The following is a 72,089-nucleotide window of genomic DNA, read 5'->3' as shown; positions in this document are numbered from 1 at the left end:
TTCATCCATAGCAGCTAGCTATTGGCACAACTAATTGAGCTAGCTACGTCTCCTTTTTATACAAATTGATTTGCACAATAAAGGTATCCTACAGTTTTTGAAATATGAGTCTAGGTCCTGACTATGGTACTCCAGCATTTTCCATTCTCAAGGGCAGGTTTCCAGTCTGAAGGGAGCTCTGCCTTGTGGTCACTCGCTGACATGAACTCCCTGGTTTGAAATCAGTGACAGAGAGCATTTGCAGAGTTGCATATACTATAGATGTCTCCATTACATTGCATCATTGTCATTCACAACTTACATAGATTAAGGTTTTTATGTTATCATGTTATTTGTGTTATCAATTATGCTTACAATTCTGGGTTCAAGTACTTTGCCCAAGGGTACAGCACCAGTGCCACAGCAGGGAATCAAACCACCAAAATTTCATTTATCAGCCCTTCTCCTTACCACTATGCCACACTGCTGCCCCATAACAATGTGAGAGGCTGTGTTTTCTAAGGCTATCCTGTCTCTCTGAAGAAAGTGTAAGCAGGGCTTGTAGCAGATCAGTGACTAGAGGCAAATTCCCACAGTAGACAGCTTCACAATCCTTACAGCAGTGAAATGTGTAGGTAAATCCTTGGGGAAGCACTATCTCTCAAGATGTAACACATTCAGATGAGGTAGAAATATGTCTGTGATTATTTTCAGGATGCATGTATATATATTTTTCCCATCTGTCATAACAGAGATGCATGGAGACAAGCCTGGTCAGGACTAATTTGAGCTCCTGTACACATCTTTCTACAACAGAGTGCAGCCAAACACGAATGGGCCACACAAAGTGGAGACATGTAATTAGCAAATCAGAATACGAATGTCTTAGAAAATCCATTGAATGAGGCAAACCCTCATTTCCAGCAATGCACACTCATTTTGGGCAAACTCTATGGCGTCAGATTTATGTCAAAAGTCGCGAGCGCAGAAAACATTCTCGCGCACAATGCAGCCACCACGCGCAAGAGAATTTCTGCTTTGCGAGCGCTGGAGGGCATACGCGCTCACGCGGGCTAACTCTGCTGTCGAAATTGAGTTCTGGGGTGTATTCCAGAAAGCGGGTTTTGTTGAAAACTCAGTTTGTTAACCCCAGAAAAGGGAAACTTGGGGTTTTCGGTTCCAATAAAAGACAAAACTAAACCTCTGGGTTAGTTACCATAGTAACTTACTCTGTGAACATAACCTACTCTCTAGCAGGGGTGTATTCCAGAAAGGAGGTTCAACAAACTCTGAGATAAACCCTGACCTATGGGTTAATAGATAGGAAAGTCTGAGTTTACAGTTCCAATACAGCTGTTCTGGGTTAGTTCAATTAACTCTGAGTAGGTTTACCTCGAGTTACGCGCGTGCCCGACAACTATAAAAAGCCGTCATCAATAGAGCTCCGATTCATTGATTCGCCATGGCAACAGGCGAACGCAACCGTTCATCGTATTTCACGCCACTGGAACTAGAGATACTCCTAAAAGCTTACGGCGACTACGAACACATTATCAGGAGAAAAAAGTAACACAGCAGCTTCCGCAAAGGCAAGACAGGCAGCATGGGAGTCCATTGCTGCCCGAGTCAATGCGTACGTAACTTTGATAATGTAGATTGCTCAGCCTTTTCTCGTCTCTTAATAGCGTATGATCCTATTGAATAAATAGGCCCTATGAATAGGCTGGTGAATACCGTTGTTAAATGCTATTTCGGTTATTTGACCCTTATAAAATAGCAAGTGGCTTTGCATGAACTAGACCAACCTGCACGACGTGCAAAAGTGATATACTGTGAAGACAATCAAACTGGCCCTTACAAAAATAACTGCAGTTATGGGATTGAAAAACATTTTTTCGTGTAATAAATATATTGCATTTCCTGCATATTAACTGCAAATAATGCTTCAAATACTGCAGTTTCAATGCAGTTTTGATACTCAGAAAACTGCAGTTTCACAGTACTGCAGTAGGCAGTTATTTCTGTCTAAGGAGAATATCTATAGTTGCAGTTCCACTGGCCTGAAGCGCACATGGCAGCAGTTAAAAATGAAATATAAAAACATCGTGCAAACAGGTAAGGCATATGACTTTGGTTTGAATCATGTGTGTGTATATAGTGTGAAATTTAGGCTATTTATGTAGAGCTAAGTGTCGGTTTTAACATATAGGCCTAAGTGTTCCTTGAGATAGTAGGTAACTTTTTTTTTTTTTATTTTGCCTCTTTTCAACTAACAGAAAGACGGCGGAGGCCCACAAAATGGGTGGAGGACCACCACCACTACCTCTGACTGAGGCCGAGCAACTGGCTCTGAGCCAAAACACGGGGCGACCGATGGTTGAAGGCATCCCAGGAGGGAGCTCTTCTTAGCCCAGTGCTCCCCGCGACACAAGTGGCTACATAAAATGTCAGTGTATATGTGTTAGAAGACTGTGCAGTATGTGTAGGTGTGATGGGTGCACAAATACATCCATGGCTTTTTTCACTATTGTCTTTATAGTTGTAGATGGTGTCATCCACCTTCCAAGAGCATCCAGGAACCCCAACAGAAGCCCCTGCAGTTGTAAGCAATCTGAATTCCAGACATTTGGTTAAATGTACTCCCAATTGTACTGCTAACAGCTTGTTGTCTACAGCATGGTGATGATGACCATGGTGCTGGTTGTGGTTATCTTGATGAGGACACTGCCACAGCTGTCACAGAGGAGCCTTCTGCAAGGCCTACAGAGGTATATGTAGAAAAGGGCCACATGTTTCTGTCTCTGTCTTTGTCTTTGTCTTTGTTTGCGCACCACCCCCACCTCTCATAGGCACTTGTTTACGACTCAGTTGAAACCTGGCCAAACCGGTCCTGCTGCTCCCCTTATCAGCAGGACCCCCACCGGTAACTCGAGTCACAGGCGCACCCCCGAGGACGGCCCCCAGGTCACCATTTGCCCTCGGACCTGCCCGTATCCTTTGGCCACCAATCAGGGCCTCAATAGGGCCGGGGATACGGGACAAGATAAAGGTGGCAGTGACCTCCCCCACCTCAGTACCACAACAATCTCTGGGAGGTGAAGAACTGGGGAGACCAAGCCTTTGGGGACAAAACCTTGTGCTGTTGTTGTGTGCGTCTGTGCCAAAGGAACCACACACACCCATACCCCACAAACCCTCGCATCCATCCGTTCAAAATCCCCAATAAACACCTGAACCCGGAACCTGACTCCTGTGTCCTGACCGACACCCCACTGTGATAGCAAAGTAGCCTGAACCTAGTACGGGTGAAACTGCCCCCTCAGTTTCAGTGGTCCTTCGAGCCGGATCAGTGCTGTTGCAGTGGAAATGTCAGGCACACCGGGTTCAGCTCCTCCATCCGCAAGCCGCGCTCGCCGTGAGACCCGTCGCCCGGTCCACCACGAGAGCTACGAGGTCCAGTATGTGGGGAAAAGCACCCACAGACCTGCGGACGTCCATGCCAGTGAGCAGGAGGGACAGGCCGAGATGACCCCCCTCAGGACGCCAGAGAGGAGTTCCCCAGTCCGGCAGGGTCAATCACCCACAGCCCCACACAGTCAAGACAAACTGGTGCAGCAGCTCGTGGACACCGTGAGGCGACAGAGCGAGCTCATGGAGCGCATGCTGCAGCGCTCTGCCACCTCCACTCCCTTCAGCGCCAGGTCCTCACGCCGGAGCTCAAGGCAGCCATCACCCCAGACGGCCCGCACCCAGCCGGTGCAGTCAGGAACACACCCAGCCCTTGTCCAGGAGCTGACAGATCACCTCCATCGGATGCAGCTGTCATCATCGCCCCCGACGCCGCCGCCAGTCAGCCGCTCCTCGGCGTCCATCTCCAGTGCCCTGTACCACCTGCCACCGGGGCAGGAGGGCACCCTGACAGACAGTGCCACGCCCAGCCAAGTGTTGCCACGGCAACCAGCCCCTCCACAGCAGCATTCCCTGCTGCCACTGCAGGTGCACCCAACCCACCAGGGGGAGCACCCACAGGGCCAGCTCCCTCAGCTGCCCTGCAGCCTGTCTCAGCCTCAGCCGAGTTTTCCCCCGGCCATGCAGACTGTGACTGCAGACCAGAACCCAGTCCTCCTGCAGCCCACTCAGTATCTGCCGCAGGGACCAGTAATGGGCGTGCCCTCATACCTGACGCCCTACCCACAACCGGTTGCCACCCTGCCCTCCCACTGGCCAACGCAGCACCCTGGAGCAGTGATGACGTCTCCACCACAGACAGCAGGAACAGCGCCCCCTGCTGTGCGAAGACGGTCCTACAGGAGGGTGGAAGGTCCGACCTTCCCAGACCTGACCAAGGAGGATGAGACCGAGTACACCATGCTCCGGATGGCCCTTGACAACCTGCTCGATCCAGAAGAGACCGAGCAGTACAAGTACCACATCCTCCTGGACCACCTGAAGGTCGACCAGGCCCGGCGGCTGGCACTCGCCTTCTCCAAGGCCCCAGACCCCTTCACAAGAGCAGTGAAGGCGCTGGATGACCGATACGGGCAACCACGCCAGCTGGCATCCCGGGAGATTAAGGCTATCATGGCCTTACCTCCAATCCGGCCAGGGGATGGGCAGGCCTTCGACGACTTTGCCCTCCGCATCCACGCCCTGGTGGGACTCCTTCAGACTATGGGGGGACAGGGCCAAGCTGAGCTAGCCTGCGGCTCGCACGTGGAGCGCCTCCTGGAGAAGCTCCCATCTGAGCAGTTCAGCAGGTTCAAAAGGTACATCAGCCGACTCAGGCCCGAGTCCATGATGTACACCCTGCTGGACTTTGCAACCTGGCTCCAGCTAGAGGCCCGCTGCCAGCCAAGGAGAGAGCGCCCCCCCGCTGGACAGAAGGAGCAGCGGCCTGCACCAGAGCCCACCAGGTGGAGGGCCAACATCCTGCACGGAACCAACCAGGCCACCAGCACCGCAGCCCCGAAGTCATCCCCAGCAGCGCCACCTGCTGGGAACCTCAGGGGGAGGAAAGACGCATACTGCCCCTACTGCGACAACGCCGAGCACTACCTCAGCCAGTGCACCGCCTTCCAGCGGTTCTCCAGGGACGAGAAGGTGGCCTGGATCAAAGAGAACCAGAGGTGCTGGCGGTGTGCTCGCGCTCATCAGGCTGCGCAGTGCACCCTGAAGCGGCCCTGCAGTACCTGCAACGGCAAGCACCTGCAGGTACTGCACGATGTGAATGAGAGGTCCGGGGAGAGGACACGCCCAGCCGTCCAGACTCTGTACCTGGACCGGCCGAGTGGCCACAACCCTGTGATGCTCAAAGTTATCCCAGTCTCCCTGCATCACAAGGGCTGGTCCACAGAGACCTACGCGGTACTGGACGATGGTTCTGAGCGGACAATCCTCCTCCCAGCCGCAGCCAAACAGCTCCACCTGCAGGGCAAAGCCGAAGATCTGGCCCTTCGCACCATACGGCAGGAGGTCAATATCCTCCACGGGGCGGCCGTGTCATTCAAGATCTCCCCTGCGTCCGGACCGAAGAGGACGTACTGGATACGAAATGCATTCACCGCTGACCACCTGGCCTTGTCAGAGCACTCCTATCCAGTGGCAAAGCTGCAGAAGAGGTATGCACACCTCAGAGGCCTCCCGCTACAGTCCCTCAACCAGGTGCGCCCACTCCTGCTGATCGGGGCGGATTACACCCGCCTGATCACCCCAATCGAGCCAGTACGTCTGGGCCCACCAGGGGGCCCAGCAGCAATCAAGACCCGGTTGGGCTGGACACTCCAAGGGCCGGCACAGCGCCTTCAACGCCGCACCTCTCCCCCCAAATGTCTGCTGACCTCAGTCAGCAAACCCAGAGAGGACAGTACACATGGCAAGCCCCGGTTGGGGTTGGCTGAACCCAGCCAACGAGGCCAGCATGCTGCGTTCCCCCACCAAGGAGCAAATAAGGGACCCGCGAGACCAAGTGGAGCAGAAGTGGAGGATGCTGCAAAGCGGCAGGAACCCAGCTTCTGTGGGCTAGTGGCAAGGAACACAAGCCCCTCCCTCCTAGAAGGCAGCCCAGTCAGTGGCTCCCAAGAGCTACCGGAAGGGACTGCACCGTCCCTTTACGGGGCGGCTGATCAGGCCAGTGAGCCCTCAGCCACCAAGCACCCAACGGCAGAGGCCCAGCTCCTCAAGAGAGCTCAACGAGGCAGCTTTCAGGAAGAGCCCACTGGTTTGGAAGCAGGCAAGCCAGTGCCCTTCAGCAGCCACCTGACAACCCTGTCGCCCAGGTCGAGTGGCTTCAGCCTGGTACGTAAGTCCTGGACTCTGCGAGGAAGGGGGTCCAGTCGACGGCACCAACAGAGCAGCGTGAAATGGAAGCGACGGCGAGCTAAGCCTGTGGTCCCGAAGGAGACGGACCTCCCCCCTGCTCGCCTGCAAACCTCCAACTCCACCAACATGGCCTACCCTCCACCGTGTGAGAGGCCGTGTTGTCGCCGGTGGAGCTGGCAGAGACGGATTGGTTCGGACTGCAAAGGTACAGGTCGAGGACCGGACCTACACCCGCCCAGTTGCTCAGCTGGTTGTGCTCCCAGCCATACCTGATGACACAACCGAGCACCCTTCGAAAGTATGATGTGGCCCTCTGTATGGAGCAAATTTCCACAAGAAATTTGGGGGCGGCTGTAGAAAAGGGCCACATGTTTCTGTCTCTGTCTTTGTCTTTGTCTTTGTTTGCGCACCACCCCCACCTCTCATAGGCACTTGTTTACGACTCAGTTGAAACCTGGCCAAACCGGTCCTGCTGCTCCCCTTATCAGCAGGACCCCCACCGGTAACTCGAGTCACAGGCGCACCCCCGAGGACGGCCCCCAGGTCACCATTTGCCCTCGGACCTGCCCGTATCCTTTGGCCACCAATCAGGGCCTCAATAGGGCCGGGGATACGGGACAAGATAAAGGTGGCAGTGACCTCCCCCACCTCAGTACCACAACAATCTCTGGGAGGTGAAGAACTGGGGAGACCAAGCCTTTGGGGACAAAACCTTGTGCTGTTGTTGTGTGCGTCTGTGCCAAAGGAACCACACACACCCATACCCCACAAACCCTCGCATCCATCCGTTCAAAATCCCCAATAAACACCTGAACCCGGAACCTGACTCCTGTGTCCTGACCGACACCCCACTGTGATAGCAAAGTAGCCTGAACCTAGTACGGGTGAAACTGCCCCCTCAGTTTCAGTATACATCAACCTAATTTGTCTTGCATAACTGAGGATTTGACAGGTTGAAATGTATAGAAGTGATGTGACGAAGGTGAGTGAATTTTATGCCAGGACCAGCCATCAACGAGCACAGCACATATGACTGTGAGATGTTATGTTCCTGGTTCCAGTTATGCAAGTACAATGGAACTGTAAACTTAATACTATCCCTGTGTCTCTGCAGTTACCTGTAAAGGACTTGTATAAAGTGCACCTTTTGAAACAGATAGAAAAAACAGAAGTTGAAAAGACTTATCTGTCAAAGCTTATTAAAAAGACAGATTTGGAAATTCAGCTACTGGAACACCAACTAGAGGTGGGTGTATGGTCATGGTTACATTGTGTGAAATGATGGAACAATATGTAAATGTTCCATTTGTTTTAGGAAATAAAGAACAACAGATGATGGCTAGTTTTCTCGTCTTTATTTCTGACCAGGGTTGATTTATGCAAAATGATTTCTGCAAATGGTGTCCCAGACAGCCCTGCCATCCAGGAAATCTGCCAGAGGGATGGGGTCATCATTTTCAGTTTGTATGGCAGGGTGCTGCTCTCCTTTAATTGTAGCAATATTATGAAGAACAACACATGCCACAATGATGTCGCATGCTCTTTCAGGGGATACTGAGTTTACGCAGACACTGAAACCTTGCTTTGAGCACGCCAATTGTCATTTCAACCCATGCTCTGGTCCTGCTGTGGGCTATGTTGAAGCGTTGTTGTGGGCCTGGTTCTGGGTCTGGGTAAGGGTGTCAGGGCTCAGGCAAGGACTCAGGCGCGGACCATGGGAGCTTCGGGTTCCAAGCATCTTTAATGAAATCGTCAGGCAGATCGCAAATCAGAAACGGGCAGGGTCGAAAACTGGAAGGCAGTCCGTGGGCAGAATGAGGATCGGGAACCGGGTAGGCAGGCAATCAGGCGAACGTAGCAAGGCGGCAGGCAAAAACGAGGTCAGGATACGAGCAGGGTCGAAAATGAGAAACACGCAGACAGAAGAAAACGGCGGGGACGAAACAGGAGAAACACACTGTGACGAACTAGCAACAGGACAGGGAAAAGCAGGGAAGATATAGGGCAGGGCTGACGAGGGGATAGGAAGCAGGTGTGCAGGCAATCAGGCGGGCGGAGACCGGGCGGGGAGCGGGGCAGGGCTATAACACAAGGAAAACAAAAGCACAACAGCTAAGGAGGTGGAGCACTGACAAAGGGGTCATCAGATGAGGTAGACAAGGATATCCTCTGTCTCCCAGAAGGTGGCCTACAAACTCTCCTGAAATGACAGTGAACATATTTTGAGAGCCAGAAGAGACAGAGCAAAATTCTTTATCCAAAGCCTTTTTTACCATTTCCTAGTCTGGTGCTCACAGTGGACTCCCGAACATATCCGGGCCATTTTGCTTCTACATTTGTTATCAAATGTGCAGCATCAAATATGATCTTCACAGTGCAGACAATGAGAGATGGCCTATGAGTTACAGTGTACTGTGATATAGCCTCACATAGTATGCTACTGTAACACAACATGCAATATACCTGCACACTAATGCTATGAAAAGACTTCCTATTCATACAGTCTCCTTCATTTACTGAAGGAGCTGTGATGGGAATCTGGGTTCCATCAATGCAGCCAATTACATTAGGAAACCCTGCAAAATAGTGTCATGAGTTAAATCCATGCAGAGGTTGCAGCAGAATGAGTAATACAATTGACAAAATTAATATTAATTGAATGGATGACAAACTGTCAGGCACCTGCAATCCTGTAGATTTCCTCTTTAAAGGCATTGACAGGTTTGTACCCGGGGAAAACTACAAAATTGTGCAGCAGACATTTAAGTGCAAGACACACTTTTCTAACGGCCCTGCAAACTCTTGCTTTGCCTACGTTTTCTGCATCACCGATGTTGTATAGGAAACTTCTATTGGCAAAAAAGCGTAGAGCAATGCATAAAATTTGTTCATCAATGGGAAGGCGACAACATCACAGCTCATGTACAATAGCTGGTCAGCAGGAGGGAGGAGATACGCAGAAACTCGGGGTTTGTTTCAACAAAACCTGCTGGAGAGTAGGTTATATGCTGCCCTCGTACTGCGTTGTGACTAGGCAGGACTAGACAGCTAGCTAACAATAACTCGAATCCCAATAAATCCAACAAGGCCTGACTTTTCTTGGCGTTTATTGAGTATCCCAGTTGTAATATTGTAAAACTGCAACAAAATACACAAACAGAAATATGTACGTGAATCATGCATGAAGCATACATAATATATTACACGCAACTAAAATACATCTAACACAGAATGATGAAAATGCTAATCGCAACAGCTAGCATAACTAGCTAGCGTGTTCAAATTATTTGAATTCGAATTTGCACAAAATACTGCAAACTAAGAAATAGCACAGTCCCATGACAGCATAACATTGAAGCACAAATCCGGTACTTACAGACAAATAATGTCCAAAGCTCAAACAGAAAGACAGCACTAAAGATTCCGATGGCACGTATTCAGCAACATGAACTGAGGTTGACAGAAGCAAAATCTAAACTTTCGACTCAATTATCAGTGTAAATAACCCAAAATGAATGCATTTCTATGAAAGGCAGCAGAGGTTATGTTCACAAAGTTACTATAGTAACTTACCCAGAAGTTTAGTTTTGTCTTTTATTGGAACCGAAAACCCTGAGTTTCCCTTTTCTGGGGTTAACAAACTCTGAGTCTTCAACAAAACCCGCTTTCTGGAACACACCCCAGGCCTGTAAACCCTGTTCAAGTGCTTCAGAGAGAAACGCACAGCTGTTACTGCTAAGGGTGTACAGGTGTACGAAAAAAAGTGAATTAGGTTTACAATATGCCCACTTAGTTTGTGAGTATGGTGTCTCCCACATACCGTGAGGAATACTATGAGCAAACTGATCACTAAAACAATTTTTTAAATCTACATTACAATTTCTGAAATACAGCCTGAAATAAAAGAAAGCCACACTATCATATCCATTTCCATTAAAATACCATTTTAAAGATTGCTCCAAAATTAGCAAAAACATGCAGGTAAAACATGATGATTTTATTATTATTAAAATAATTTACTGATTTATTATGTATTATATACTGTCATTAATACACTATTGTACATCATGAAATGCATTTTTTTTTTTTATTCAGTGTACATTGTTTATCCTTCAAGGTAAGGACATCCCACCTCATTGTATTGTAAGGTCGATATTGATGTGCTGCTATGCTCAGGTTATCACACACACACACACACACACACACACCATCATCATGTGAAGTCGAGTAAGACTGTCCTCCTTCTGGGTCCTTATGGGTCTTAAGGTGGGCATAGAGGCTGATCCTGGAACCGAATATTTTGGGGCAGAGTGTGGGCAGGGGTAGGAAGAGGAGTTCAAGGATATGGTTTGGGCCTTTTTTGTAGCTCTCTCCTTTCTGAGTCTGTTTGTTTTCGGCAGCACGGTAGAGGTCACTGTTGTACAGTGCAGCACCCTTACGGACAAGCATTCTCCAGGCCTGCCTGTTGTTTGCTGTTTGGTCCCAGGTGTTAGGGTCGATGTGGAACTTTTTCATGTTTGCCTTGATGTTGTGCTTCTATCTCGTCTTCTGACCTCCAGGGGCATGGCATCCTGTCAGAAGCTGGGAGTACAAGACTTGTTTTGGAAGGCAAGAGTCAGGCATATGGAGAACATGACCAGTCCATCTAAGTTGATGTTGTGCAATGGTGGCAGTGATGGGGGGCACATTGGCCTCCTCGAGGACGCTGGTGTTAGTGCGTTTATCCTCCCAGCTTATCCTCAGGATTTTTTTGAGGCACCTCTGTTGGTATGCCTCAAGTGCCTTCAGGTGCCTGCTGTATGTGGTCCATGTTTCTGACCCATACAGTAGGGTGGGTAGTACTACTGCTTTGTAGACCAGAATTTTAGTCTTAGCCTGAAGGTCACGTTTTTCAACGACCCTTTTTCAGAGTCTTGAGAAGGCCCTGCTGACACAGCTGAGGCGGTGGTGGATTTCATCATTGAAGTTGGCTTTGGAGGAGAGAAGGCTGCCGAGGTATGGGAACTGATCCACATTTTCGAGTCTGGAGTTGTCAACAAAGATGGCTGGGGGAAGAGCAGGTGTGCTCCTGTGGGGTGGTGGTTGATGGAAGATCTGAGTCTTTTTTATGTTCAGGGCCAGACCAAGTTGCTTGTATGCCTTTGCAAAGGTGTCCAGGATGCATTGCATTGTAAATCCTCCTCTGAGAGGGATATTAAAGCATTGGACCTAAGCACATCCCAGTGCGTTTCAGTATGTGCTGGATACTGCTCGGGCAGTTCTGCACTGAGCACTGCTTGGAACTGTTGTTGAGTGGTGGTGTCACCCAGCCGTTCAAGGTTGAACTTTGGGCAGCTCTGCTTTTTCTGCACCCTTCTTTTATACTGGAGACGGATGGACATAATGGAGTGAATAAGGCGGTGGTCAGTCCAGCAGTCAACTGCACTGTTCATTGCCCTAGTTTTAAGAACCTCACGGCAGTCTTTTGTGCAGATGATTACATAGTCAATAAGGTGCCAATGGTTAGAGCGAGGATGCCTCCAGGATGTTTTGAATTTGTTCTTTTGGCAAAAGAGTATGTTGATGATGGTCAGGTGGTGTTCTGAGCACTTGGAATTTGTGTTACCAACTCCTTCTTTGCCAATTACACCCAGTGGTTGTTCTGGCTTGTATGGCGCCCTGGGCGAACCCCCCCTTCAGCCCCCCCCCCCCCCCCACCTGCACTAACTGTAATTTTTATTCAGACATTCAGAACAACCCAAATAAATAATCATAAATAATCATTCAATTCAATTCAATTCAATTTTATTTGTATAGCGCTTTTTACAACACAAGTTGCCACAAAGCAGCTTTACATTGATCCCAGGCCTGAGACCCCCTGAGAGCAAACCTAAGGCAACGTTGGCAAGGAAAAACTCTCCAATTAACAGGAAGAATCCTGAGCAGAACCCAGCTCAGAGGGGGAGCCCATCTGCTTCTGGCCAGCACTGGGCAGATAGAATTAGAGAGAGTCTTAAAGTTGTACAATGTACTTTAAGACATTTGTGTTAGATAGACAGCAGTAATTAACGACATAGTAATTATTAAATCTATCCTATAATGTCCGGCTTGATGGGCAGGGCAGCGAGGTAGCAGGACTGTTCGACTCTTAGCGCGCAGTTGGCTTGACGGGCAGGATAGTGAGGTAGCAGGACTGACAGTTGGGGTGTGACGCTTGAGCTACAGCTCCGGGCAGGAGCCCAGAGCAGGGGTAGGAAAAAAACTATCATAACATTTAAAACTATATAGATATAAAAATATATACAAATAACTCATAAATATCAAAAAGAAGTAACAAAGACAAATAGAAACAAATTGTAGTATATGTAAATTTATCAAACTTTCAGAATAAGAGCCAAATGAACCATACAACCTCCTTGACTAATTCTAGGCTAGAAACTGTGAAATTATATCCAATGTTATGTATGCTAGTTGGACAGAAAACGGAATATTGTCGCCCTATGTGTAATAGCATAGCAACCAACATAGCAACATAGGCTAACAAACGTAAGTGTTATACTAGCCTATTTCATTACATGTATAATAATATACTCATAAAGAGATGACATAGCTGCATATCTTTATCTTTTGCACATTTCTTCTCCTCTTCTTTCCTCTTTTTCCTAAACTGGGCACCTGATGGCTTACAGTAGACCTTTTCTTATCCATTTGTGTTGATTTGGCACTCGAATATCAATACATTACCCATGCCCCAACACTGTCAACCAAGAGTCAAGACTAAACCAATTCACCTTGGTGGTGTGCAGACTGGTTTTATATTATTAACGATTTCTCGCAAATCAGAAAAAAATGCTACAATATGTCTGCGAAACTATATATTCACAGTATTATGAAGGAATTGTGGTTTATTTGGTAGCATTTCATGGTGTGACTGATTTTACTAATTGCATTAGTACTGTACAAAGTTAGAGGTGCTCTATTTGATAAATTTCCCTGCTCCCCCTACCTCAGGCTTCCAGTGGGGAGACCTGAGGTCAACCTACCCCCGTCCCCCTCCTCATCTTGTACTTCTGAGTGGGAGACCTTCCCAGGCAGTAGCCTGCCTAGTTCATAAACTAGAATCAGGGTGCCCACTCCGACAAGGTTATTTGACCCACATGGTGACATGATATCATTGACGTGATGTGCAAATGAGCGACAGAAAACTGTTTGTGCAAGTGTCACCATTCCGAATTTTTTTGTGTGGGCGCCCCGTGCCGCCCCCAGCAAGATGCCGCCCTGGGCAGCTGCCCATTTCGCCCATACCTAAATCCGCCACTGATTACACCTCTGATTACCTCGATGGCAGTTTGTCTTTCAGGTCGATCGCTGGACTGTCCATAGTGGTGATCCCTCTGAATGCGATGGTTCAGACAGGCAGTTTGAGGCAGGCTATGTTTAGGGCACCTTTTCTAGCCCCTTCCCCGACTGGGGTGAGCAGAGCGTATCCTGAATAGGTCGAAAACCTCTTCTGCCTCAGTCCAAGCGTTTAGGGGCTGGTCATAAACCGCCTGTGTGTTAGGTTGTGGCTAGGAGCTCCCAGACTTCATGGTCCTGCCCCTGTCACCACTTCCTGATTGCCACAGGACTTTTACCTGGGATGTTTGTTGGTGTGATCCCCTTACAGGAGGACACTTGCGCGTGACATTTTTTAAACGTGCGGAGGCTGATGCGCCTGCAGCCACCGCACAATCCTTGGCAGAAGGGGGCCAGAGTCCAATGGCATGGAATCCAAGATGTTTCACCAAGCAGGAATCGTTTGTTGCAGCCTTCATCTACCTTCAGTGGCGTTGTGACTTGCAACATGCAGTCATCCTCCACCATTGAGGTCTTTGAGGATTGTGCTTCGTCTGGAACCTCCCCCTTAAACTGCCGACAAGGGTGTTAATGTTGAGTTAATGTTTGGCCTATAGTTTTCTAAAATCAGAGTAATCTCTGAGTAATCCCAGAGATCTTTCTTAATCATACTTTCTTAAACTCCTCATACACATATCTTGCCTACTCATTGATAGACTGCATGTATGTGGCAAAGAAATACTACTACTATGAGGTATAGAGACAGAGCGCATTTAGGCCACGCCCACGCCGTAAAGGAAAACAACACTGCACTTTCCATTGATTTGAATTGCACACTTCTTTCTTGTCTTAAAACTAAAGTCGCAACCATGCCAAAAAGCTGTTGCGTGGTGGGTTGCACGGCAGATAAGATAAATCACCCCGATTTCAGCTTTTACAGGATTCCAAGACGCAAAACGAGTCAAAAAGACGTCACAGTTGTGTGATGAAATTAGTTGGGCCCTCCATCATCACCTCCTCACCCCGTTATGTCTGCTGCTCTGGATGTCGGACATTTTAAGGAGAAGTAAACTCGCTCACGCAAGCTTATTTTCTGCTTCAAACATTCCATACAGTTTGTAATAACATCATGCGCATTTGTCTATTCACCACCATCTGTTTTCCCGTTAATTCTATTTATCGCGTTAATTAATTCGCGAGGAAAATGGCTTACGGTAAAAAGCGGAGCGGAATTTTTATATTGCCTACGTCCCAAATAGTAGTATGTGAATGTTATGGTGGTGGGCCTATGTAAATGCGTAATTTGTTTGTTTTGTATGTGTAATGTAGCCTATTCGAAAATGTATCATGGTTGAGCGTGTTGGTGTTTGTGTGTTGATACTAGTGATGGGACGTTCGACACCGAGGTACCTACGCTCGCTTCACTTTCGCAAAGCATACTGGTTCGAAACAGTGTGTTGAAGCTTGTATCAAATTGCCATTTCCACGTGACTGATGACGTCTGAAGTTTCGTACGTCACTGAACGGTTCGAAGTTTTGGCGCTATCCAATACCCCATTAGCTATAAAAACAATGGAGAGAGAACAGGCAGGTTTTCGGTGTTTCATAGTGAGCCGCGATAAATTGATGCGTCGATCGCGAGTGTGGGAACATTTCGACCTGTTATCTATTAATTGTAATGTTCAGACATTGTAGCCACAATTATATGTTTAAAAATATTTTTAATATTTAATTTGTTTCTTTAGCCTAGGTCAAATCACTTAGGTGGGCACATGCCCGACCTGAGTCGATAGGCATGAAGCCTCGGTCATCACAAGTATCGATACTATACTGTATGTTGTCATGGCAGCTATAATTCAAGGTCAACACATTTAAACATAATTTTATTGTAGCAAATAGAGACAGGTAGCAACATACATTTCTTGCAGGACTTTAATGAGTGATCGAAGATCAGACTGAAGACACATCGCGTTCTTAGGCTTTCACAGTACATAACGTTCTGAAACTGAAATCAACCAGGTGTGTGCAGTCTGTCGAGCTCATGGCTGCAATTTCTGCAAACCACCAGATGTCACTGTGTCTGTCTGATGCTTCGTTCGAAGCTTCGGATCTTTTTTCGGCACAATTAGGAAGAAGCTTCAAAAGCCTCACAAGGCTTTGTCCGCCCATCACTAGTTGATACAACGAAAGATATGTTAAGTATGTTAGTTCAAATTTTACTGTCAGTCGGCATCCGGATCTCCCGGGGAATGGCGCGCGCGAAAGGGCGCGCGGCGGCTGCTTAGGGCTTCATAAAGCGCACCGGAGCACTGGTAATCATGGTAAATGGGGAGATGTGGAGCTAATACAGTTTCATGTATGCCTTAATTCTGACAGCCTGCTTTCTGTATATTTTGAATTCTGTTGTTACCTACTTTGGTTAAATTTTCATCATAATTATGTACTGTTTCAGTTTGTTTATGTGATTATTTAAATACTTGATTATTGTTTTGTTCCCTCTTTTTCTGTGCCCTTTGGTTTAGGCTATGGGGAGGAGGTAGCCTCTGTGGAGGTGGAGGTACCCTGGAGGTAGCTACTGTGTATATAAAGGGGGGATAGTTTCAGTTCGGGGGGGGGGGGGGGTCTCTCACAGGGGCTAGGTTTGGCTCGGGTAACTCTCACAGGGGCCAGGTTTGGCTCGGGTGACTGTGAGAGTAAGAAAAGTTTTGGTCTGGTCATCTTGTGATGCCGGTACTTGGGCCAGTAGGGCCATAGGCTTGAGTTTGCCTTAGCTTTTTTTTTGTTTGTTTGTTTTTTTGTCACTTGTGCTAATAAATTTAAGCACTTTCTTGCAAAAATTCTTTTGTGGCTGGTTTACTGCCCCCTACGACCGCAACACCACATTACCTTACCTGACAAGTTGTCTTAAAGCTAACAGACAGGAGGTCTCCCTAGCCACGGGGACCTTATGGATCCCGATATTATTCACGTCTGTGTGTGTAGCAGACATTTTGTGTCAGGTAGCTCAAAAAGTTAATTAATTCTTTATCTGAGAATTTGTTGTTTAAAATTTGTATATGATTGATTCCAGTTCTCCACATATATTAGTTTAGCTAGTTAGTTAGCTTGCTATCCAGCTACGGTAGCTAGCTACCGAAGTACTCGATCTATGGTTAACATTTAGCTACCAGCCACTGTAGCTAGTTGATTTCCAAAGGTAACATTAGTCGCCAGCAGGGGTGTACTGGGAAAGAAATTCAATCAGCCCTGGACTTATCCGCTAGGACCGGCCCCCGTGTGCTCGGGAATTAAAGTGTATTTGGATACGATTCTCAAGTTTTGTCTACAACTGAGACTACCTCATAATTAGTTAATGTACATGGACTTTACATACGATTATATTCTGCTGAATACACCTACGTAGCAAGTTTTATATCATCGCGTTTAATACTAGCTAGGTACAACTTGGACATCAGCGGTCCTGAAGTTCCCTTTAACTCTCTAGGTAGCCAGTTAGCTAGCATTGAAAACTCGTCTCTCGTTTTATTTAGCGTTAATAAAAAAATAATTAAAAAAACAGGGGTGACAATGCATTATTTTACTTAGGTTAGATGGGCGCTTGTTGGTAAGCTTACGCAAATAAGCTCTGTTTGAACTAATCGTGGCGTGACTTTGTCAGTGTCAAAGGATTTCATACGAACGTGTGTCATTGAAAACTGCCGTGCAATATGCCTTAACACTGAAAGCATTCATGAAATTATGGTATCTTGTTATTGAAATAAACCTTCATTTCTCAGTCCTCCCAATTGAACCATCAGATGATAGGCACACAGAGGGGGGCCTGTAAAAACTTCACCAGCTCCACCGGTCGCCAACCATCATTTTCACCAGCCAAAGTCTTCATGCCTCACATTGCAGCGTAACTGCAATTTATATTTTAACTAAAAAAAACATACATACAAACATATTATCATATGCATATAACACTGATTTTGGGATAGAAAAGGGACACTGAGGGAGTCCAATCAGACTTAGTTTCTCTATATATCTGGCCCTTTCTTCGGGTAGAAGGGTATTGAAATAGGCTGGCTTTGACATTTTTTGTTAAAGCTGCTTCAAGACAGGGTGTCCCGCAATTTCCTATTCACTCCCGTTCAACTTCACGGAATGTTTTCCCCGGGGGGGGGGGGGGGGGTTCTCTGTCTCTATTCGGATATATAATTTTTGGCAGGTGTCTGACAAAAAATTAAATCTCTTCGTGGTCCTGTGCCACATGACCATTGATAGTTGATATTAGTTAGACATCAGCATTCCTTTTGTCTGTCTTGATCTTACAAATGCTCCCGTTTGTCTTGTCATTATAAAGTATATCTAATTCTAAATATAGTCATTTTTTTCTTCCTGGCAAATGTTCTCTTTTCATATATCTGAAATCATCCCAACACCTTGATTTTGGAACTAAATTGAAGCTGGCATTGTATTAGTCGACTATATGTACAGCGGTGGTCCTAGTTGACAACTCACACTTCCGGAAATTAACATTACATTGCAGGAATGGCGGTCTCCATGCTGTGCGGAAGGTCGGTAAGGGTGCGTGGGCTCCTTAGAGGGATTTCGGTCTTGAAAACTTTAATTGGCAGTACCACGCAGTGTGGACCCTTATTACAAATTGTGTACTATAACCCGAAGCCTCTCAGATTAAATTTCAAGGACCCATATATCCCAGATAAGAAGAGCGAAAAGACTCCCGAATGGCAAAAGACTATAAAATATGACCGTAAATTGTTCGGACGGTATGGCTTCGCTTCGGGTGTCGATCCAGAACAGCTGTGGCCGAGCTCCGAAGAGCTGAAAGAGATGATCACTGAGGAGAAAGAATGGCAACCGTCTTTGGAGGAAATGTTGACAAACATTAGGGCGAAGGAGCAGGAAAGGGCTAAGAAACTGCAATCTAGGTAAGTACGACTATCCAACTTGTTGGCCTACTACATGTAGCAGAGCTGAAGTGAAGAGCTCGTGTGAGTCCTGCGTAAAAGCCTTGGTAGCGGGTAGCAGGTAGCCGAGCAGTTGCAGCGGCTGCGTCACTCCCCGGGACCTGGTTAAGTAGCGTTGTTGCCGACAGGCTATCGTGCCTTTAGCTTGACTGGCAACGATGCTGGCTGAAAGGGGTTGGCAGTAAGCAGCGAGAACCTCTGTTCGAAGCTCGCTCGCTCGCTGACCCACGTAACATCAAATTAAACACAACGCAAGATCCCACCCGTTACATACATACCTAGCTAAAGCAAGCCGTTTTTAAATTGTGTCTTCATTTTTTATTTTACACAGCAGATACGAGAATAGTTATGGCTACCTTCAATGTAACTACTTTCAGTGTTGGTTTAAATCATTTATCACCAAGTAGCTGGTCTCCATTCCTTTGTTATTTCTAGTCAACCTGTCCTCAGCCAGTTAGCTTGTTTTGTTTACATAAGTGTACTTTACTTCATTGTACCAGGGGAGAACTTCACGAGATCTGTTAAAACAGAATTTGAAGAAATCCCATATTTTCAGTTCCACACACTGGCCCAGTTGTTCAAAAAGTTCAGAATGATCCGGATTTGGAAATCCCATGTTTTGCTATCCAGGATCAGGTAATCCATCTTACTTTTGTGCCGGTTTTTCAAAGCAAAATTGGATTGGATCACCCTGATCCAGATACAAATTTTTCAAGATTACCAAATCCGGATTACCAGTGCTGTAAATGGGACTGCATATCACAATGTAGGCTACTAGCTATGTAAAGAACAACAGATAGAATAGCCAGCGTGGGGTCACTTTAAGTGTTTTTATTCGAAGAGACAGAAAACAGCACAGGGAGCGTGCAACATAATACTTGCCTGTATTGTCCTGCACAAGATCGCTACCAGGCGCAATGTCCCTCTCTGTGATGACATTTATGATGCACCTGAGCCTGTTGAAGACCCGGACCAACTTCCAGCGTTCTCTCCGAATGAGGGACTGACTGGACGTGCAATAAGGGATGCAATTGTTAGTAACTAGTTTTGACTGGTTCATCTCTGATGATTGTGTCATTGTAAATAATATACAGTGATAAATGACAGTTAAAATTAAATATATTATTTTTGTTTCATATTGATAGCTGTTTGGGAGATTATTTTATGGGGACAAAATCTTTTTTTTACTTTACTATACTGAAACATTAAAGAAAATTAACATTCTAAATCTAAAATAAAAGTTCAAAATATTAAAAACACTACTCTTTAATCTGCTTAAACTGTATTTATTTTTATTATTATATTATTATTTGCAGAGATGATTGTCAAACATAAAACATTCATATGCTTCTTTTTGGTATCATAAACATATTTAAAAGGAAGGACACCTTTCTGACAGAAAGTGCATGCAATTCAAGGTGCTTTAGAAAATTAAGTTGAAAACAGCTGTATTGTCCACCTTTGTAATCGAGTGGAAATTTGACTTCAGCTTGAAAAATTGACAAAAATATAAAGTTAAACATCATAGTGACAACACTGAATAACAAATGAATATTGGATATTACATTTACATTGAGCAATGTTTGTTACAAATCATCACAAAATGCCCCCATATGGTAGCTAATGACCCACAATGTCAAAACGTATTAACGAAAATTGGCAGGGGTCAATCGGAGCAATTTGGTAATTTCGTTTTATAGTAACGTTGGCTAACTAATAACACCAACAACAGATTATTGGTTGAAAATGCAACAGAATCCACTAACCCAGGCTGCCAGGTTTGGCATAATTAGGGTTCCAAGCACGTAGTGCTGGAACCCTATTGTGTTTGTTCTGATTAGGGGTCCAAACACGTAGTGCTAGAACCCTATTGTGTTTGTTCTGATTTTTATAATTATTAGTTTTATTTTTCTGCCCTAAAAGTGTTTGCCCAGCAAAAACTACAGATGCTAGAGCTACCAAACTTGGTAGATAGGTTGCTATGGTCACCCACTACTCAGGTAAAAAAATTACCCCGACTGGCCACATATTGGCGCTATAGGAAGCCACAATGCGTTTTGGGCTATAACTCTTGAACCGTTTGGGATAGAATCAAAATCTTTTTTCCCCTGATTCCCTGGCTCCAGATGAACAAAAAAGACAATTGGACCAAAACGATGCACCATATTCGGTTTTCCACCATTTTCAATTTTTTGTAAAACCTTTAAAATCTATCTCCTCCTAGACGGTTTGTCCGATTTGCACCAAATGTGGTACACAGCATCTTCCAACCAAGATCTTTAAATATTGTATAAAGAAAGTTGCTACATTAAAAGATGTGGCTGCAGTAAGCCAATGAAATTGTTGGGCGTGGCCTCTATTGATATAATGAGCTATAACTCCTGAATGCAATGTCCAAGCATCACCAAACTTGAGAATCCCTCATGTACAGGCCATTAAAGTTAAGCTTTCCAAATTTGGTCTGAATCAGTCCATAGGTGGCACTATAGCAAATAAATGGTCAAAACTCCTAAAGGTCTTGCCCGATCTAGTTCAAATTTTGCATACTGTGTCTTGGTCAAAGGTACTAGTAAAGTCTACAAGGACAAGTTGATAGCTTAAACAAGATGGCTGCCATAAGCCAGTCAATTTTCAGCAGCCCTTAAACTGACTTAACTATGACCTATCATTGTGAAACTTGGCAGCTAGGTTCCTATGGTGACACACTACTCAGGTTAAAAAATTACCCCGATTGGACAGATGGTGGTGCTATAGGAAGCCACAATTGAGTTTTTGGCTATAACTCTTGAACCGTTTGGGGCAGAATCAAAATTCTTTTTCCCCTGATTCCCTGGCTCCAGATGAACAAAAAAGCCTATTGGACCAACATTATGCGCCATATTGGATTTCTACTATTTTGACGTATTTGTAAAACCTTTAAAATCTATCTTTCTCCTAGACGGTTTGTCCAATTTGCACCAGATTTGGTACACAGCATCTTCTGACCAAGATATAAATATTGTATAAAGAAAGTTAAAAGATGTTGCCACAGTAAGCCAATGAATTCTGTGGGCGTGGACTTTATTGATATAATGAGGTGTAACTCCTGCATGCAGTGTCCAATCATCTCCAAACTTAAGAGTAATCATCTACAGGCCATTAGACTCAAGCCTGCCTAATTTGGTGTAAATCCGTCCATAGGTGGCGCTATAGCAAACAAATGGTCATTAAATGCTCCATTAAAACCAATAGTCTGACAAACTTGAAATTTTGCATGCTTTCTCTTGGCAAAGGTCCTAATAAAGTCTAAAAGTACAAGTTGATAGCTCAAACAAGATGGCTGTCATCAGCCAATCAAATTTCAGCAGCCCTTAAACTGACTTAACTATGACCTATCATCATGAAACTTGGCAGGTACGTTCCTAGAAAACATTTAAATCCCCATTACTCTGGCACGAAAGTAGATATTTCAACTATATTTCTTGTGCTTCATCAGAGTTAAGGACCCTAACTGGGAATTTATGAAACCTCCACATCAGCCATTTTGTGTTTCATCCATCTTTGATTTTGTCAAAAACACATTTAACCACCTCCTCCTAGAGTTATGGCACAATGAGGTTTTGTGTATTACCTCTTTGGACCATTGTCTTTAACAGTTGTTAAAGGATAGTTGCCAGGTTTAAGAATATGGCCGCAGTGTACCCACAAATTCGCCTGTGAAGGAACCATGAATTAAGAGTGGTCATACCTCTGCAATGCTTTTGTTCATTGTCATAAAAGTCGATACACATGCTTACAATTAGGCCATGTGTCCATGTACTTAGATTTTAATGACATTTTGTGCCAATGGACATCAAAAGGCACAGACTACACAAAGAAAGGCAGATATTGCCACCAATTTTTTGTAGGTCATTACATCACAACATATCAGGTCCTAACTGGAAAATGAACACATAGTTCAATGTCCAAATAGCATGGCTGCTATGATACAATCAGTTTGTAGCACTTAAAGTAGGCACATCTCCAGGACCTTTTGACCTATTGCCATAAGTAATACACTAAATAGTGCTGAAGAAACACTTGGACTTTCCATATTGGGCTGAATGTAAGACAGGTTTGTTTTTTTCCTACTTCAGAAATTACACCTGCAAAGTGGGGTTATCCTACATGCGTAGACTAGACTTTTTAATATAATTATACATTAAGAACAGCAGATGGCGCCATTTATCTGAGATTGTTGAGTGGTATTAGAAATCCCAGTATACTAGTTTATTTTTATTTTTATTTAAATAACTTATCCATTTGAAAATGTGATTGCATTGTATTTATATTTAAATGTGGCAGTTTCATCTAAATGATGTAGAAAATATGTCACTGTGCCTTGTTTTATTCAGTGTGTTTTCTTAAACTGATATCAAATAAAATGATTTCTTTAAAAAATATGATTTGATCTTCAAAAAGTCTTTTACCAAATAAAGGTGTTGAAAAATGGGGGTTCCTTTTCTAATCAGGGACATTTTATTATATTCAGCTAATATGATATGTTCTCTGCCATTTTCCCATGATTTTGGAATTATTCAGTTACCCAAAAATTGCACTCCTCCAACAGCCTTGGCACTTCTCATTGCAATGTCCCAAGAAAGCACTGTATTTTATGGCACTGCTTATCTTTAAGCTTGAAATAGATGTAGTGGGGGGCAGTGCGGTGGTGCAAATGGGTAGCAGTACTCCCTAACATTATGGAGGTTTCAAGTTCAGGGTGCGTCTGCATTCAGTTTGTACCTTGTCCCTGTGTCCATGTGGCTTTCCTCTGGGTATTCTGGTTTTTCTACCACAGTCCAAACACATTCAGGTAATGTCAACTGGACACGCTATATTGCCCATAGGTGTGAGTGTAAGAGTGGGTGTCAATGTGTCTGTTCATCCTGTGATGGACCGGAGTCTTGTTCAGGGGTTGTTCTCATTAGTTACCTGGTGGCCCTGAGGTCCTTGGCCCCTTCATTGCTGCTTGCAGCTATATTTATTAATTGATTTTGATGATGATTTCGCACTGACTAGTGTGACTGAAATGTCAATAGTCTGGTTTCCTTACTGAGATAGCGTCAACTTAACAACATGCATTTTAGCCATCAATTTCAACACTCGTTCCTGTGCAGAAATAGCCACGGTTTGTTTCAACGGTTAGCAGTTTATTGTAAGTAAACACTTGGCAGAGTGGTGTTTTAGTGCTTTTTCCAAAGCGAACCTTGTCGGGAATCGGTTTTGATAGCGTGTAACTCGATTTCAACTTTTTATGTGACGTCACTTGAAATCAGAATGGCAACCTGTCGAAAAGGCCGACTTTAGTTTATCACAAAACGCGCTTCTTTAGTGCATTTTATTTCCCATTCAGCCAGCATTCGCTACGTCCCTGTCCCTTTCTGCTCATTGGTGGAACATCAGTTTTCAGGGGCGTGTCATCTTACCCGGAAGAACGTGGCAGCGGGAGTGCATAGGTCAAATGTTCGCATGCTGAGTGTGAATGCATGGCGCGTGTAAATAATTTTATTTTTTTATTCATTGCGTTTCAGGCAGTCTTTTGTGATGTGTTTATCGCGCATGTTCATATTGCCATGATGATGAAAATATGATGTATCGGTCAGCACTAATATCTATATCTATATATAATATATAATATGGGCGCAATACGTATTCCTGTTTTTGAGCGATAGGCATACTTGTGTAACAGATTATCATTCAAGAATTTTATTTGGGCTGTGCAAAACAAGATTTAACAAATATTTTCTTATTCTTTAGAATAAAACAGAACTGTATTTTAAGAAAACCATATATAAAAACTACATTTGATGGACTCTGATGGAGCTTCTTGAACCCCTCATTTTTGACAGTGCTAATGGGAAGGATGTCTTTTGCAAGGCAATATGCAGTCGCATTTGTGATGTCTTCGTGTTTTTAGGTTTTAGGTGTTTTTTTTGTCGTAAGGCCCAGTGCTGGAAAATGCTGATATGATCATTTGCTGCTGGGTAGTCGCACTGGGTACTGGCCTGGTACTTGTCAAGGGTCCACTAACAACACTTGTTTGGGATTGTAATTTCTTACTTTCTGCATGTTCTCACGTGTGATATTGTTTCAAATGATGAAACAGGTTTGTGGAGTTGCCGGTCTTTGACGGCATGTGTCTTTGGCACAGTTTGCAGTGCACGCTGCTCTGTTTTTTGTCAGATTGTAAATATCTCCAAACTACTGAAGTTGAGTGACATTTCTTGTTGACCATGTCTTCGTCCTTGGAGCTGGTCATGGGCACTGCTTTTTCTTTGGTCTCGCTCATTTCGCTTATTTTACTTATTACTTATTATTCTACTTTTTATTTTACTATTATTTACTTTTTATTTTACTATTATTATTTCACTTATTCGCTTATTATACTTATACCGCTCCAATTACAAGCCTGTCAGCTACTGTGTCTGTAAACAATACCACGTGCTGGCCTAGATTTATACCTCTCACTGTGCAATCTAACTTGTGCAATGCATACCTCTATTCCTGAGACATGATTGGCAGTTCGTGATTCATTTCTGTACAATCTGTCTAAGCATGGAAAGTAATTATATCGAACATATGTTGTATTTCTATCGAGGAAAATTATATTGCGATAATTATTGTTATCGTTTTATCACCCAGCCGTACTCTTGAATAAAACAGACCTGGTATTATGAAAGAATTTCAGTCATTAGCGCTGTCAGGTGTAGCCTACCGCAGCAATGTTAACAGTGCTTCTCACTGGTCGTGACTCACGACCAATGAGAAGCGCATTCTCTGGGTTGTGGACAGACAGGCTGAGGGAGAGCAGCAGGGTTTCCTTCTATCGCATACAAATTGCCCTGTCTTAGTAGTCTAACCTGTAATATTTCTCTCCCATAGATTTGCACTGAATTGATTCTAAAAAATACAAAACAGAGTGTGTCCCGTATCAGTTCAATACGGAACATGTCTTTTAGTTTCCAATTACGGGATGACTGCGTATTTTACGGACAGTTGGCAACCCTAATATATTTATATCGGTGGCAGCTGTTGAGCTGGAAATTGAGTGTTTCGCGAGCATAATCATTTATTACGGGATTGGTGTCGATTATTCAGTGAATTATTTTATTGTTAATCGAGGAGGATAAAGGGGAACAGGTTGAAAGTAATGATGGATTTAAAGGTAGTGTTTGGGCTTCCCCTGTTTCCAGCTCAACAGCTGCCACTGATATAAATATATAGGCTATATATTAGAGCCCGACGGATATAGGATTTTTAAGACCGATACCGATTTCGATATTTGGGGTACAATCCGACAAAAAAACAGAGCAGCGTGGACTGCAAACTGTGCCAAAGACATGAGGCATCAAAGACAGGCAACACTACAAACCTGTTTCATCATTTGAAACAATATCACATATTAGAACACACAGAAAGTAAGAAATTACAGTCCCAAACAAGTGTAGACAGACTTGTCTGTCTTGCCAGTAACTTGTTGAGTGATGGCTTTGCTTGTTTAAAACTTGTACAGAAGATACTGACCACAGTTACGATTTTTCTTTTGTCTACTTATTTTGTTTACATTGTCAGCTAAAACACTTACAAAATGTTTCAACCCGTCTGTACAAAGGCAGTGTTTCCCACACATAGACTTTACTTGGGCGGGCCACCCAGGTATATTAACGGCCGCCAAAGTATATTTGGCGACCCATTTTACCATTTTTTTTTTATTTTTATTTTTTTTATCCATCTGAGAGAATGATGCCATCCGCAATCAATTATTTTCTACCGCTCATCGCTGACCTTTCCGAGTGTAACCAATGATTTCACAGTGTGACGTATTGGAACATGGGCGGCGTGACACCGTCGCGAAATATAAATTTAAAGATCCATTCAAAGTCAAAATGGAGGACTGGAGAAGTTTATACTGTGTGTCAGGCTTTTCAGAGTTGTATGACACCACTTTGAAGTGGTACCACAACCTCACTAAAAAAACAATGCATAGCACAAAGTTAGCATCGAGATGGGGCTACCAGGTTTGTAGATTCGGCTGTAATAATTTTAAAGTTATTTAGCTACATAGTCGGCATACTCAGAAGCTTGCTACATCCCTGGTTATTAGCTAGCTAGTTCTGTGAAAGTGCCAAATCCAAACGTGAGTTTATAGTAGTAATGTTACAGAGCTACAAAAAACTTGATAGCTAGCTAGTGTATTAGTGTCCCTGTAAGCACACATACATTTCCGAGACGTCTATGCGATGTAGCAAGGGAGCAAGCGAGTTTCGAATCTAGGTTCTCACTGCTCATTGCCAACCCCTTACAGCCAGCGTCGTTGCCAGTTGAGCTAAAGGCAAATTGCCCCAAGCCTGTCGGCAACAACCCTAGTTAACCAGGTCCCAGGGAGTGACATAACCGCTGCAACCGCTCGGCTACCTACTACCCGCTAACCCACAGGCTTTACGCAGGACTCGCACAAGCTACTCATTTCAGCTCTGCCACACTAGCAACATAGGCTAACAAGCATAAGTGTTATACTAGCCTATTCCATTACATGCATAATATTATACTCATAAAAAGATGACATATCTGCATACCTTTTATCTTTTGCACATTTCTCCTCTTCTTTCCTCTTTTTCCTAAATTGGGCACCTGACCTTTTCTTGTCCATTTGTGTTGATTGGGCACTTGAGCATTAATACATTAATACATCCCCCAGCACTGTCAACCAAGAGTCAAGACTAAACCAATTCACCTTGGTGGTGTGCAGACTGGTTTTATATTTTTCTTAACGATTAGGCACAAACCAGAAAAAATGCAACAATATGTCTGTGAAACTACATATTCACAGTATTATGAATGAATTGTGGTTTATTTGGTAGCATTCGTAGTGTGATTTTACTAATTGCATTAGTAATGTACAAAGTTAGAGGTGTGCTATTTGATAGATTCCCCCGCACCCCCTACCTTGGGCTTCCAGTGGGGAGGCCTGAGGTCAAACTACCCCCTCCCCCCTCCCCATCTCGTACTTCTGAGTGGGAGACCTCCCCAGGCGGTAGCCTGCCTAGCTCACAAACCAGAATCAGGGTGCCCACTCCGACAAGGTGAATTGACCCACACGGTGACATGATATCATTGACGTGACATGCAAATGAGCGATAGAAAAGCGATCGTGCAAATGTCACAATTCTGAATTTTTTTTTGTGCGGGCGCCCTGTGCCGCCCCCAACAAGATGCAGCCCTGGGCAGCTGCCCATGTTGCCCATACCTAAATCCGCCACTGTCTAGGAATCTTGTCATGTGGAGGACTGAGCGTTACATCAAACATATGCTCAGCGTTCTGTTGACGCCCCAACGCTAGTCATGTGTAAGCAGCTTAATTGTTCTGACTTTGGTAGTAGCTTTCGAATTCTATGAAAGAAGGCGGCAAATATGCTGCGTTGGTAGCTACAAGGCTGAAGAGTGTATTCAGCACACGTAATTTGACCATTGCGCAACATGCAGCAAAGTTGTCCTGGCTAAATATAAGAAAGATTAAGTGCTCAGACAAACGGTGCCATTTTTTGACAAACTAAAGAGTGTTTTATTCTTTTTTTTTTTTTTACTTTGTCTTACTCTTCCCATGTGGGTAGATGGAGGGGGGTGGATCTGTGAAATATGTGAAATTAATAGAAATATTCAATAAATCAAAATATTGTGTTAAAGGTCACACGTAGTTGTTGTTTGTCACATGTAGTAGACCATTTTTGTGCCGGCAGGTAATGCCAGCCCTTTTTGTCAGCTCCCACCACAAGTATATTTCAGACCTGTGGGAAACACTGAAAGGGTTTGGCATGCTGACCAGAATTAAGATTTATTTGTGTATTTATTGTTTTATTTATTGACATTATCCTTTAAAACACTTTTAAACTTTGCAGTCTGAGCCATCTTACATGTGTGCTATATCACACTCCAGCACTCAATTTTTTTAAGATATTTATTTTGTTGAGGAAAAAGCACTGAAAAAGGATTTTACTTAATTTTACTCATGCATATGTTGATGTTGAAAAATGATTTTCAGTTTTGAATATTCTACCTCAGATTTGTGAAATGTTCCTTTGTTTGGCAAGTGTTTGTCATGTTCTGACCATAAAGAATAGTTTAAAACCAGTTACCGTGGTGGTGGAATTGGCTGCGATGCAAGGGGCACCAGCTAAAATCTTGCCTAGGGCACCAAGTTGGTCAGGGCCGGCTCTGTGTGTAGTTATTTAAGAGTCCTCACCAAGATAACATGACATAATGCAGTTTAAAAATAAACTTGTTTTATTGTCATAAATAGTACTTTGAACAAAACTACACCAAAATAGGCTATATTAAAGTCTTGATAAATAAGAGTCAAATGTATAAAAATACCAAAAAGTTCTAAAAAATATCATGCCATCTTAAACTTTTTAGTAAACTGATAGTGACCTAGAGTAGACACTAATGTTGAATGCATGTAATAGCTACTACGTGACTGTCTGCAAGGAGGACATGCGACTTTGGCGTTTCACACTACACGTTTGAAAGAGAAGCTAGATAACTTTGTTTGGCTACTAAGCCATGTTATTGATACTTGATGATACTTGTTCAGCTCACGTATTTACGTGTCCCCTCTGATTTAACCCTTTTACACGTAACTTTTTTATGCTACATGGTTCGTTATGTTTTCATTAGCGTTATTAAGCTTCTCATAGCAGCCCCTTCCTTCGTCACGTTCTCGACCTCCTCTTGCTCTGATCGCCGCGTCATAACGTCCTCATACTCTGTGCTATTAAGCCTCAGGTGTTTCAGCAGGTTTGTGGTGTTGCCACAATACTTAATCGTCTTCGCACACACATCGCAAACCGCCTCCTTGCTATTTTCAACGCTAAAATATTGCCAGACAATAACTACGCTTTCGATTGGCTACCACGTTTATCAAACTGCACTCAGCACTGACTGACTGACTCGTCGCTGTGAAGTTGTCCTCTTCCAAACTACTTGTTTTAGACGCGGGAATGTCAATACTATATTCTCATTGGCTCCCGCGTTTACAGAGCCGTACTACGCATATGGCCGACAGGCGGAAGGAGTAGTTGTTCCGGTCAACTGGTTAGTAGGAAAGTCTCTTGTAGTGTTATTTTTCACTGGGTCCCTTGCAGATATTAAAATACACATATACCTCAAATGACTAAAATTCAGTATCGATCTTTTAATGAGAGAATCAACCCTAGAACAGGAAACGGAAGTATCGATATTTCAGGATTGATCCGCACATTACTAATATTTACCATTGCTTCATTTAGACAGAATAAGTTAAACGCGATAGTTTAACCGCTCATTAACGTTAGCGGTCTTCCACTGATAAACATGGCATTAACTAGTTTTGTGGGTAACTTAATTTAGCAATGGGCAGCGTTATATGCTGCTGTAAGTGATGTTGCCAGAGAATTTTTAGAAGTGACGAGGGGGAAATGATAGGACCGTTGTTGCCACACTGTTTCATAAATAAACCTACAATCAAGTTTGTCAACAGCTTAGCCTACACCACTCAACTACCATAATGTTAAACGTAATTTTGATGTTTGACTGACAGTATCGGCTTCCACGTCAGCAAAACTGTGTATGGCTGAGATGAATGTTGTCAGGCTTATATAGGCTAAGAGAAGAAGTGATGGGGATAACGTAAAAAAAATTGGTAAGTCATAAATGCATAACATATATGTATGCTATTAATGTATTTCACCATTTAATACCATAAATGTACACAATTTGTGTTAAAAGATACATTTTATAAAAAATGTATGTAAAAAGTTACTTTGCAAAAAAGAACAACTTTAATTTAATGATAATGATTAGCCTAATAATAACTAATAGTTAATGACTAATTTAGTTATTAATCATTAGTGTTAGGTTTTTGTGTGTTTACGTATTAGTGTGCAACTCTCATAACTACGGCAAGGGGGCTGCTTGCTTTGCTTACCTACGGGGGCCAAAAATTTTACACGGTTTTTCCACATCCATATGGGAGGGTATACTATACATGTAAATAATAATACATAGATTAAAATGCTGCTTGAAAGTGATTGAACCTCTTGTGCAAGTATAGATTTTAGTTTTTACCATGAAATGTTTAAGATGAACCATTCTTTTTATTTGACATAACAGGTTCATATTTGCCAAATCCGCATGTTGGTTTACATGCGTGTGGTAGAACAACAAAATAATGATAATAATAGTAATAATAATAATAAATCAGCTAAAGGCCAATCCAAACATCTCAAGTAATTGTGCATGCTTCAACAATAAGAACAAAACTGAATTGAAATGGCGTTCATGGGAGGGTTGCCAGGATGAAGCCAAAAAAGTCAAAAAAGAACCAAACTTCCCATCTTAAGTTTGCCAGAGACCACCTGGACAAACCTGAAAGTTTTTTGAAGTCTACTCTCTGAACAGTTGAGTCCAAAATTGACCTTTCTGGTCACAATTGAAATCAGTTTTGCAAACATAACCCTAACCCTAACCCTAAATCCAACACTGCCTACCACTAAAAGAACCTCTCAACAGTCAAGCATGGTGGTGGTAATAAAGGGCCCACTCATATTAATGATAATAATATGCATTCTGAATTTCATGCTCCTCAGTTTACCCTACATCCCTTTTTTGCTGGTGTAGTTTCTGATGCACTCCAAAAAATTGATCCCAGGAAATCAACTGGAGAGGATAAATTAGATCCTTTCTTTTTTGACTGTCTTCTCCCTTAATCACAGAGTAAATAACATATTTTTAACCTTTGTTTTTTTGGTATAATTCCTAGTGTATGGAAATCTGCTCATGTTTTTGTATAAAGGAGAAGATGTATCTTCTGAGTTGTATGGCCAAAATCCTAGAATCTTTGGTAAATAACCGTTTCAGAATTATTTATATGGGAGACATCAATGTGTAAAAATAGGGAATGTCCAATCTGAGTTTTTGCCAAAAACAAAAGGTGTGCCACAAGGATCCGTATTGGGTCCAATTTTATTTTCTATCTATATTAATGATATTATCTCATCCTTAACTGCCTGTCATGTCCACCTTTATGCAGATGATGCTGTTGTGTATTGTCTTGTAGACTGTTCAAGCAGCTGTTACGAACATGCAAATTTCTTTTAATGCTCTGCAAGATATGCTTATGGATATAAAATTAGTTTTGAATGCACATAAAACAAAGTTTATGTTGTTTTCTAGAGCCAGTAACATAGATAATGGTAACCTACATATTTCCACTGTAGACGGTTCCAGAATTGAGAAAGTCACAGAATATAAATATCTTGGCATCTGGCTAGATGAAAAGCTTACATTTAAATATCATCTAGACAATCTTGTGACTAAACTACGACAGAAGATTGGGTTCCTGTATAGAAACAGAACCAACTTCCCTCTGTTTTGTAGAATTATTATGGGGATTGATTTATGGGCATGCAGCTTCTATCCTCAAACCTCTGAATTCAGTTTATCATTCTGCACTCCGCTTTATTACTGGTGATGTTTATGGCACACATCATTGCATTCTGTATGAGAAGGTTGGCTGGTCCTCTCTTTCAGAGAGACGTAATAGGCACTGGTATTTATTTATTTACAAAGCCCTTATTGGTAAATTACATCTCTTTTGGACAGATCAGTAGGGACTTACCAAACTCGGGCACATGATTGGCTCACACTCCATGTACCTAAAGTGAATTCTGAACTTGGAAAGACTGCATTTAGATTTACGCTCCCTACACATGGAATAAGCTACAGAGCACTTTAAAAATGGAGATTTTAAACCTTCCCAAAACAGAATGCAATTGTTTTAAACTGTTCTAAATTGTTTTAAGTGATGAGGTTTATGTCCTCATTTTCATTAGATAAAGAAGATGAGAACCGGACATAGGATAGATTTTGTAATACTCTGTTTTTAATTACTGCTGTCTATCAAACTCAAATGTCTTTGAAGTACATTGTACAACTTAAGTCTCTCTCTAATTCTATCTGCCCAGTGCTGGCCAGAAGCAGACGGGCTCCTTGGAGTTTTTCCTTGCCACTGTTGCCTTAGGCTTGCTCACAGGGGGTCTCAGGCCTGGGAACAATGTGAAGCTATTTTGTGACAACTTGTGTTATAAAAAGTGCTATACATATAAAATTGAATTGAATTGAATAGATAAATGGCTGGTGCTTTTAATTTGGCATTTTATATGTTTTTAATTTCCTTTATGTGTCATTTCATCAAAATATTGCACCTTTCTATTCTCATTTGTAGAGCTGGGGAAAATAATCGTTTTTACGATGCATTGCCATGCGAAAGTGAAAGATTCTGCATCAATGCAGAAAAAGAAAATAATCGATTACTAAAAACTGTAATGAACCCTTTCGCGCGTACGGTCAAACTGGTGTGATTAGCCGTTTAGCCCGTATGCTAAAACGATTGCTATGCGATTAGAACTAGGGACTAGTTCTAAGAACTAGGGTTGGCCGATGGCTGACAGACATCACGATGTTGAGCCGATATATATATAATATATATTTGCTCCTTGCGCCTGATTTAAAGGAAAAACAGCTTATTTAAGCACACTATACCGCCCAATGAAAGCATGTTTTAATTTAGGCACACACATAAAAATTATTTTTAAATCTACCTGGTTTGCACCTACCTCAGTAAATCAGGGGGCGAGTCTTTATTTCTGTCGCAAAACTGAGGATTAAAACTTACGTACAGAGCGAACTCTCCCATTCTCTGCTATACCCGTCTTAAACAAATAATTCCTAATCGTTATAGCCTATTGTTATAAATCTTTTTCACCATGTCTCACCCTGCACATTTAACTATATTTCATGTTTAGGAAAAATATAAGCAATGAATTATTAATATTGTAATGACTTGAGGAAACTCTTGCTGATTTTTAGCGTTATTAAGCTTCTCATAGTTTTCAGTTAGCATTTGCTATATTTTTTAATGTTAAATCGCTGTTTCCTCAAAACTAAAATTAGCTAGAATTTTTCCAATCTAGGGTTCTAATTGCACCGATTTTAGCATACGCGCTAAACGGCAAACCACACCGCTGTGAACGTACGTGCGAAAAGGTTGAAAAAATTTTTCTTGAACTTTAAATATAATTCAACTGAAAAACAAATAACCATAACCGCTAGTTTACAATGCACTAAAAACAAAAATGTTTTGTGTTACCGTTCTAAAAACAGTTCAAATCTGAGGGCTTGTATTCTTGTATTAATAAAATAAAACATGGAGGACAAGACGCATCGTGATGCATTGAGATCGCTACTACCCTTTGAATCGTAATCGAATCGAATCGTGAGACCAGTGAAGATTCACACCTCTAGTCATTTGTTAACCCTTTTGCGCGGACGGTCACACCGGTGTGATTAGCCGTTTAGCGTGTATGCTAAAACCGGTGCGATTAGAACACTAGATTGGAGAAATTCTAGCTAATTTTAGCTTTGAGGAAACGGCGATTAAACTCTAAAAATATAGCAAATGCTAACTGAAAACTATGAGAAGCTTAATAACGCTAATGAAAACACAACAAACCATGTAAGGTAACACCGTGCTACATAGCATAAAAAATAAGTTACGTGCAAAAGAGTTAAGACGCTAGGTTTCTTCCCGTATTTTTTTCCCCTTAAGTCATACCTGATGCGGGAGCAAACCTCCAGTTTTCCAAGGCCATGTGAAATGCTTCCGGGGAAAAAACGCTACTCGTATCTATTCGATGTTGATATCACAGCAACAGTACTATGCTGCTTCCATGTGATAGAAGCACATGGCTACAAAGATAGTGAAAACATATATATATATATATATATATATATATATATATATATATATATATATATATATATATATATATCAAAGTCAAGTTCAAATTTACCTTAGCAATAAAGCTGTTCTTTAATGTCGTTGACCATCGTTTTGTGCTTATTTTTTTAAGTATCGGTTCAGGCACCGTTTAGGCACCCTTACCGTTTTAAAAGTATCACTTTAGCACCGGTATCGAAAAAAACCCAAACGATACCCAACCCTAGTCAAAATCTAGGGCTGCTTTTCCTCGTCTGTACCTGGATGACTCCACATCATTAAGGGAACCATGAATCCTGAGATATACTAGGAGATTCTTGAACAGAACCTCATGCCATCAGTCAAGAAGCTGAAGCTGGTCTGAAAATAGGTCTTCCAAACAAAGACCCAAAGCATTCAAGCAAATCTACCTAAGAGTGGCTCAGGAGAAATCCATTTTGGATTGGCCAAGTCAAAGTCCTGACCTAAATCCAATTGAGATGCTTTGGCAGGACCTGAAGTGGGGAATTCATGCCAGATACCCATCAAACCTTACTCAGTTGGCTGAGTTCTGTAAGGAGGAGTGGGCAAAGCTCCCTCAAAGCAGATGTCAGAGACTGACATATATATATATGTTTGTGTTCTTTATTTGGAATGTCTTGTTATTTATTTATGTCTTTTGAGGTTTAGATAAGCACTGTAGGTCCATTCACAGAGATAACAGTGGTGGACCACTGATTTGGCATGTTTGATGTAATGCAGCACACTATGATACATGTTGTCTAAGGCCTGTGAAGTGGTGGAATCAGTATTTGTGTACAGTGTCTCTAAGTAATACATAAAAGGTAGAATTGCATTTTACCTAAAATTACATTTTACAAAAATTTACATTTTAAAGAATGTAAGTAGAACCAGTCTTCTCATGGCCTCAAGCATTTATTTATTTATATTATTTATCAACGTTTATTTCTGAAATAAAAGCCCATATTTACTTCCAGTTTCTAAACCAAATAATCAGTATTATGTCAATCAGTGTTATGGGGTTAAATGTCAGTTTAAAAACCATCTAGCCATGTTTGCTGATGTATTTACTAATTGGCTTTTCCACTGTAACATGTATTTCAGAGAGAAACTAATTGCCGCAAACATGGCGAAAATGCCACAGATGGTGGCAGAGTGGCGGCGCCAGTCACATGACATTAAGCGCAAACACAAGGAGGAGAAGGCGCGCCGGGAGCGACTGCTGGCCGAGGCCAGGGAACGCTTCGGATACGCGCTGGATCCCCGCAGCCCCAAATTCCTGGATATGGTCAAAGAGATAGAAAAGGAAGAAAAGAAGAAAAGAAAACTACTGAAACGTCAAAAGAATGCCGAGGAATCAGCTGCACCAGCTCCCGATGCTCCTGCACCTGGAGCCACTTCATAGACACTGTAGATGGAAAAGGATTTTGTACATAGCAAAGTGTCACTCACTTACATTTCTCAATGTTCAATCAATTAAAGTGTACTTAAACTGCTGTCTCAGTTCTAAACAAATCTCCCACGGTGCTTATTCCATCTTAAGTTACAGTTCAGTCTGGACACTTCCAGGAACATATGTAGATATGTCACAGAAATAATGGTATGCACATAGCTGGCAAGGGAAAGCATACATAGATAAGTAAACACACTACACTGTTTTCAGGTAGTGACAAGCATTACCTGGACTGTGACTGTTATTTTGGTTTGGAAAATGGCTGGCTAATGTGGAGTGTTTTATGCATAATGCCTAAAACAGGCACTGTACTGCAGTATGAGGCTATGAAAACCATACTGAAAAGACCCAGTTCAGAATGTGCAGTAGTTATGTAGGCAGCCAAGCAAACTTTTTCCGCTTTCTCCATCCCCAGCCTTGACCTGACTGCACAGTTGGGGGGTATCAGCACTATTGTTAGTTTTCATCACCGCATTTGCTATACTTTGTAACGTTAAATCATTTTTCCCTCAAAGCTAACCATAGCTAGAATTTTTCCAATGTAGTGTTTACATCGTTTTGACCACGCACAAAAGCGCTAATCACACTGGTATGACTGTACGCGCAAAAGGGTTAAAATAGCAAAGCACCCCTGATATTAGGGGGCACTGTTGTCTTCTGAGGCAGCCGCACAGGAGCTCACTCATGCTTTTTAACTCTGCTACAGTCCCCCATAACCTCCTGCAGCAACCTCAGCCAGCTGACAGGTATATAGCAGCACTAACAGGTCCTGTATAAGAGTGTTAGCTCTGCTACAGTTATCTCCCTTCTGATTTGCAGTAGTCAATATATGAAGTGTGTGGGTTTATAAGAAGCCATATTGTCAGTAGAAGCAGTTTGTTTTTACACAAAGGTAAAACCTATTTTTCAAGTTCACTGTTTCCTATGGTTGAAGGATACTGATAAATATTAAGAAAAGAGGGCCACTAGATGAGGTTATTATTTAGTTTATCCCAGCAAATAAATCCGTGTACCATCATATCTTCCTTTATGACTTGACAAGAAGAAGGTGGCATTTAGATCCAGGGTTAAGTATGGATTTTCCAGACAGTTAAGGTATGAGTGCAAGTGTAATATGCTGTCTCTGCTTACATTACTTTACACACAGAACTACGAGAGACTCAGTATTCTCTGTACATGGCAGTAGTCCCATTCTGACCGAAATATCTCTAAAATTAGTTGATTTATTATCCCTTAGAGGACACTTAGCTGAACATGCCGTATATCCCTTGTATAATTTCCATAAGAATTACAATTATCATCAGACCACAATTGAACTTTGAGCAGCAACCTGTTCCCAACCCTGAGTGATGGCATGATGCTTATAATCATGAATGTCCATTCCAAGATTCATAGAGACGTCACAGTTGTCCTTATGGTCAGCCATACGAAAGCCTATGCCATTTGGCCATGTACAAAGAGAGTCCGATCTGTGTTGTCATGTCAAGCTGAAGTCTTTCCACTGGACACTGGACACAGGTATGAAGACGGTCATCCATTGGCTGTGAGGGGAGACCTAGATTTTGGCCCCCACCCACAAAATGATAAGAAGCACTGGGTGGGGATGGGACCACTGTACTGTCGCGTCTGTATGGGGGGGGATGCCTGGATCACAAATCCGTGTTTTCGTTCGGATCACTTGTGTCAGCCTGCAGTTTGGACAGGGCAGCATGGATCCTGAACTGGGTGCGGGACTCCATTGAGTATTCCTTGTAGCCATTTCTGAGGGGAGAAACAAACAAATGGATCAGCCTCTCACACCAAATCCATCTGAGGGCATAAGAGCTGCCATAAACAGCGAGAATCACGTGGCTGTGCCTATAGAACCTTGGCTGTTTTTTTGTGGTATGACTAAAAGAAGCTCTGCTGATGAGATCCAATCAGGATCCAAGGAGGTAAAAGGTGACATGATTTCGACAGGAATGCAACCCTCTCCTCTGTGTACACAGCCCTGTGCTGGTGGGCGTGTGCTTGGTGTGGTGATCGGCAGTAGAGAGGCGGCTGCAGGGCTTACTTGGCTTTCTGTAGAAGCTTGACAGCCTCCTCTTTGCGCCCCAGGTCAATGTACAGGAGGCTGAGCTCCAGCAGGGCGTTGGGAACCAGGTAGTGGTCGAACTTAATGTGCTTCTCACTGCAGAGAGACACAGGTAACATCTGGAGTCAACAGCTTTGCTTAGTTAAAGCCTCACACAAATGCTAGTAATACCAGTAATTCATGACATTTGTGTAATGCTATTACAATGTAAACAAACATGAGGGTGCTCTTGTGTGTTCAGCTTGTCCTTGTTATCAGATGAATAAAACCAACAGAACTGCAATGTTTATTCATTATTTATCTATTATTTGGTTTCTGTTTTGGGTCAGGTGGGCCAGCCTTGCTGTGCAGTGTCATGAAAGCGACTGATTAGTCTGTAAATGGGCACCTCCCACCTGCTGTACACCTTGTTGAAGCATTGTTCCGCCCCCTCAGTCTGGCCCTGGTTTTTCAGGCACAGTCCCTTCAACAGCTGAATTACACAGCGGTCATCCACTGTGTACTCATTCACTGTAGGAGAAACAGCAGTCATCCACTGGGTACTCATTCACTACAGAGAGAAATAGCAGTTATCCACTATGTGGAACACAGCAGCCTGACCAAATCACGCATGCAGGTATGGCATATTAAATCATGACAGAATAAGTGAATGCAGTACCAGGACTGTCATGCAGGGTGTGCTCTGCCTCTACCAGTGTCTCCATCATACCCTTGGTCAGGTCTGGCCGCTTGCGAATCATGGTAAAGCCATTCCACATGTACATCATTTCCTGTAATGGACACACATCCACACAAGCAGAGTCAGTAAGGAACAGTGTTTCAGGAAGGTTGGGTGCCTGTTGTGTATGGTCTAAGGTCTTACCAGAACAGGCACTGGCAGTTGAACAGGACAGCTGGCTTTATAACGCCTGGCTTTACGGATCGCAAACTTCTCTGTTGGTGGAGATTTCCCAGCAATTTTCTGCTTAAAGGAAGGCACCTGTCTGATGGTGTGAAAGGTACAGAGAGGAAGCAAGTTGACAGAGGGAGAGAGTCAGAGAGAGGGGTAAGGAGGTACACAAGAGTGGGACAGAGAGGCAGAAAGGGTAGAGAGGTACAGAGAGAGGAGTGCAGAGACAGATGAGTAGAGAGACAGAAAATGGGACAGAGAGGGGGTAAAGAGGTACAGAGAGAGGGGTAGAGAGGCAGAGAGAGGACATATATATAGAGAGAGCAGGGTACAGGTGCAGAGAGAGGGGTAGAGAGAAGAGAGAGTACTGGAAAACTGAGGAGAGTACTGGAAAACTGAGGAAAACTGATTATATTACTGAAGAACCTGACAGGACACACATTTTTAAGTCAGATCACATCAAGTCAATAACACCTAGCTCATAGAATCCCCATAGTTTACCAGTTCATCAGGATGAAGTCTGCATATCCCCATACAGCACTGGTGTGCCCTAACACTGAGTCTGTACAAAAGCTACATGAACACACCACACAAATGTTAACTTTTAGTATTAACTGGTTACAGCTCTGAATAGCAGGTAAAAGGACCACAACATTAATTCTTCATTTGCTACTTCCACTTCTATGCCCATGCCCTAACATCTACTACTTCTTGCGTTTGATGTTAATTTTATTTGTAGTATTATGATGTATTATAAGTTGTGTTCTAGAGACTGTTGTGTAATAGTATATTTGGCTTTTGTCAGAGTGCACCAACTTCTTTTCCTTCTCATCTCTCAGGATGTTTGCCTTCTTAAATAAAAAGCAAAAATGTAGCAGCATAAGGACTTTGGGGCAGCCAATGCCTCACTAGCCTGCTGGTCTGAGCTGAAAGCCCCAACCCCAAATACAATGCCATTGATTGTCAGTCCATCTCCCCCATCTCTGATTGGCTCAAGAATGCTGCATGAGTTTTCAGGCTTCCACATCTGACCAAATCTGACCCAAGCCCAGGGGTCCGCTGCATCAATGTGACCTGGTCCTGGTGCTCTATCAGTGCAGCATGTCAGGTAATAAGCAAACATGGTGGACAGCACAGAATGTGGGAAAACGCATGAGGTCAGAGGAAAGAACATACAAGATGCAGGCATGACTTGCACTGACTCTATTAAGCTATGTTTAACTGCCAAAGACGATGTCACACAGACATACCCATCACACCAGCAGAGTCACTGCATGTCACTTTACCTGAAGAGCTCTACCTCGTTGTCCCCGAACGGCCTGGCTTCACCTTGGGGCAGCATGCTCAGGTATGCAGCTTTCATGTACATATACATAGCCTGGCAGAGAAACGGCATGCTCCGTTATTCTGTACACCGCAGATCTGAGAACAGCTGCAATAGCAGTACATCATTCTGATGGTACACTGCAGATCTGAGAACAGCTGCAATACCAGCATATGTGTGCGAACCCAAATCATAGAGAGGTGCAAGCGAGTGACAGGTAAAAACAAGTGATGGGGATAAGAGATCAAAGGGTATGAGAGAGTGATGGGTACAAAAGAGTGAAAAAAGGGTTTGAGGAAGTGAAGGGTACAAGTGAGTGACGGGCACGAAACAGTGAGCGAGGGGATTGAGTGAGTGATGGGTATGAGCGAGTGAGAGGTATGAGAGAATGATGGGCACAAGAGAGTGATGAGTACAAATGAGCCAGGGGTATGAGTGAGTCTATGACGGGTACGAGTGAGCAACAGGTACGAGTCAGTGAGGGGTATGACTGAAGGGTACGACTGAGTGAGAATTATGAGTGAATGATGGGTACGAGTGAGTGACAGGCATGAATGAGCATGGGGGGAGTGAGTGACGGGTATGAAAGAGTGACAGGTACGAGGGAAAGACAGGTATGAGTGAGTGACAGGTAAGTAATCCAGGGGTACGAGTGACAGGTATGATTGAGTGAGTAGTACTAGTGAGTGTGTGATGGGTGCAAGTGAGTGAGGGGTACGAGTGATGGGTATGAGTGAGCAAGGGGTACGAGTGAGTATGTGACGGGTACGAGTGAGCCAGGGCCCAGGGGTATGCAAGGGAATAAGGGGTACAAGTGAGTGAGTGAGGGGTGAGAGCAAGTTAGCAAGAGGTACAAATGAGTGAGAGGTATGAGTGAGCGAGGGGTAAGACTGTGCCAGGAGTAAGAGTGAGTGATAGGTGTTAGAGAGTGAGGCATATAAGTGAGTGAGGGGTACAAGTGTGTGACAGGTACGCGTGAGTGAATAGTGAGTGAGTGAGCAAGGAGTACAAGAGAGTGAGCCACGTACAAGGTACAAGTGAGCCAGGGGTACGAGTGAGTGATGGACATGAGTGAGCCATTGGTACAAGTGTGTGACAAGTATGAATGAACCAGGGGTATGAGACAGTGAGTGACAGGTACGAGTGAGTGATTGGTATGAGTGAGTAATGGGTACGAGAGAGTGACGGGAATGATCAAGGAGTATGAGAAAGTGAGAGGTGCATGGGTGAACAGTTTAGACTGAAGGGCGATGTCAGTACCAGACAGTAGGCCAACGTGCTTCATCAGATAGCCAAGGTCTGTCTGATGGCCATTGGTGATGTAACTATATTTCTTCATCCATTTAGCATTGCAAATGCTTGAAACGGCCATATGTAATTCCAGATCCTTCTAGCTCATGGTGGTGTCTCATACCTTGGACCAGCGGCTCTCCTGGCTGAGCAGGTCTGCGTAGAAGTAGGCCATCTTCCAGACACGCTTGTATGTGAAGCACCACATCAGCTCCCAGTAGCACATGTGGTGGAATTGCTTCCACGCCTGCTGAGCCCGGCAGCCTTCTTCAAACAGTTCCACTGCCTGGCCAGGTAGAGAACACCAATCAGCACACATCCATGCACTCATGCACACAGACAGTGCAACATTCAACACAGGGCAGATAGACCTGCAATCAAGTGTAGTGACGATAATGTATATCGCCATTAAAATACTATATACCTATATACTGATGATGTTAATAGTTAGAGACCAAGTCTCACCTCATCAATGTTCCCTTTGATTTCCTCTGCTCTCCCTGCAAAAAACAGGAATATAGCACCCTGGAAAAGCAAGAGAAGCCTTATATCACAATGTCTATCTGTTCAGACTCCACTGCAACCTGTATGCTTTATATTGTGTATGTATAATCCACTTAAATGGATTCACATTTCACCATAGTCTAGTAAAACACTGTGCTTAGAATTACAACAGTACATTGCGTTATTGTCATTTAGCAGACGCGCTTATCCAGACCGACTTGCATAAGTTACAATTTTATCCATTTGTACAGCTGGATATTTACTGAGTCAATTGTGGGTTAAATACCTTGTCCAAGGGTACAGCAGCACTGCCTCAGTGGGGAATCAAACCACAAACCTTTGGTTACAATCCCTGTGCTTTACCACTATTGCCATACTACTGCCACATTACAGCAGTATCCAAATGCAAGTTACAAAGCTGCTGGCTGAATACAGAGATGGGTGTTTCAGGGGCAGACACTCCCATTGTGTTGCCTTCAGACTCCCCTCCACATCCATCCCGCACCCCCATGTTCTGTGTGTGGTTTTGTGTGTGTGTGTGTGTGTGTGTTTGGTTTGGTTTACATCACTTTACATCACTCACGTGTGGATATCGGACCCGGAATGGCTCCAACAGCTTCTCGGCGTCAGCCACATCCCCCTCGCCCATCCCTGTGCAAGGAGGGAGAGAGAAAGATGGAGGAAGGAAGAGGAAGGCCCTGTTCCTGCAAGGTACATCACACGGTGGTCACATTCAGGGCCGTGGGCTGGGCAATAGTACCTTTCAGACTGTCTCAGTCCACTCTCATGGTAGCCATGTATTTCACCACACTCTGAACTAGGGCTGGGCGGTAAATGGACTTTTTAAGGTATATCGATATATTTTCAAACGAGATATAGGATGAGACAATACCGTTTATATCAATATAGTTTGATGTTGCATTACATAACCCATTTCTTCCATAAAGCCGTGCCAGTGTTTGCATCTATCCTCTCTCACACTCTCCGGGCAACCCCGCCCCCACTCTCCCTCTGTGTCTGCACACAAACCGGGTGTTCTGTCAATTTGTCCTACCTTATCGAAATGTCCTACTGTAGTGTAGATTGATAGTCATATCCATCGATCTTTGCGTCCCTATTGGGAAATACTACAGCAAGTAGGTTATGCCACCTTAGAAACCAAAAAAAGGAATTTCAAAAATGCTGTCAAGTAAATTTTAATAATTGGCACAGCCTACTTACAATATATCCATCACATAAGCTGTATGTATTTCGACAGTCTAGTTTACATGCTGACATGTAAATTTGTAGTCTAGTTTGTCCATCAACACACTCTAATCAATACCAATGTAAAACTTTAAGTAGCATATTTTGATATTCTAAACCTTACCAGAAGTGACTACCATGATATAACTATAGAATGTTCTGATAGTCTGAATTACCTTATCAGAAAGTGCTACCAGCATAAACCTATTTTTATTTAATATAGGCTATTTATTTTATATATTTTTTCATTTACATGTTGATATATTGTTCAGCTGTATATTTTCAAACAGGGTAGGCCTGTTATTTTTGTTCTGTTTACATTTTTATTGTTATTTGCACAGCTGTGTGTTTTGATAAGCAGAAGAGGAAAACCTGTAATTGTACTCTATTTTAATCAGTCTGTTATTGTTGTTGAAAACAACTGAAGGAGTATTCTCAGAGACAGGCCTATTTTTATTTAATATAGGCTATTTATTTTATATGTTTTGCAGCTGATTATTTTCAAACAGGGAAGGAAACCCCATCTTTGCATTTTATTTTGATCACAGTCCGTTTTAAGTCCGTAAAAGTGCTTGGGACATCTCACATGTGCCTTTGACTTACAACATTTAGTCCACTTCATAGAAAATACCGAGATATATATCGTGTATCGCCATTCAGCCTAGAACTACCAAGATATGATTTTTGGTCCATATCGCCCAGCCCTACTCTGACCTCATAGTTCACGTGAGTTTAATTACACTAAAACAGTGGTTCTCAACCGGTGTGCCATGAGGCAAAGTGAAGTGTGCTGTGGAATTTTGAGGAACCCAATGCGTTATGTGTGTGACATTCTTCATAAATGAAAACCAACTTTAAGTTGGTGTGCCTTGATGTTCTAGTTTTACCTTTGATGTGCCAGAAGGTTGAAAACCTCTGAACTAGATGACTTGTGAGGCAGGAGTGGAGAGTGCTAAAATGGGATGAATGGTCTGGTATACAAGCACCTACTGAACAGACTCAGCATCTACAAGTAAATATTTCCAGCCATAAGCTATACACCACCTTGTCTTTAAATCATCTTTAATATTATGGCACAAGCAGATGCAGCCTACTAATAGAAGTGAAGCCATTCCAGATAGCTAATGAATTAAAATTATTTTTTCATTTCATTTTTTGCTTTTTTTTCATTGCTCAGTCACAGATCCATGATTTTTATCTACAGTAGCAGGCTGTCAGCTGTCTGTTTAATATGGTCAAATTCCTGCAGTGTTTTTTGTGCTATACACTTTACGGCCAAGCGCATGTGTGTGTGTGTGTGTGTGTGTGTGTGTGTGTGTGTGTGTGTGTGTGTGTGCTATGATTGATGCAAGAGGATCACCCTGGATGAAAGAGAGGAAAGTGTGGTTCTTTTGTTTGTGTGTGTGTGTATAAGTGAGTATGTATATGGTGAGTGTGCATGTACAGTGAGTATGGAGAGTGTACAGAGTGTGTATGGTGTGAGTATGGTGAGTGTAGTTTGTATGTGTAAGGTGTGTGTGCATCGTGAATGTGTATGGCAGGTGTGTGTATGGTGAGAGTGTGTGTATAGTCTGTGTTGTATGGTGAGTGTGTATGGTGAGTATTGTATGGTGAGTGTGTATTGTGAGCGTGTGTGGTGAGCATTGGTCTAGCTGTTACCCAGGATGAAGGACAGGAAGGTGTAGTAGCACAGCAGCAGCAGGGCGCACAGCATGGAGCGCATATTTAGTGATGTGGCACCATCATGCAGCTGGGACAGACCGTACTCCTGCAGATATACACACACACACCATGAACACACACACCATACACACACATACACACACACACACTTATAAGCAGCTGTTGGGTATCACAGTACAGTCAGACATATTCTGTATGAGAGACCATACTTCTGTACATAGACACATGCACCCCCTGAGTGAGAGCCACCATGTAAGTGCTGCTGACTGTAAGCTTTTGACAGCTTGGCTGCTTTAGACAGTGTGTAGGGCAGAAGCATTTTACATTTATTCATTTAGCAGATGCTTTTATCCATAGACTTACAAGTTAGGTACAACACGACACAAGTGCAAAACCATGCATAAAAGCAGAGAAGGAAAAGGACATTGTAGAGCAAACAGTTTCAGGGTGACTCACTGACAACTGCAGACAAGTTGAGACGCTGCCTCAGTGACATCAAATGCACTCAGAGGGAGACCAGCACAAGTCATACCTTATCTCCAGAGAAACCGGCAAACTCTAGAAGCTTGAGAATCCGAGGGGGAAACAGAGAGAGAGTCTGCGGGAGAAAGCACAGCAGAGCAAAGACACATGTTAAGACTGAACCATTTTAACCACGCTTGCAACATTTTTTGTGTGAAAGTGGATACCAAGCAGGTTTTAAAATGTTTGCTGGTTCCTGTTCATTACTGGGTTTCACAAGCAGTGAGGCAAAGAAGCATTCAAAAAGGTGACCTCAGAACAGCACCTGTCTGTGAACTGTGAGAGGTTCCTGTTGCACTTCAGAAAAAGGCAGTAAGAGAGCATTGGAATAGGAAAGATAAAATGCAAAAGAGGCCAGCACCAAGCTGTACACACACACTGAACTTAAGTCATAGCATCAGGGTGTATATCTGTCTGTGAATAAAGCTACTAGAGCCAGCAACACAAACAGGTTCAGTGGCAGGAAATATAGTGTCTTGCAAAATTTCATTCTGTGTGATATTCTATTTAAAACACTGAAATTCAAAGTTGATTATTTTACGGTGACATTGGTTTTAAGTTAGTATTTTTCAGAAAATAAAAAATTAAAATACGTAAGTCCTGATCTCAATCCCATTGAGAATCCGTGGCCTATTTGAAAATTGCAGTCCTCAAGCATCATCCAACCAACCTGAACAACCTGGAGCAGATCTGGCAGGAAAAATGGGCAAACATCACTCCTAAACAGTGTAGGGGTGATGGGAAGCTGGTAGACACTTACCCAAAAGGACATAAAGCTGTTATTGTAGCAAAATGCGGCTCTACCAAATATTAATGTGTTGGGGTTGCATACTTATGCAAAGAGCGTATTTCAGTTTTTTTATTTTTCTTAAGAATTTAATGTTTCAGAATTTTTTTTTCAATAAAGTATCAGAGTAAAATTTCAATGGACCATTTATAATCTGGTAAAATCAAGGGTCTGAAAACCTTTGCAAGGTGCTGTATGTGAATGGAAATGATTGGTGACTTTGTCCATGGTAGGTGTATGACCTCACAGGGCATCCTCAGTGAGCAGTATTTTGTCCCCATTGGCTCAGAAATCACTGCGGAATCCTGAGGTGATGACACACAGGGCGATTCCCCACTTTCAAAACTTGTGTGTTGTGCCCACCCCACCCAATCTGCAAGAGTGCAATCGTGTGGGTTCACAACAAACTTATGATTTGTGTACCAAGCATGACTGACACCCCAGGCCTCCTTCAGGAGCCTAAACAAAACACTATGAAATCACCCTAAAATCTTGCAATTACTCAGATGCCCACAATCCACACAATACTGTGCTTATCCACTTCTGGGACATACCAAGTTGAAAGCTCCAATCCCAAAGGACACTCCTCCTTCCAAGTGAGAGTGGTTCAGTCCTTTATGTGAGCTGTGGGACTGAATGAAAGCATGGAGCTCCCTGAATGGAAAGGGACACAGAGCAAAAGGCAGGATGAACAGGTGCCATTCACTACGGTAACTTATATATTGAAACAGCTATGTGAAAGGGATTTCACCACATCCCAACTGTCAGGTGTGACAAATACTACATTTTCATATCTGAATGCAATTGTCAGCCACAGTTTCCCATCTGTATGACAGTTTCTACATATGCCTGTGCATTCATACACAGTTGGCACGACATTTCCTATTACACCTAGAAATAATTCCATTTGTCCTACAGTAAAGAACATATGCAAGTTATTGAGGCGCAATGGAATGTCAGTGTTGGCCGACAACTTCATGGACCATCTATTGTTATGACTTTTCAATGAAAAAACAAGGTACTCCTATACATAGACATGAAAGAAATTCATTGCCGGAAAATCTTGTATATAGTCATACATACTGTGATGTCTACAATATTGAAACTGTTATTTCTGCACAGAAACAGTCGAAAAGAAGGTCTAGTCTGATTATTGTACTCCTGAAAGGTCTCCCAGTAAAAACGTTCGGCCATGAACAAAAGGTAAACGTGGCCGCACTTCCATCCAGGCATCCAGGCACTTACTAATAAGATCATGTACAACAAAAGTCTTATCAGTGAACGGAAGCTAGACTTTATTTTTCTGACTGAAAAATGGCTCGGTTCAGATGGAGCCTCTCTCTTAACTGAAGCCTCTCCTCCAAATTAGTTTTGTCCACTCGATACGTGAGGGTAAGAGAGGAGGGGGACTGGCAGCTATTTTTTTAGCCACTTTTAAATGCAAGCGTTTGCATTTTGGTAGTTTTTCATCTTTCGAATATCAGGCTATTATATTGGAAAGTCAAACATCAGTGCTGTTGATTACTATTTATCGACCACCAAAGCATACAGCTTCATTCTTACCCGAAATGTCTGAACTACTGTCAGTCTGTTTTACTAACCATGATAGGATTCCTATAACTGGTGATTTTAAGTTGCGTGTTGACAACGTCTCAGACTTCAAGGTTATGGATTTTATGCAACTTTTACATTCTTTTGATTTTACTCAACATATTGTTGGGTCAACCCACAACTGCGGCTACACCCTAGATTTGGTGATCTCTAGGGGTCTGAATATTGTTGTTGATAAGATTGCTGATATTATTATATCAGATCACTACTGTTTGTTTTTCAACGTGACTATCACTGGTTTAGCTAAAAACGATACACGAAACGATTCATTAAAAGACGCTTTTTAAGTCCGCCTTCAGCCGCCAAGTTCTCTTTTCATGTGCGTAGTCTACCTCTCTCAGTTGAAATCTCACTGATACATGAAAAAGTAAATCACTTCAACTCTAAATTAAGATCTGCTCTTGACATAGTGGCTAAAAAGAAATCACAGACTAAAGTAATGCCTTGGAAAAATGAGCGAATACGTCTGCTCAAGAGGGAGTGCCGTAGAGCTGAGCGAATGTGGAGAAAAAACTAACAATCTACCGAGAGATCTTTACAAAATCCCTATATGTTTACAACAAAGCTTTACGCTGTGAGAGACAGGCATACTTCTCTAAGATTATCAGTGAAAGCGGGAACAACCCTAGAATCCTATTTTCTACTATCAATCGCCTTTTAAATCCCTCCCACTCCCAGTTTTGTGAACAAATATGCCATGCCTCACAGCCAAAATGTGAGGAGTTTGCATCATATTTTGATAATAAGATCGTTAATATCCAAGAAAGTAGTGCGAATAATGTTGACAATCAAAAACATCTGACCATAAGTGGCTCTTGGGGAAATCTGAATTCTGTTTGTAAAATTAGTAAAGGGAAACTCCGTAAAATTATTTTGCAGTTGAACTCATCCGCTTCCTCCCTGGATGCAATTCCCACTACTTTCTTGAAGGAGGTCTTAAATAGTTTGACTGGTGATGTACTAGATATTGTAAATTGCTCTCTAGAAACCGGCATCTTTCCAGATGCACTCAACAGCTCTAGTCAAGCCTTTACTCAAGAAGCATAATCTTGATTCTTCTGTTTTGAGCAGTTTTAGGCCTATTTCCAACCTGCCTTTTCTGAGTAAGATATTGGAAAAGGCAGTGTTTAAACAGTTGGATGCGTTCTTACATGACAACAACATTCATGAAAAATTTCAGTCCGGTTTTGGAAGGGGACACAGTACTGAAACAGCGCTTGTAAAAGTAATCAATGATCTTAGAATGAGCGCCGATAATAACAATGTTTCTATTCTTGTACTTCTTGATCTGAGTACTGCCTTTGACACAGTCGATCATGGGATACTTCTAAGCCAATCTGAAAATTGGATTGGTTTCTCAGGCAAAGCCCTGAACTGGTTTAAACTTACCTTACTGGCAGAAGATATTTTATTAGTCTCGGTGACCATGTTTCAGACAAGCATGACATTCTTTCTGGTATTCCACAGGGTTCTATCCTTGGTCATTTACTGTTTTGTCTGTATATGCTGCCATTTGGAAAAGCATTGTACAGTGGATGAGTAAAAATTTCCTCATACTAAATGAAGATAAAACAGAAATTCTTATAATTGGTACAAATGCACAGAAAGAAAAGAAAGCAAACTTGGAAATCTGGCTCTACAGAATAAGCCCGAAGTAAAAAACCTGGGTGTTATTCTTGACTCTGGGTTGGACTTTAAATCATATATCAACACTGTTACAAAGATTGCTTTGTTTCATTTAAGAAATATTGCAAGAGTTACACCCTACCTCTCGCTGGAAGATGCCACAAAGTTGACCCATGCCTTTGTATTCTCTCACCTAGATTACTGCAATGCACTCTTTACTGGATTACCTAAAAAACTTGATAGGCTACAACTTGTACAAAATGCAGCAGCCAGAATTTTAACAAAAACCAGGAAAAGAGAACATATTACACCAGTTCTAGCGTCATCGCACTGGCTCCCTGTAATGTTGAGGATAGATTCTAAAATTCTTTAACTTGTTTATAAGGCCCTAAATGGTTTAGCACCTTCATACCTCTGTGATTGCTTATCTAAGTATGTTCCAAACCGTTCCATTAGGTCGTCTAGTGCTGGCTTGCTCAATGTCCCAAAAATGAATTATAAAAAGTATAGCGAAGCAGCTTTCTGTTCTAAAGGTTTGGAACAAACCCATTATAAATAAGACAAGCAACCTCTGTTGATAGTTTTAAGAAACAGCTCAAAACCCATTTTTATGATCTTGCTTTCAATTAATTCCACCTTTAATATTTTACACCATTGTCACTATTTCATATTTCTTTTTTATTTCTTATACTTGTTTTATATTTCTTGTACTTTTGTTATGCTCTTTATATCTTAGGATTGTTTTTATCATTATCAATTTATTTTATTACTATTATTGTCTTATTTTTATCTTTTTTATCTTACCTGTGATTGACTTTTATTGTTTCTCTTGTAAAGCACTTTGAGCTGCATTTCATGATATGAAAGGTGCTATATAAATAAAGTTTATTATTATTATTATTATTATTTCTTTAACACATTATGCATTTAACAGAATAAGAAATGTCAAATTAAAGACAAAGCACAGTTCAGTTACACTGCCTTATGTATAAGATTCAGTCCATCTACATTTATAAAAATTACATTTCCTTCAACAAGTGGAATCAGTGGCAGAGATCTCTGCTTCCAGCAAGAGGTTAATGGTTCAACATACAGGGAGATTTGTGTCTGTCACCGATCCCAACTCTCACAAGCCCAAGAATGAGAGGAGTAATCTCTCTTGCATGCTGACTGCTTTAATCTATTTTTCTGGGCACCTACTTGTAGATCAGGTAGCTGTTGCGCACTTTGATTCCTCCTTTGATGAAATTGACCATGTTCTCATCCTTGAGGAAGAAAAGAGCAACTTTAGAGTAATTAACAGAAATGCTAGAGTAAGAGAATTTCCTGAAATCAGAGAGGAGGCTGAAGGAGTGGGCCTTTGCATGGTAAGCAAATCTTGTTGGATAGCAAACAGTTGGATGTCATCCATGTTTCATTTGGATGCTACTATGAAGCATTTATAAGGTTTGTGAAGTGGCTTCCACACAGTGAGATATATCACTTGGGGGAACTATAAAATCTTTCTTACCTGTAAGACAGTGAGAGCAGCCCTGTGGAGCAGGCATTCAGCGTAACATGCTTCAGCGTGAAGCTGCTCTGTAACACACACAAGCACGCATGCATGCACGTGCACACACACATACACAACTTACTGAGAACATGAACTAGGTTTTCACAAGTAAAAGGGCCAAGTTTTAACAAAGTGTAAGATCTTGGAATTTTTAATTTTTTAAAGCCACGTGGGCTTCATTACAAGGCATTTACTCATAATACACATCGGTGAGGACAAGCTGATTTTTATTTTGTGTCTTTCCTGGTATGAAAGTTAGCCTTCACATGGGTGCCTTAACACACAAGGCCACAGCTTACAATTACTGTCACACATAATATTGCAGCGTACTGTCAACAGGGAAGAGCATGCTCTGCTATGGCGCGAAGGTCTCTGTATAAATACAGCTATTCCCCTGTCTGCACCAAGGCTACAGCAGGTGTAGAGCAATTTGAATCCGCAGTTGCGTTGCCCCTCCCTCTTGCTGTACCCCCAACCCCCCCCCAGGCTGTGGCCCCTCCCTCTTCCTGTGTGGCCCTTACCCTCAGCAAACACATCTGCAGATGATTTGCTGGCCAAGTTGGAGGACTTCCTGCGGAACCTGAAGGAACATAAATTGACAGAGAACTTGCATTAAGTTTCTCATTTAGCTGTGTGGGGGTTTCATGACTTCAAAAAAAGCAAAAATAAATCCAGGTGCACTCACCCTGGACAGACACAGCTGTGATTATTCATACCAGGGGGAGGGGAGGACTACACAGTGTATGAAGACGCTTAGGATTCCTTTACCTCTGAAAACCTCAGTGCCCTCTGTGCCAGCTGCCTGCACATGAGCGAGTGAAAAAGATGTTTTGGCTCAGCCTGACTGCAGTTGCTGGCCCCATATCAGCCAGATATCAGATATCATATGACAGCCCTTAGCTCTCACCCAGAATGGGTAAAACGCTATTTACCAATCATGCAAACGCAGTCAAATTTCTGCAGGTGTGCTGCCATGGAAATGGCCTCATTTGACTGAGGGCCACAGGTAGTGAGTAAGGAGGATAGAAGTGGCATAAAAGTGCTGTAGCACCCAGATCTCAGAGCATCATAGCAATGCCCCCCATTCTCCATGTACAACATGCAGTATCTGTAAACTACACAAACCAAGCACAGACAATTTCTATGCTTACAGCTCAGCGATGATGCTGAAAAGTCTCCCAACACTCTAAAGCACAGGAAGAGTGGGACGTTGAGACAGACAGTGTAGTTTCTGAAGTGAACTATAACTCATGAGAAATTCTATTATGTGATTCATGTCAATTTCAATTCAATTCGTCACAAGTTGTCACAAAGCAACTTCACATTGTTCCCAGGCCTGAGACCCCCTGAGAGCAAACCTATGGCAACATGGGCAAGGAAAAAACTCCTAAAACTCCCTAATTAACAGGAAGAAACCTTGAGCAGACCCCGGCTCAGAGGGGGAGCCCATCTGCTTCTGGCTGGCACTGGGCAGATAGAATTACAGAGAATACTTAAAGTTATACAATGTACTTTAAGACATCTGAGTTTGATAGACAGTAGTAATTAACAACAGAGTAATCATAAAATGTATCCTAGAATGTCTGGCTCTTGGCACGCAGTTGGCTTGATAGGCAGGGCAGTGAGGTAGCAGGACTGTGACACTTGGGCTACAGCTCCAGGCAGGAGCCCGGAGCAGGGATAGGGAACAAATAGAAAACAGTAATTAGCGGATGTTAATTGCAAGAATGGAAACATAAAGGCAAAGGGGGGAACAGAGGGGGGAAGTGGGATGCATGTGTGTAATAAGGAAAAATCCCGGCAGATAAGCACTATGGCAGCATACCTAGGGGACGAGAGGCAAGCGGCCAGCACAATCATGAAGGTGACCCTAAGGCAGTCAACACCAGACCACAGTCGGATCAGCTGTACACAGAGTACCCAGGCCATGCTTTAGTGACAGCAATGACCACTTAGTCCACCAGAGACTCTACGATCAATGCCAGCACCATGCCATGTCCATTAACTAAAGTATTTGAAATAAATTTAAGTTTGTAGCCTAGACTTAAAGGCGGAGAGAGAGAGTCTACTCCCCGAACTTCATTGGGTAAATTGTTACACAAAAGAGGGGCTCGGTACAAAAAGGCTCTTGGAACAATGAGGAGTCCCATGCTTTGGGAACATAGAGTTCGTTTTGGAGAATATGGGAGAAGAAGGTCCTTAAGGTAGGGAGGGGCAAGTCCATTTAAATCTTTGAATGTAAGGAGAAGTATTTTGAAATCAATGCGGTATTGGATAGGAAGCCAGTGGAGAGAGGCTAAGAGGCTAATACTGGGGTGAGAGAGAGAGGCTAATACTGGGGTGATGTGCTCAAAGCGCTTTGTTCTGGTTAGAATACTAGTTAGAATCTGGTTAGAATACGAGCAGCTGCATTTTGAACCAACTGAAGGGGCTTTAGGGAGGCATATGCACATCCTGACAAGAGGGCATTACAGTAGTCAAATCTGGATGTAACAAAAGTGTGGATTAGCTTTTCAACGTCATGTATTGATAGAATTTTCCTGATTTTGGCTATATTCCTCAAATGAAAGAAAGCAGTCCTGGAGTTGTTTTTTATTAATTATTAATTGTATTATATATAATTAATAATTAATTAATGCCATGTTTACGAATGATATTTCCAAGAGGGACCATGTATAACGAAAAGAGCGAAGGTCCAAGCACAGATCCTTATGGTATTCCATGTCTTACTCTGGAGAGTTTGGAAGACTTATTGTTACTTATTGACAACAAAGTGATGTCGCTCTGAAAGATAAGACCTGAACCAGGATGGAGCCTTTCCACTTATGCCAATCAGGTTCTCAAGTTGGTCTAATAGAATAAGATGATTGATGGTATCAAAGGCTGCACTTAGGTCTAAGAGCAAAAGTAGGGAGGTACAGCCATTGTCAGAGGAGAGAAGTAGGTCATTAAGTACTTTTGTGATGCGTTCTAAACCCAGACTGAAAGACTTCCAGAATATTATTGGACTGTAAAAAGGAGCAAAGTTGCTTTGTTAGAACTTTTTTAAAGATTTTCGAGAGGAATGGGAGATTTGAGATGGGCCTGTAGTTCGACAGGTCATTCGGGTCTAGAGTGGGCTTCTTCAGAATAGGCTTGATGACTGCTAATTTGAAGTACTGAGGTATATGTCCAGACACAAGGGAGGCACTGAGTTTAATAACAGAGTGCCAATTCGGGTAGCAACTGTTTTAAGAATCTTGTTGGAATGGGGTCTAGTAGGCAGGTAGCATTTTTAGATGAATTAATTAGGGAGGAGAAGTCACTAAATTTAATGGGTGTGAAAGAGTCTTGGCACGTGGCTGGGCTTATTGGACATCTCTACTCATTCTCCCAGCCCCAGCACTGTGTGACACTTCCCGATAACCCAGTAAAAAGCAAACAGACACACTAAAGTCAATAGGTTGCAAGAAGGGGAAGGCTGTCAAGACATTCAGGCCTTATTTCTGTGTTGTGTGGGCATGAATTCATAAAGACCTCACAAACTCACATGTCAACAAAGTGCTTAACCAGTTACACCTGAAATCCAGTTTAGGAGTCCATTCAATGCTAATGCCATCTCTCTCAGCCAATGGTGTTCTAGCAGAGATACTCTATCTCCTGAGCAGATGTGCAGTTCTGCATTCCTCTGACCTCTGTACTTTGATGGCCTGAGAGATTCCAGCTGGTAGCACTTCAATTGCTGTCTGCATCACTATGCTAGCTACAAGTTTTTTTCCCCCATGTCTTTGATCATACACTTATTTGTGTATATGTGTGCACCCACATTTGTGTATATGTGTGTTATACGTGTGTGTGTACCAGTGTGTGAGTGTGTGTATTATGCATGTTTGTGTGTTCATGTGTATGTGTATTATGTATATATGTGTATGTGTGTGCAAATGTGTTTGTATTATGTGTGCCTCTGTGTGTGTGGTCATGTGTGTACGCATTGTTCATGTTTATGTGCCTGTGTGTGTTTGTGTGTGTGTGTGTGTGTTCGCACCTCTGGCAGACCTCCTGAGCCCTCTTCATGGTGTTCCCCGCATGAACAATGTCATCATGCTGGAAGGTCATCATAGCCTGCATCTCCAGCACGGTGGCGTAGATCAGTGCATGGTACATGCTGTCATCCACACTGTGAGGAACACATGACGCACACTTAAATCTGTCTTGTGTGTGGTGTAGTTCAACACAATTTCAACCCTCTAAGGAAGGTACTGAACCATGCAGTTATATCTGAACTGTAAGCAGTAAGGCCATATCAGAACAGTGCTTTATCTCCTCTCCATACCAAAAAATACAGAAACTGTTTTCTGCCCTCATACAGCTCGTTAAAAACATTCAGCAAAAATGGAGATTATGTGCTCGGCGTACCAGAATTAATGGTCATTATTGCCAATTTATCACATGTTGGTGCCACATAAGTCCCCTCTGGCTGCTCCCAGAGTGCTCTTCAGCAGCTGAAGTGATACTTCTCAGTTACCAGGCATCTTACTGAAGTGTGAAACTGGGGGAAAAGTCAACAAGCTTAGGAAAATGAAAGTGTTTGGTGTGGTGTATCACATGAGTGATTCTTTCAAGGTCCAGTACATCCAACCACTTTTCCTACATTTTCAACCTTATAGTCTTTTACAGTGTGATTCTATCTAGACCACTAATTCTCAATCCTGGTCCTGGGGCCCCCCTGCTCTGCACGTTTTCCATCTACCTACCTGACTGAACTCATCAGTGGCACTTTTGATTAGCTGAGCACACCTGATTTAATCAAGAGCATGTTAGTCATTTCAATCAGGTGTGTTTGGAGCAAAGATAGATAGAAGATATGCAGGACAGGGGGGCTCCAGGAGTAGGATTGAGAAACACTGAATTCTAGACCAATGACTGCTTCTGTCAGTGGAATTCATGGACAGGTCTACTGGCACCAGCCTTTGGCAGGATGATGATGATCATGTCATATGTTGCAGAGCCACAGTGCCTCCACCCCCAACGCCTTTGAGCCATGCCGACAGACAGAATGCAAACACTCTTCTCTTTCCTCTCATGGCCCTCTCTCTGCCTCCCCGTCCTCCTCTCTTTCTCACATTTGCACCTCTCTCTTTTACTGCCTCATTCCCCTCTCTCCATGCTCGCATTCCCCTCGTCTTTGGTTTATCTGTTCCTCTCCGTGGCCCTCACCCCCTCACTCCCACACCTCCTCCCTCTTGCAGATCCGCTCCGTGTCTGCACTGTTTGCCAGCACTAGAGGCTGCTGGGCGTGAGCTTCAGCAAACACTGCACATCCTGGAGAAAGCACATGCACACTGTGCTGCTCCATTGCACTCAGGCTCATCTGCACTGCAGCTTTAGCCAAGGCAGCGTTATACGCTCCTCCACTGAATTCAGGCTTATCTGCATTGCGGCTTTAGCCAAGGCTGTGGTACACGCTCCTCCACTGCACTCAGGCTCATCTGCACAGACATTTTAGCCAAGGCAGTGGGATTCACTACTAAGGCTGAGACAGTAGTCTCTATCTTACTGCCATGTCAAGCCCCCCCTAAAGGAGTTTAATTGTTTTAGTGACTAGAGTATCTCTCTGGTGGCATACTTATAACACCTCAAAGCCAAGCAGGGACTGCTTTCAGGATTGTGAACCCTCTGTGTTTTAATGCAGAGCTTTCACTGACAGATAGCAGAGCTTTCCTTACATGTATGCTTGCAGAGGAGGCATCAGCAACACAAGGGGCCACAGGTTTAACAGCCTGGAAATCACACTCACTGGTGGAAAGACAAGCTCTCACCAGCTCTGCTTGCAGTGCATCATTGCCAGTCTTGTGCTGCCCAAGCGCTCGTCATTGTTTTGTCATAATATGATGACTGTTAATCTGCCTACAGATACTGCTCAGTACTATTCAACAGGAAATTATGTGAAAGGAACTACAGAAGCGAAACAGATTTTGTACAATACTTGCTAAGCTCATGGTCTCTGCTGCTGCAGAAAAATGAATAGGCATTGGCAATGAATTGGAAGTCAGGGGCCGGCAACCTGCGGCTCCAGACTGGCATGCCTTTGGTTAGCCCCTGTGGCTCTGAAGCAAGATTAGCAGTCCTACAAAACTGCCTCTTATTAGATTTGTAAAATATGATCAAGACTCAGTTTTAAACACCAAATTAATACAACAACAATAACAAAAAAACCTCTCAAAACTGGCTTCATATTCCTATTTACTTATGCTAGTAAGATTTTAAATTTAAATTTGCCAGCATGCACATGCTATCTTTTCCATCCTAAAAGTGTGATAAGCTTGGTTGCAGAGGGAGGGGCTCAAGCTAATCGACAACAATCAAATATATTGCTTTGCCACCACATTATCAGGAAACAGCAACTTAGCAAGCTAAGGTAAACTCAGCTAACTTGCTAACGACCTGATAACGCTTTATGACTGTCTGTGCGGGTGGGTCTGAATGTTAACACAACACGTCACAACACTGAAAAATCTTGTTAATGTAAATTTTAAATCAACATACAATCAACTTTGTATTCAAAACAAATTGCATCTACGTGTCTTTTTTGGGGTTTCTTACAGGTGAAAATCTATTGCAGTTTTCAGAATGTTGTGTTATTGTGGCTTTTTGATCCCATGCTGACTTCTGCCTGACTGCCTACCTTGTCCCTGCCTGCCGTCCTGCCTTGGTTGCCTGATCCGCCTGCCTGCCCGGTTTTGACCCAGCCTGTTCCTGTTTTGATCCCTGCTCCTTGTTTGCTCTGCCTCGGACTGCCTTCCTGGTTTTTGACCCTGCCTGTTCTGCCACCACAAACTTGCCCTGCAATTCTGAATAAACCACTTAGAACTTGAAAATGCCTGGTCTGCATTTGAGTCCGTGCCTGTGCCCTGACAATTCCTGTCATTTGGGTTGCTGACCCCAGAATCATGACGTGTTGGCTAACTAACTGCACACAAGCACCTTTCATCAAGCACATACAGTATTTAGCTTGCTAAAAAGCTGCTGTATGGTGTTAATCAGTGCTATTTTTGGCAGCTGATTTTTATTTACTCTTATTTTAGTCTTTTGACTAAAATGCATATTAGTTTTTTTTCACATTTTAGTCTTTTAAATTATTATTAGTTTTAGTCTATGAAAACTATAGAAGATTTAGTCTAATTTTAGGAAAATGCATTTTTGTCACATTTTAGTCAATTTGCATTTTTTTAATCAAATCATTACAGTGACCTTTCATCAAGCACATAGATGTTCTTAAGCCAGCTACATTCCTTAGGTTTTCTTCTCAGGGCCAGGGACTCCTAGCTGTAGCCTAAACTTGATGCATTTAATAATACAGTAACATCCAGAAATGTTGTGTCATGCACTGTATGCTGTATAAAGATGTAATATGTGTTTTCCACACTGTGGTAGGAATATGACTTATTCTTTGGCTGTTTATCAAATAAATCTGACACTTATTAAATTGAAAAATATTCTTTTGCACTCGGTTGTTTATCATTGCAATGCAAATGACAAAAAAAAACAACTACAGTACAGTACAGTGAAGTACAGTTTACTCAGGGCATATAACCTACCCACAATTGTAAGACAAAGTCAGTGCAAATATAGTATAATTAAGTCACTAATATGTTTGGAATAGTAGTGCAAATGACCATCAAGGACAAACTATAGTGCTGGACAAGTAAGGGACACAAGACGTAATAAGGGCATTTTCACTGTGCATCTGGAACATAGCATTAGCAGTAGTCTCAACCCAGAGTCGAGCAAAACTCAGGCAGGTTATTATCAGAGTGGTGCTTGCGGTTACCACATTCACACTAGCATTAGCGTGAGTGGAAGCGGACACAGTAATAAAACCTAACTAGCATAATATTTACATGATACTTGAAAACAATCGAAGATTATAATAATGATTATGAATTTACAATATCTCTACGACACAAGCATAACAGGACACTGTACACCAGCTGACCTGTAAACAAACAGTGCCAACGATCGCTATTGCGGTGGCAAGCTAACCTAAACAAGTAACACATATTGGCCACCGCTTCATTTGCAATACTGTTCCTAACGACAAAATGAAAAAAGACAATATTTCCATTGACTGTCTTACAGTGTAGGACCTAGCTCAGAACAACGCTAGCATTGCTGGATATCCTAGTTATAAACTTGCTAACTTGCCAATACCGAATGGCAAGAGCGAGAGTGAGCGCTGTTTGTATCTATGCTGTAGAGTGGGAAAGTAAGAGGCAGTCCGAATTAAGGAGCAGTCCAGCTAGCTAGATAATACAAGGAACATTGATTTAGTAGGTTGTTCATGTAAACATTCATCCTGCACCCAAACAACTTACCTACCGATATGCACAATTAACGTTAACAAGTTGAGTGAACAAGAAAAGATAGCCATCTGCTTTTAGCTAAGTCAAGCCTTTAAGTTGATTTTGAAAGCTATAGAACTTACCCTATCATATATTTCTGGTTGGTGCGCCTTCAAATTCCTCGATGTATGTACTGTTTTTCCCACTGATTTTTTACCCGCACGGTCTGCATTGTGTTTTATTGTCAATAGCGCTAGTGAAACAGATACAATTTCTCCATAAATCGGCTCCTTTTTTCTTCCGAGTGTTCCATTGGCAGGGCAGCACGACCTGGACCTGTATATCAACCAATCATAAGCATGCAGTATACGGTTATGCGTATTTTGTGAAATGAGTGCCTGCACGTAATTTGATTATATATATATATATAGTAGCTAAACTGCTTGTCTATTCGTCTGTCCTCTGTCTCTGACATTATCGTTTTGTTATTCCTCAACGCAAATTGTACTATATTACGTCACAGTTTTTATTTCCAAAGGTGCATTTTTAATTTGTTATTGTCTCGTCTTGGAAAGGGTTCTTTGATGAACATTTTTCGTCACAGTTTTCGTCAACAAAATTAACACTGGTGTTAATAGTACTACTGGTGATTTTACTGAGAGGCATGAACTTAAAGGTTTCAAGTTTGTCTGCCATGTCCCATAGCATCTGTGGGAGTGGATTCAGAACTTTTATAGAAGCTACAAAGAGCAGAATTGATCAGCATGTTAGTTGCAATGCCTACCCATGCGGGCCAGGAGGGGAGAGAGAAGGGGGGACAGGAGAGGAGAGGAGAGGAGGGGAGGGGAGGGGAGGGTTGCTCTCACCGTGGCCTCAGCTTGTCCAGGCTTTCTGTGAATTCATTGTTGAGGAAGAGGTCCATTGCCTCCATGCACTCCTCCAGACAGGCCTGCAGGCTCATCGACGTGCAGCTAAATACAGACACAAACACTGCCACTGGACATCTACAACATGCAGGGCACATGCGGCGTGGTGTGTTGGTTTTTTTCAATGTCATCGTCCACAGGGGGGGGGGTTAGGTTTTGTCAAAATTACACATATAAACATTACATACTTAGAAAGAGACCTGTTGCTATTTACAAGCAACGACTTTAATTTGTTGTTCAATTGTAAGGTACACCATCTGAACTGGACTGTACTGAATAACCTCTCATGTGTGGAGCTTTCATATTAATATGCATTGGTGAATGAATAATAATTCGTAACAACATTATCTAGAGCATCAAAATACATAGGCCTATGGTATGAAGCGTCATAACTAAGTTAAGGTTATTTGTAACTTTAGCTAGCAGCTAGCTATAAAAATAAAAGAAAAATGCTTGAGAGTAACACCATTACAAGCTAATGTCATTATACACTTCATTATACACTACATTCCTTTCCAAATTTGGCTTTGAAATGTTTCGTAGGACTACTATTATTGATACCGTCACCTACATAAGCTATTTTTTAATCAATTGCATTGTGTGAAACATTAGCTAGCCTACTAAGGGAGGGAAATAGCCTAGCCTTCATTATGGCCAGAGTATGCATATTTAACATGTTTCAAACAATTGCCTTTACTCCAGACACTGTACCAGGTTACTGTTTTGAACGTTCCTTACAGATAATGGCATAACAATCATTGCTTTGTCTTACCGAATGCTATGCTGCCAGTTCACACACAAGCCACCTGCTGCTGCCAATGTGCATAAAATCCAATTGCTGCTGTTAGTGGAAGTGTTGATGATGCAAGGGGCTGCGCTCGCGCCCTCTCTCACACACAGCGGACACTAAATTACAATTCTAAACTGAATTAAGCATGCACTCGTCTTCAAGGAGGAGTTCTCAACCTCTGATTTTTTATCCAGTTGTATTTAGCTTCAAAATTTATTTTTAGCTCAAAAAAATGACCAAGGTCCAGACCTCGGTGACCTCATAGCTGGTTACGGGCATGATGACATTGTGTTACTGTGAATATCTTTAAATATATGTGCTGCCCATCATCCCATTATTCTCTGTATAAAGGCTCCTTGTAGAATTTACACGTGGGAGCAGAGCACGCACTAAATGCCCTGCACAGATGACATTTTCCACAAATGCTGGACCTGTTATCTCAGAGGCTGATAAAGGAGCCCTCAGGGCAAGGATGAATTTGTTCTGAATGAGCCGAAAACACTGACAGCACCAAACTGCATGTACCCAGAATCCACAGGAACACCCCTCACCATTCAAATACATGCATGCCGTAACTAGCTATGAGGTCACCGAGGTCTGGACCTCGGTAATTTTTTTAGAGCTAAAAATAAAATTTGAAGCCATGAATATATGTACACATACTTGACCACATAAGGCTGTTTCACCCACAAAATCATCTTGGGGACACAGCTAGTGGCACCCCCAGAAAATGTTCAGTGGGGTGGACAGGTGGGGCCAGTGAAAATCTTGGGGTGGCACTAGCATGGTAACCACGGGGGGGTGGGGGATGTAATAACAGTCAACAATTCGTTTTCACGAAAACAGACTCAGATATTTAACTTTTAATGGCCAAATGCAATAGAACAAACTGGATTTTTGGATTTACACAAACTGAATTTATGGATTTAAATCTTTGGAGTTAAAGCCTCTGGATATTGAACACAATATATCTATCTGCCCAGTGCCGGCCAGAAGCAGATGGGCCCCCCCATGAGCCCGGTTCTGCTCAAGGTTTCTTCCTGATAGGGAGTTTTTCCTTGCCACTGTTGCCTTGTTGGCTTGCTCTCAGGGGGTCTCAGGCCTGGGAACAATGTAAAGCTGCTTTGTGACAACTTGTGTTGTAAAAAGCGCTATACAAATAAAAATGAATTGAATTGAATTGAATATTTTTCTCCTCATACGAAACAATTCTGTATCATACAGGATGCTTGGCAACAGTAAGTGACACAGAAGGCTGTGGCATCTTGCATGAGTAAATTTTTTTTTATGTTAGCTAGCTACATACAATGCAATTGTGGGTAAAAGCTATGTAGATAATTTGATTCTCTAAGCCTAAACACGATTAATGGTGGTGACAAAATATATCTGGATTGAAACAACAAAAACACGGGGGGGGGGGGGGGGGGAATTCATTTTTGTGGCCACTCCTTGGAGGCCCCTGGACACAGCTAAAACTTTTCAAGTTTAAAACCAGTGCGATCTGACTATGCTAGCTAGTGTAACGGGTGGTCTCTTGCGTTGTGTTTTAATGTGATGTTACGTGGGTCGGCGAGCGAGCGAGTTTCGAACTGAGGTTCTTACTGCTCGCTGCCAACCCCTTAAAGTCATCGTCGTTGCCAGTTGAGCTAAAGGCAAATTGCTGTTAGCCTGTCGGCGACAACGCTACTTAACCAGGTCTCAGGGGGAGTGACGTAGCCGCTGCAACCACTCGGCTACCTGCTACCCGCTACCTAAGGCTTTACGCAGGACTCACACGAGCTAATCACTTCAGCTCTGCTACACTAGCAAGGTGTGATTGCTAAAAAGAGCTGTTCAGACAGAGTTTTCAATCAAGAGCTGAGAAAGGCTCTAAAGCACTGAAAATCTACGGGCATAGGCCTGTCTACAGGATGACGCTGTCCATCACGGTCAAGTCATGAATGGGACACGTTTTTAGCCACGTAGTTTTACAGTGATTTTTTTTCCACCTCGTGGCTCATTTTAAGGTAACTGTTTATGATTAATTAATTATGAGGCCTAGAGCCAATAAATAATTGTGTTTAATTAATTTGAACAACTGCATTTATTGGGGCTACTGTCTACAGTAGCTGTTAACAGAAGAAAAATTAAACTGCTTTTACGTTGTTGTTGTTTTAATAAATTCAAATACAGTTCAGACCGGACCTCTCACTGTGGGCTTTCGGTGGCTACTGTGACTAAATTAAAAGCTCCAATTAATCCGATATAGGTACGCCCAGTGCGAACTGAAATCCGCAACAGAAACGCGGTGCGAAAAATTGCGAAACGGATGCGTTCAATAAATATATTTCATGAATTCCTCCAACGAAACAAGATATTATCAACTTTTCCCGGCAACTACTTAATAACTTCATAATCAACGTTTCAGATCAGGAAGAGTCATACAGTCATTACTCCGATACCACGACAAAGCTGTTTTGTATTTGGTCAGGTCTGCCGAGTTGATGGGGAGGTCTCTTTTCACAGTCAGTATTTGTACAGTCCACGTATATTTATAAACGAAAATTCCTTGTAGAGACGACCAAAAGCCAACATCCACACACAAGTAATTATGGCAGTTTCTATGATCGAGCACGCATTCTCGTTGTCTTTGTAGTAAACAACATTCCTTTTCAAGGTTCTTGAAAAGATTGACATATGTTTGCTCGCTACTTACTTCTCGGCCGCAAATGCATTTTTCTCATTGCTGGACATGTCTTGCCCCTGGAACTTGGTCCAAACACCTGTCGAGGGAGGGGTGAAGAGGAAAGGCTGGGGTCAAAGTCAGCCAAATATATACAGAAATACAATCGTAAAACGGCTGACTGGCTAAAGAGTTGGATTTTTTTCCAAACAAGTCGTCACGCCTACATACAGTAAATTTGATAGTCCCCACTTTGTGACAATTTGTTGCGTCAAGTAGTGGAACGTCGTAAGCGCTTGCTTCACAACTGCTACGTTCACAAACTACTACACTAGTGAACAAGTGACTTCCTTAGGGGTGTGATAAATGGCTGTGTGCACCAGCTGGCTCCTCCTTAGAAACTCGAGCAAAACTGCTGCCGCGGGGACACCGAACAAACCACTTGGTTTAACTCACATTTTTCAGTTGCGAGAATTTAAATTATTGTGCAATGCAAGAGCCGCTTAGGTAACATTCGTTTTCGTTTCTGAAGTGTACACGTCAAGTTATAGGCTCGCTAGAGCCTCCCACACCTGCAAGGTGCTTCTGGTCACATTGTTGCTCTCCTCGCGGGTAACACTCACCACACAACCATTGGCTCAGAATGATCACACGGGGTGTCTAAACCAATTAGACCAGACAACGCATTTTGTACGGAGGGTATAGCTGGCTGGTAAATAAACTACCTGCGTGAAGTTGGCACCAGGGTTATTATCCTAAACTAAAACTAAGACGAAAAGTAATGGTTTTTAGACATTTTCGTAAACTGAAATAAAATAATTTACCCGAAGAAAATGTAAAACTAAAACTAAACGAAACTAATAGTGATTGCTAAAAAAAGCTAATAAAAACAAAATAAGAAAAGACAAAAAATAATTGTCGTTATCGTTTCAAGACGGCGGAGGTCGTATCCATTCAAGGCGGCGGGTGTCACACTCAGGGGCGGTTTGTTCCTGGGAGAGAATTTTTCACATCACACATCCTACCACAGCTGTGCCGATCTCTGCTAGTCACGCTAGCTGTGATTGTACTAGACAGTTTGTCCTGCTTCTGAATATCATAGTCCAATCAGCGTCAAGTCGTGTTCCGTCGAGTACCGCCCCTTTAGGGCGATTTCAGGTTGAAAATCGCACAGATCGCTTTGATAGACTCTCATGTTAAGGCAATTTTTTCGAACTGCAGGCGCTGCAATGCAACTGTATGGGTTCTGGGTGGGCTTGCACTAATGTGCTTTCGTCATACGGAACCTGGTGTAGGGATCGCTGGGCAGCCAGCGATCTTGTCACATTCAAGGTCAACATGGCTAATGTTACCTCAATTCAGAGCAACTCGATCGTGGCATTTAAAAAATACCGTTCAGTCGTCGTAGTAAGCAGGATAAATTGGCAACTAAAGAATTAGGACCACCCAGACCAAATTTAAACATCAAGCAAGTATCTACAAAGGGGGGGGGGGGGGGGGGTAATCGTATAACTGGGGATTTTCGCGGAGCTGGTATGAGCGGAAAACGTGGCTAGCAGGCTGCGAAGTAGGTAACGTTTTGTTCAGCTACCCCTGCTCAATGTGACAATGTAAAGTTAGCTAGCTGTTAATTTACCCATTGAACGGGTCACCGCTTAGCCATCATCGCAACAATTGCCCCCTCCCCCCGTGAGATTTGACAAGAGCCGCCACTGGTCACACTCCCAAAATTCTGTGTAGTCTGAAACAAATGTATCGCTTATGTTAGTTAAGTTTAGTCTTGAAATTTTGATATCTTCAATGATAAGCAGATTATTTTTCACGCTGCACTAATCTTTGACGATTTTTTCTCCTTAACTAAAATGACTAAAACTGAAACTATAATAAACTAAAACGAAATAGAAATGAGTCCATGAAATAAAAACTAAAGTGAAAGTAATGAAAACACTGGTGAAACTAACTAAAACTAAACGGAAATTCAGACTGAATACAAACATATTATCAAAATGAAAACGAATTTGAAAATGTAAAACTATTATAACCTTGGTTGGCACCCCAAGTATTTAAAATGGTAATTCGAAATGGTATTACTGTTCGTTTGTGCAACGTTTGTGCCGTAAAAATAATTTGTTTGTGCTGCTATGGATTTGTAGATATAAACATTATATTTTAGGTGATGACGTCACCCAGCACCCCAACCTTCTCCGAATTGTTCCAAAATGGTCTCGTTCGTTTGTGCCGTAAAAAATTTCGTTCGTGCGGTCATGCTTTGGATAAACACTGTACTTCATGGCAAAAATTCTGTGACAACTTCCAGAACGCTGCTTTCTCCATAACGAAGAAAGTGGCTTCTACTGTGCAACTTTTTGCTGGTTGGTGCCCTGAAAAAACTTACATTACATTATATCCTGATAGGCCTACACAAAGCGTTTCAATGCCAAGAGCAATAACATTACATGGGATCCCAGCAAACTTACGTTGCAGCGCTATTTGGAAATATCCAACACTTAAAATGACACTTGTAGCTATTTTTTAAGCCAGCTAATTACTTACAAGGCCTGAGCTGCATTTGCTAATTAGCTGGTTAACGTTAGTTACATAGTAGTCGTCAAGGTAATTAACGTTGTGTCATTGTAAAATAAATACATTAACGCTGACAATAAAACACACAAAAATAACTTAACTTTATATATAACTTAAAGGTGTCTGTCTGATATTTGAAATTGAATGGGATTAAATGAACAATAAGCGACAACTGCATGTAAATCTTACTGAAAGAATTAGTTTAATAGCAGCGTGGTCATGCTAATTCAGCAGAAAAAGGCTGTTGGATTTACATTTTTACTGTATTTTTTACAGAATTATTCTGACAACCACAGCTGCCAGTTTTTTCTGTAAAAACAACAGAATTTTTTTTACAGTGTGGGTTAGATTAGATAGAAATAGTTTAATCCAATTAATTTTAAATGTGTAGTTTAGAGAGGTGAAATCAAGAAAGTTAAGACCACCAGCATCTACAGCATTCAGCAACAGCAGAGTTTTTGGTATAATGTGTCCTGTTTTTCCATAGGAATCTAAAAAGCATTTGATCTATTGACTTGCTTTGAAGTGCTGACGTATAGAGAGAGAGCTGCATATGATAGTTGGGAAATACCTTCAGCTTTGACTACAAGTGTTCTGCCCTTTAAGGATAGGCAGAGCTGGCCTCTGATTCGGAGGAGCGATTTGGAGGGTCCCTTGCCCCTCCAAGCAAGGGTGGTGTAGTTCCAGTCCCAGATTTATTTTGCTATTGGTAAATAGTTCTTGCCACATTTTGGCACAGTCGGCAGGATCTGGAGGCTGTTGTATCTCTTTTTTTTGGCTGAACTTGTAAAAAGAGGAACATAGACCGTGTGGTGGGAAAAGCAGTGGTAGGCGGTCGGAAGTGGAAAAGCAATCTGCAGTGGGCTCCTCCAAGAAGAACAGCGTTCCAGTGACAAGGTGTCTTGTAACACCTTAAAAAGGGACGGTCATGTCGGTGGATGGCATGGAGGAGCTACGTGCCCTAATGGTGTGGCAGCTCCAGATGGAAAATGAACAATTGAGATCCCAAGCCAGGGGTCAAGGTAATGACTCGGCCCCAGCGAGGTCTAGTAGTACCACCTCCGCTGGTGTGTTAGTACCTGAACTGCCATACACTCGTTATGTTCATATTCCTAGGGAACTAAAATGTCCCAAGTTTACCGGCAAGTTGTCTGTTGATCTGATTACAGTGGAGAAGTGGGTGGAAGAGGCTAGGAGATGCTTGGAGGTCAGGTACATGTCACAAACTGAGCAAGTTCTATTTTTATATAATCATTTGGATGGGGGAGCTAAAGCAGAGGTTTCATGCGCTGGATGACAGAAATACTCCGGATAAGATTTTTTCCATTCTAATTGAAAATTTCAGTTGTGCACAGTCCTATGTAGCAGCACAGCTGCAGTTTTTTCAGCGCAGTCAGAGGGAGGGTGAATCACTGCGCGATTACTCACATGCCCTGAAGTCTTTAATGGATGCGGTAATACATAAGACCCCTGGTGGCCTTCCAGATTCTAATAGGGTCTTGCGTGACCAATTCATCACACATGTGCAAGATGATATGCTTCGGAGGGAGCTGAAGCAATGGGTTAGGCTAGAGCCTGCAATGTCTTTCGTCATACTACGTAATGCGGCCGGAAAGTGGGTTGAGGAGGGAAAGCATGGGGGGAAGCCGAGGGCCCGAGCCTTTTCTTGTGATACTATTGTCCAGTCTGGGGCTAGATGTGAAGTGGATATTAACGCTATAGCTGCAACACCTAGCAACGAGATGGCTGAGATAAAAGACTGCCCCCGTAAGCAGCAGGCACAATTGGATGCTATTCTAAAGCATCTAGGCACCCCACTCCTGCCGCCCCGTCAATGGGGTGAGGAAGGGAATTCAAAACCCTATAGCTTTCAGGCTGACGGCAAGCCGATTTGCCTTCGCTGTGGTAAAGCAGGACATATTGCATGGTTTTGTCGTGTCGAATTGGGTACTAGTCAGGCCCCCCCTAAGGGGGCTGGTCCCTGGGCATGGCACATAGTCAAGCGATGGACGCAATGGCTAATTCTGTCCCGCCGCCGGAAAACTAGCGCCCTCTGGTGCAGGGAGCCAAACACTAGATGGGGTCCTTTTAGGTTCAAGTAACACCAGACCAGAATGCCCACCCCAGCTTATCGGGAATTGTCCAGTGGTTGAAATCAGTATGGGGGGCATCGTAGTTCCTTGTTTGTTAGATACCGGATCCATGGTGACAACCATTACAGAAGATTTCTTTGAGCAGCATTTTCGGTTACAGGGAGTAGAGCAGCTACAGGAATGTAGGTAGCTGCAGTTGAAAGCTGCCAATGGTTTGGATATCCCTTATGCTGGTTATTTAGAACTTGATGTTGAGGTCTTAGGAAAGATCCTTCCAAAGATGGGGATTTTAGTTGTAAAGAACCCCCCTGATCCTTTTACTAAACAGCAAAAGCATCTGGTGCCTGGCTCACTGGGGATGAATATAATCCGCAGCTGTTATAGTGAGCTTTTTAGCCAACTGGGCCCCACCCTTTTTCAGTCCCCATTAATGCAAACCGTTAGCAAGGGCTGGAAACAGGCCTTGTCTGAGTGCCAAAGCATTGAGAACCTTTTTGAACAGGGTCACTTGGGAAGAGTCAGGGTCCAGGGTCCCTCTGTGTGTGTCCCAGCTGGGTCGCTAAAGCTAATATCCACTGTCTGTGCTCGCTTCTCTAAAGTCACTCTCCCTGCAGTTTTGTTGGAACCTCCAATAGGAGGGAGCCATCTTCCTAATGGGCTGCTCATTTCTAAAGATTTATTATCAGTCCATCAGGGCATAGTGGGGATACCAGTTGTAAATGTTAGTTCCCAAGATGTGTGGCTTCGACCTTGCACCCTATTAGGTGAGCTGCACGTAGTGCAAGTGGTGCCCTCGGGGCATTTGGTTGTGATCCAGGAGGAAGGGAATGGGAGCCAGGTGGCTGTGGTGCAGTCACTGGGGGTGGATCAAACCCCATTGTTAGATTTTTCAGGACTGTTGTGGTCAAGTCTGTCCCCGGAACAGGAGCAGCAAGCTAAGGCCCTCTTGGGGAAGTATGGGGGGTGTTTAGTCAGGGTGATGGGGACCTGGAGTGTACAACTCTTGTGCAGCATGAGATACCTCTATTAGATGACATTCCTGTCCGTCAACGTTACAGGCGACTACCCCCCTCTCAATATGACCAGGTCAAGGCACACATCCAGGAGTTGTTAGAGCGTGGCGTCGTCAGACCAAGCTGTAGTCCTTATGCTTCTCCCATTGTAGTGGTTCAAAAACGATGTGGAGACATGAGGTTGTGTGTAGACTATAGGTCCTTGAACGCCAAAACTAGGAAGGATGCCAGTTGCTGAACAGGATAAGGCTAAGACCGCATTTTGTACACCTTTTGGGCTCTTTGAGTTCAACCGGATGCCCTTTGGTCTCTGCAATGCGCCTAGCACATTCCAGAGGCTGATGGAGCGCATTTTCGGTGACCAGAGCTTAAAGTCTTTGCTGTTGTATTTTGACGATATTGTCATATTTTCCTCCTCATTTGCAGATCACTTGCAGCGGCTCGAATTGGTCCTCAATCACTTGCAAGAACATAATCTGAAGCTGAAGTTGAAGAAGTATCACTTCTTTCAGCAGGAAGTGATGTACTTACGACATGTTATCTCAGCTGAGGGCGTAGCCACGGACCCAGATAAAATAAGTGTAGTCTCCCAATGGAAGCGGCCCACCACCTCTCAGGAGCTTAGATCATTTTTAGGCTTCGCATCATACTACTGTTGTTTTGTTGATAAGGGTTGTTTGATAAGGATACTGTTGTTTGGGTTTGCTAAGTTTGTGGCCTCACTGCATCGGTTGGTTGCGGAGGTAGAAGGGAAGCCAAATAAGTCCAAGGCCCACGGTAAGGGTATTGTTGGGGATAGGTGTAGTGGGGAGTGTGAGCAGGGGTTTCAAACTTTGAAAGGGCGTCTAGTTAGTGCCCCTGTTCTGGGGTATGCAGACTTTTCCAAGCCTTTTATATTAGAGATTGATGCAAGCCATGCGGAGCTGGGGGCAATTTTGTCCCAGGATCAGGAGGGGGTACGTAAGCCCATTGCCTTTGCCAGTAGGGGCCTCTGCCCTACGGAGAGAAACATGTCTAACTACAGCTCGCGCAAGCTTGAATTGTTAGCTCTTAAGTGGGCAGTGGTCGACAAATTTAAAGAATATCTGCTTGGAACCAAATTTACTGTCTATACTGACAATAATCCGCTCAGATACTTACAAACAGCAAAGCTTGGGGCGGTTGAGCACCGTTGGGTCTTGGAGTTGGCATTGTTCGATTTCGAGGTTAAATATCGCCCTGGGTCGTCAAGCAAGAATGATGATGCCCTCTCACGCCAGTTTGCCCCAGACTCCATCTCCAGTGTGTCCCCGGGTTTCGTAGTCCCTAGGGAGGCTTTGGAAGCCCCTTTTCCCCCTGTGACCAGCTCTGCAGTGGGTGCATTACCAGTGCATCAAAAGGCAGACCTGAGAGCTCTGCAAGTGGCAGACCCAGTGACTGGCCCCTTTCTATATTACTGGGAGACGGGCAGACCACTTTCTAGGTCAGAGCCAGCAGCAGAACAGGTTGGGGTCCGGAAACTATTTCAGCAGTGGGCCAAAATTCATCTTAAAGATGGTGTCCTTTATCGTCGCATCCGCTTACCTGGTGAGAGCAGGGAGGTGTTTCAGCTTTTATTGCCACAGTGTTTGCAGGCCGAAGTGCTGAATAACCTTCATGATGATCACGGTCACCAGGGTGTGGAGAGAACCACTAGTTTGGTTAGGGAAAGGTGCTTTTGGCCATACATGAGGCGTGACATAGAGAAGTATTGTCAGGAGTGTGATCGCTATGTGGTGGCTAAGTCTGTCCAGCCTAAAGTGAGAACCTTTCAAAGTGGGGGTGGATGTAGCCGGGATAGCTTTAAGACCGTGGGAAAGATCGCGGGGAAGATGGGAGGGGATAAGAGGGGAGTGGGAGCTGACACAGGTGTTGTGTTCAGTGGGTGTACCGCAAGATTTCAAGTTCGTGTTTGTGCGGAAGCGTTGCAGGCAAGGCGGTGTGAGACTCTATTCACTTGGGTGACCCTGCGAGCCTGCTAGGCACAGAGCGAGCTGTGGGAGGCTGCCAGTGTGTGTGTTTGGGCGGTTGCAGCTTGACTAGCACTGCTATTTAGGTGCTGCTCCAAAGGCAAGCGAGGGAGAGATTTTCAGGAGGACTGCCAATTCAGCCAGCCAGTATGTATGAGAACAAATGACTATGTGACGCGACCATCACGAAAGAACCAAGTGGCCCACTAGCCGCCACTGCTTTTCCCATTTGTACATGATAATCGCTAGTGCCTTGTACCAGCGCATGGTTGCCGTTTGTACGCTGAAACTTTGGGCGTTTTTTTTTTTGTAATCGACGGGTAGTCGCGGATTTTGGTGCTCCAGTTGAAGAGCGCATTTGACGCTCTTAGGATTATTTGATTTATTACTAGTCACGAGGTCACCGCCGTCCAAGGCTGTTTTAGCTTTTCTGAATTTTTACCTATTGCTGTGTATGGTTGGGGGGCGGTTATTGGGCCACGGTTGTTGTGTGTGGCTTATGTATGGGCTTTTATAGGATATGCTGATTTTCATTCGTATCGATACCTATATTCATTGCGTTTACGCTGGGCTTAACGTGGGCATTCAGGCCTGTTTGACACGTGTGTAGTGGATGTGGGGTTTGGGTTTTATCTTTGTATTTATTGGAGTGTAGTGAAATTTATGGTGCTTTTATCCCCCCACCGGATACCTGTGTCTAGTCAGTAGCATGACGCACAGTTTGGTTGTGATAGGCC

At 43.0% G+C, this 72,089-nt stretch overlaps 2 protein-coding genes across 2 annotated transcripts; one reads left to right on the top strand and one right to left on the bottom strand.

Annotated features, from left to right (window-relative positions):
- Nucleotides 1-18,133: 18,133 nt before the first annotated feature.
- Nucleotides 18,134-37,500, top strand: gadd45gip1 (growth arrest and DNA-damage-inducible, gamma interacting protein 1). The gene is made up of 2 exons (XM_036552092.1): nucleotides 18,134-18,545; nucleotides 35,521-37,500. Exons 1-2 carry the CDS (start codon nucleotides 18,145-18,147, stop codon nucleotides 35,819-35,821), a joined length of 702 nt encoding a protein of 233 aa, XP_036407985.1. The 5' UTR covers nucleotides 18,134-18,144; the 3' UTR covers nucleotides 35,822-37,500.
- zgc:158403 (tetratricopeptide repeat protein 39A) lies at nucleotides 37,500-63,981 on the bottom strand. The gene is made up of 19 exons (XM_036552062.1): nucleotides 63,907-63,981; nucleotides 63,709-63,775; nucleotides 60,164-60,268; nucleotides 55,001-55,132; nucleotides 51,498-51,556; nucleotides 50,935-51,002; nucleotides 50,625-50,689; nucleotides 46,742-46,841; nucleotides 45,411-45,476; nucleotides 44,855-44,963; nucleotides 42,534-42,601; nucleotides 41,912-41,971; nucleotides 41,571-41,732; nucleotides 40,119-40,210; nucleotides 38,806-38,926; nucleotides 38,602-38,713; nucleotides 38,339-38,453; nucleotides 37,923-38,039; nucleotides 37,500-37,630 (listed from the first exon to the last, which is right to left on the bottom strand). The coding sequence occupies exons 2-19, from the start codon at nucleotides 63,744-63,746 to the stop codon at nucleotides 37,519-37,521; spliced, it is 1,701 nt and encodes a 566-aa protein (XP_036407955.1). The 5' UTR covers nucleotides 63,747-63,775; nucleotides 63,907-63,981; the 3' UTR covers nucleotides 37,500-37,518.
- Between the last annotated feature and the right edge of the window lie 8,108 nt (nucleotides 63,982-72,089).

The sequence above is a fragment of the Megalops cyprinoides genome, chromosome 19 (assembly GCF_013368585.1).
Source record: "Megalops cyprinoides isolate fMegCyp1 chromosome 19, fMegCyp1.pri, whole genome shotgun sequence".
In the NCBI taxonomy this organism is placed as follows: Eukaryota; Metazoa; Chordata; class Actinopteri; order Elopiformes; family Megalopidae; genus Megalops; species Megalops cyprinoides.
This window is presented reverse-complemented; position numbering and strand designations above follow the sequence as displayed.

What these genes read in the sequence shown, in the direction of transcription:
- gadd45gip1 (XM_036552092.1), top strand. Translation starts at nt 18,145, where the DNA reads ATGGCGGTCTCCATGCTGTGCGGAAGGTCGGTAAGGGTGCGTGGGCTC. An exon ending in GCTAAGAAACTGCAATCTAG is followed by an intron (nt 18,546 to 35,520) that starts GTAAGTACGACT and finishes CATGTATTTCAG; the next exon opens with AGAGAAACTAATTGCCGCAA.
- zgc:158403 (XM_036552062.1), bottom strand. Translation starts at nt 63,746, where the DNA reads ATGTCCAGCAATGAGAAAAATGCATTTGCGGCCGAGAA. An exon ending in CTGCTCTCACTGTCTTACAG is followed by an intron (nt 50,690 to 50,934) that starts GTAAGAAAGATT and finishes TTCTTCCTCAAG; the next exon opens with GATGAGAACATGGTCAATTT. An exon ending in AACGAGGTAGAGCTCTTCAG is followed by an intron (nt 38,927 to 40,118) that starts GTAAAGTGACAT and finishes TCACACCATCAG; the next exon opens with ACAGGTGCCTTCCTTTAAGC.